Source organism: Elephas maximus, chromosome 15 (assembly GCF_024166365.1).
Source record: "Elephas maximus indicus isolate mEleMax1 chromosome 15, mEleMax1 primary haplotype, whole genome shotgun sequence".
Taxonomy (NCBI): domain Eukaryota; kingdom Metazoa; phylum Chordata; class Mammalia; order Proboscidea; family Elephantidae; genus Elephas; species Elephas maximus.
Window position 1 is genome coordinate 93698740 of NC_064833.1, and position 72089 is coordinate 93770828.

Below are 72089 nucleotides of genomic sequence, written 5' to 3' on the forward strand. Positions count from 1 at the left end.
TAGCGTTAAGCTATTGTGAAGGCTCATTTTGGCCTAGGGAAAACAAAGCGTCTAGGGAAATCCTAACAAACCCTGGTGCCTTTCCACAGTTCAAAGTGTGTAAATGGAGACTCTTTTCGAAATAAGAGAGCCCACAGGCACCAGAATCCTGCATGTTTCTCAGTGAAAGTGAGAACTCCCTGACTTCATCCAATCCTCTAAGCTAAGCAGGCATAAGAAGATAAACTTTTTTTACTTCCTCTTTCCTGCAATGAATACCTCATTTGGTCTTGCAAATGCAAGGCTTCTTCTGAAAAACTACATCGCAGTGCATTTATCCTTCCAGAGGAGCAACTACATAGTCTTAGCTTAAAGAGATTGTGAAAGCACCCAGGGAGAAAAGGCCTTTTTGTATTCTCTTTTCTGCCTGAATTCGGTCAATTCGCACTTGCAAAAGCAAGGTTTCCTAGCACAGACTACAAAGCAGTAAACTCTCTCTTGGCAGAGTAAATAATATGCAGTGTTGCCCTGACGAGATAGTGTTGGTACAGTGAGGCCCAGAGAAAACATAGAGCATAGAGAAATCCTAGCAAAGCCATGTGTTTCCCCACATGAATGTATGTCAGTTTCAGAAATTTCACAAGAACATAGCTCAGAGGCAACATCAGATTTTGTGTATTTCAGTGAAAAAAAGAACACTCTGTCTTCATCCATTCCTCTGACGAAAGCAGTTGGAATGAGAAAACCGTCATTTGGTCTCACTTTCCTGCAATAAGCTCGACGAATCTGCCCTTATCGAAGGGAAGTTTTCCTCCGGAAAACTGCCTTGCGATAGCCCTGTTCTGGAAGAGGAAAGAGTATACAGTGCTAGCGTTAAGATATTGTGAAGGCTCCTTTTGGCCCAGGGAAAACTAAGCGCCTGGGGAAATCCTAACAAACCCCGGTGTCTTTCCACAGTTCAAAGTGTGTAACTTCAGACTCTTTTCCAAATAAGAGAGCGCACAGGCAACAGCAGCCTGCATGTTTCTCAGTGAAAGGGAGAACTCGCTGACATCATCCACTCCTCTGAGCAAAGCAGGCATAAGGAAACATTTTGTCCTTTCTCTTTCCTGCAATGAATTACTCTTTTGCTCTTGCAAACGCAAGGCTTCTTCTGAAAAACTACATTGCCCTGCTTTTATCCTTCCAGAGGAGCAACTACATAGTTTTAGCTTTAAGAGATTGTGAAAGCACCCAGGAGAAAAGACCTTTCTGTATTCTCTTTTGTGCCTGAATTTGGTCAATTTGCATTTGCAAAAGCAAGGTTTCCTAGCACGAACTACAAAGCAGTAAACACTCTCCTGGCAGAGTAAATCCTATGTAGTGATGCCCTGACCTGAGGCCCAGGGAAAACACAGTGCCTAGAGAAATCCTAGCAAAGACATGTGCTTCCCCACATGAATGTATGTCAGTTTCACTTATTTGCCAAGAACACAGCTCAGAGGCAACATCAGATTTTGTGTATCTCAGTGAAAAAAAGAACACTCTGACTTCATCCATTCCTCGGACGAAAGCAGTTAGAATGAGAAAACCATCCTTTGGTTTCGCTTTCCTGCAATGAGCTTGGCCAATCTGCCCTTCGTGAAGGGAAGTTTTCCTCCAGAGAACTGCCTTGGGATAGCCGTGTTCTGGAAGTGGAACAAGTATGCAGTGTTAGCCTTAAGCTATTGTGAAGGCTCCTTTTGGCCCAGGGAAAACAAAGAGCCTGGGGAAATCCTAACAAACTCTGGTGCCTTTCCACAGTTCAAAGTGTGTAACTGCAGACTTTTCCAAATAAGAGAGTCCACAGGCAACAGCAGCCTGCATGTTTCTCAGTGAAAGTGAGAACTCCCTGACTTCATCCAATCCTCTAAGCTAAGCAGACATAAGGAAACTTTTTGTCCTTCCGCTTTCCTGCAATGAATACCTCGTATGCTCTTGCATACTCGAGGCTTCTTCTGAAAAACTACAATGCAGTGCATTTATCCTTCCAGAGGATCAACTACATAGTTTTAGCTTTAAGAGTTTATGAAAGCACCCAGGAGAAAAGGCCTTTTTGTATTCTCTTTTCTGCCAGAATTTAGTCAATTTGCACTTGCAAAAGCAAGGTTTCCTAGCACAAACTACAAAACAGTAAACTCTGTCCTGGCAGAGTAAATCCTATGCAGTTTTCCTGTGACGAGATACTGTTGGTAGAGCCAGGGACAGGGAAAACACAGTGGCTATAGAAATCCTATCAAAGCCATGTATTTCCCCACATGAATGTATGTCATTTTCAGTTATTTTCCAAGAACAGAGCTCAGAGGCAACATCAGGTTTTGTGTATCTCAGTGAAAAAAGAACACTCCGACTTCATCCATTCTTCGGACAAAAGCAGTTAGAATGAGAAAACCGTCTTTTGGTTTCGTTTTCCTGCAATCAGCTCAGCAAAACTGCCCTTCGTGAAGGGAAGATTTCCTCTGGAGAACTGTCTTGCGGTAGCCGTGTTCTGGAAGTGGAACGAGTATGCAGTGTTAGCGTTAAGCTATTGTGAAGGCTCCTTTTGGCCCGGGGAAAACAAAGCGCCTGGGGATATCCTAACAAACCCTGGTGCCTTTCCACAGTTCAAAGTGTGTAACTTCAGACTCTTTTCCAAATAAGAGAGCGCACAGGCAACAGCAGCCTGCATGTTTCTCAGTGAAAGGGAGAACTCCCTGACTTCATCCACTCCTCTGAGCAAAGTAGGCATAGGAGAGAAACTTTTTGTCCTTCCTCTTTCCTGCAATGAATTCCTCCTATGTGCTTGCAATCTTGAGGCTTCTTCTGAAAAACTACATTGCAGTGCATTTAACCTTGCAGAGGAGCAACCATATAGTTTTAGCTTTAACAGATTGTGAAAGCACCCAGGGAGATAAGGCCTTTTTGTATTCTCTTTTCGGCCTGAATTCGGTCAATTCGCACTTGCAAAAACAAGGTTTCCTAGCACAAACTACAAAGCAGTAAACTCTCTCCTGGCAGAGAAAATCCTGTGCAGTGTTGCCCTGACGTGAGGCCCAGGGAAAACACAGTGCCTAGAGAAATCCTAGCAAAGCCATGTGCTTCCCCACAGGAATGTATGTCAGTTTCACTTATTTGCCAAGAATAGAGCTCAGAGGCAACATCAGATTTTGTGTATCTCAGTGAAAAATAGAACACTCTGACTTCATCATTTCCTAGGATGAAAGCAGTTAGAATGAGAAAACTGTCATTTGGTTAGTTTTCCTGCAATGATCCCGGCAGAACTGCCCTTCGTGAAGGGAAGTTTTCCTCCAGAGAACTGTCTTGCGGTAGCCATGTTCTGGAAGTGGAACGAGTATGCAGTGTTAGCGTTAAGCTATTGTGAAGGCTCCTTTTGGCCCAGGGAAAACAAAGCGCCTGGGGAAATCCTAACAAACCCTGGTGCCTTTCCACAGTTCAAAGTGTGTAACTGCAGACTCTTTTCCACATAAGAGAGTCCACAGGCAACAGCAGCCTGCATGTTTCTCAGTGAAAGGGAGAACTCCCTGACTTCATCCAGTTCTCTGAGCTAAGCAAGCATAAGGAGAGAATCTTTTTGTCCTTCCTCTTTCCTGCAATGTATGCCTCATTTGCTCTTGCAAACGCAAGGCTTCATCTGCAAAACTTCATCATAGTGGATTTATCCTTCCAGAGGAGCAGGTACATAGTCTTAGCTTTAAGAGATTATGAAAGAACCTAACCCTAACCCTATATCAAACATAACAATGACCAGCATCTCAATATCTAACCGGAATCCTCACCCAAACCCTAACCATAATCTACAACTCTAACCACTTACACCTTACCATTAACCATAATCCTAACCATACCAAACCATAACCCTAAACTTAAGCCTTACCGTGACCCTAATATGAACCTTAACCAGTAACCCTAAGAATCACGCTTAACATAAACTTCACCCAAACCTTAACCCTAACCCTAAACATAACACGGCCTCCCCCTAACCCTAACCCTAAAGCTAAACATAATAATAAATCTCCCCAAACTCTGAACCTAACCCTAATCCTAACCATAAACCTAACCCTAACCCTAAAATTAACCTACCACTCACCGTACCTCTAACTCTAACCCTAATCCTAACTCTAAAAGTTTCCCTACACACTCAGCTTAAATGGAAACCCAGCACCAACCCTCACCCTAACATCTAAACCTAACTCCAACCCTTAACCTAACCCTATCTCGAACCTTAATGTAGTCCTAAACTTAACCAGGACTTAACCCTAACACTTACCCTAACCCTAACCCTAAACATAACCTTAACCCGAAACCTAATCCTAAAATTAACCCTATCCACTAACCCTAACCCTAAGCTCAACCCACAGCCTTAACTTAAACTTCACCCTAACCCTTACACTAAACTGAACCTTAACGTAACCCTAAACCTAACCCTAAATCTGACACTAACATTAAGTCAAACAACTAACCCTAACCATAACACTAACCCTAAGCCTAAATCTAAACCTAACCCTAACCTGACCCTAAACTTAACCCAAACATCTAAGCAAACGCTATCCTTGACCCTAACCCTCATCCTTAACCTAAAACTAAGCCTAACCCTAACCCTAAAACTAAACCTAACCCTAAACTATCTCCTCACTCTAACCCTAACCCTAAACCTAACTCTATCCCTAACTCTAAACCTGACCCTAACCATAATACCCTAAAACATCAGTTTAACCGAAAACCTAACACTAACACTCAACCGAACCCCTAACCCTTTCCCGAACCCTAACCCTATAACTAATCCTAACCAGAATCCTGGCCTAACCTAACCCTTACCCTAACCCTACCCTTAACCCTAACCTTAACTCTACCCGAACCCTAACCCTAAACCTAACAATAACTCTAAAACTGACCCTAACCCTACCTTTAACCCTAACCTTAACTCTACCCGAACCCTAACCCTAAACCTAACAATAACTCTGAAACTGACCCTAACCCTAACCCTAAATCCTAGCACTAACTCTACCTCTAAACGTAACCGTAACTGTAACCCTCAACCTATCTTAAAATTAGCCCTATCACTAGCCTAAAGGTGACCCTAACATTAACCCTAACCCTACCTCTAAGCCTAACTCTAACCTTAACATTGGCCCACCTTTAACCCTAAACCTAACCCTTACAATAACTCTGGCCTTAAACCTCAGCCTAAACCTAATCCTAATCTTAACCCTGACCCTAACCATAACCTAACCTTAACCCTACCATGAACTTAAACAAAACCCTAAAACCTACCATAACTGTAACCCTAACCCTAGGCCTAACCCTAACCCTAAACCTAACTATATCTCTAACCCTCACCCTAAACCTAATTCTAAACACTAGCACTAACACTAACTCTAAACCTAACCCTACCCTTTGCTGTAAACCTAGCCTTAACCCTTAACTTACCCCTACCCTAACACTAACCCTAACCCTTACCCCTACCCTAACCCTAACCTTAACTAGAACTCTAGCCCTAACCATAACAGTTGCCCTAAATCCTCACTTTAACTCTAAACCTAAATATAAACCTCACCGTAACCCCTAACCGTATCCCCCAACCCTAACCCTAATGCTATCCCTAAACCTAACCCTAACCAGAACCCCTAAGCCCTAACGATAACCCTACCCTGACCCAAACCATATCCTCTAACACCAAAGCCTATCCCAAAACATAACCCTAACTCTCACCCTAACTCTAATACTGACCCTAAACCTAATCAAAAACACAACACTAACCCTAAACCAAACCTAACCATGAACAGAACCACAATGCCTAACCGGAATCCTCACCCAAAACCTAACCCTAAATTACAACTCTAAACCCTAAAACCTTACCATAACCATAATCCTAATGCTACCCAACCCTAACCCTAAAACTAACCCTCACCCCAACCACAACACCTAACACAAACCATAACCCTAACCCTAACCTAAAATCTAATCCTAACCATAAAACTAAACAGAACCGATAAACTTAACCCTAACCCTAAACATAACCTTAAGAACCTGAAAACTAACGCAAACCTTAGCCATAACACTAACCCTAACCCTCACCCTATCTTAAACTTCACCCTATCCCTAACCTAAAGCTATCCCTTACTTTAACCCTAACCCTACCTCTAAACCTAACCCTAAACTTAACCTTGGCCCACCTGTAACCCTAAACCTAACCCTTACAATAATTCTGACCCTAACCCTCACCCTTAACCTAATCCTAATCCCAACCCTGACCCTAACCCTAACCTAAACTTAGCCCTAAATTTAACCTTACCATATACTTAAACCTAACCCTAACCCCTAACCATAACTCTAGCCCGAACCCTAGCCCTAAAACGAACCATAACCCTAACCATAACACTTACCTGAAAAACTCGCCTTAACTGTAAAAGTACCTTTAACCCTTACCCTAACCCTGAACTTAACCCTAATTATAACCCTACCCTACAGCTAACCTAAACACTAACCCCTAACCCTAACTCTAACCTGAAACCTTAGCCTAAAACTAACCTTAACCCTAAAACTAAACCTAACCACTAACCCTAAGTCTAACGCTAACACTAACCATAAACCGAACCCTCACCCTTAACCAAAATTTCACCCTAACCATAACCCTAAACCTACCCTAACTTCATTCCAACCCTAATCCCAATGAAAACTAACACTAACCCTAAACATAACCTTAGCCCTAAACATAACCCTAACCCTAACCCCTAACCGTAACCCCTAACAGTCATGCTTAACATAAACTTCACCCCAAGCTTAACCCTAAAACTAAAAAAAAAATAACACTAAATCTCCCCCAACCCTGACCCTAAACCTAACCTAACCTTAACCCTAACTTTAAGCCTACAATAAAATTAAACCTAACCCTAACACTAAGCCTAACCCTAACCCTAACCGTAACACTTACCCAAAACCCTCACCTTAACTGTAAACGTAACTCTAACTCTTACCTTAACCCTAACTTAACCCTAATTATAACTCTACCCTAAACCTAATGGAAACACTAACCCCTAACCCTAACCCTAAGCCGAACCCTCACCTTAACCAAAATTTCACCCTAACCATAACCCTAAACCTACCCTAACTTCATTCAAACCCTAACCCTAAGCAAAACTAACACTAAACCTAACCCTAACCCTAAACCTAAAGCTAACCCTAAACTTAACCCTGACCCTAACCTGAAACCTAACCCCTAATTCTAACCGACTCGCTTAAATAAACTTCAACCTAACCCTAAACCTAAAACTAAACATAACACTAAATCTCCCCCAACCCTGACTCCAACCATAAACCTAACCCTAACCCTAAACTTAACCCTAAACCTGAACCTAGCTCTAACACTAATCCTAACCCTAAAACTTACCCTACACACTCAGCTTAAATGGAAACCTAGCACTAACCCTCACACTAACACCTAAACCTAACCCAACCCTTAACCTAACCCTATCTCTAACCTTAACCTAGCCCTAAACCTAAACATGACTTAACCCTAACACTAACCCTAATCCTAACTCTAAACCTAGCCCTTAACCTAAACATGACTTAACTCTAACACTAATCCTAATTCGAACTCTAAACCTAACCTTAACCCTAAACTTTATCCTAACCTTAACCCTAACCGCTAATGCTAACCCGAAGCTCAACCCTCACCCTTAACTTAAACGTCACCCTAGGCCCAGCCCTACCCTAAACCGAACCATAACCTTAAACCTGACACTAACATTGACCCAAACAACTAACCCTAAACCTAACACTAAGTCTAATCCTAAAAAAAACCTTAACCTTAAACCAAACACCTAACCCTAACCCTCATCCTTAACCTAAATTTCACCCTAAACTGAAGCTTAACCATAACCGTAACCCTAAAACTAAACCTCACGCTTAACTATCCCCTAACTCTGGCTCTACCCTAAAACTAACCCTAATCGTAACCCTAACTCTAAAACTAACACTAACAGCCTAAAACATCAGCTTAATGTAAACCTAATACTAACCCTCACATGAACCCCTAACCCTTTCCCTAACTTTAACCCTATCCTTTATTCCAACCCTAACCATGACCTAAACTTAACCCTTACCCTAACCCTAACTTAACCTTAACCTTAACTCTACCCTAACCCTAACAATAAATCTAAACCTGACCCTAACCCTAACAGCAAACCCTAGCACTAACTCTAAATCTAAACCTAACCCTAACCCCAAACTAGCCCTACCCTTTACTGGAAACCTAGCCTTAACCCTAACCTGACCCCGACCCTAACCCTAACCCTAATATGAACCTTACACTAACTCTAACCTTAGCAGTAACCCTCACTATTAACTGAAACTTCCCCTAACCCTAACCCTAACTCTAACATTAAGCATAAAAATTACCCTAAACCCTCACCTTAACTGTAACCCTAAACCCAACCCTCACCCTAACCCCGAACCGTATCCCCAACCCTAAAACTAAAGCTATCCCTGACCCTAACCCTAACCCTAAACTTAACCCTACCCTACCATAAACCTAACCCTTACATCCTAAACCTAGCCTCTAACACTAACCATAATCCTAACCCTAATCGCAAACATTATCTGAACCTTCCCCCTTAACCTAAACATCACACTAACACTAAACCTAACCCTAACCCTTAACTAACCCATACCACTAACCTGAACACTAAACCTAACCGTAACACTAACCCTTACCATATCCTAAACTTCATCCAAACCCTAACCCTAACCATAACCCTAAACCTACTCTACTTCATTCAAACCCTAAACCTAAGCAAAACTAACACTAACACTAAACCTAACCCTAACCCTAAACCTAACCCTAATCCTGACCCTAAACTGAACCCTAACCACTAACCGTAACCGTCACGTTTAACATAAACTTCACCCTAACCCTAACTCTAAAACTTAAAATTACACTAAATCGCCCCCAACCCTGACCCTAACCCTATTCCTAACCATAAATCTAACCCTAACCCTAAACTTAACCCTAACTCTGACCCTAACTCCAACTCTAACACTAAAACTGACCCTACACAATCAGCTTAAATGGAAACCTAGCACTAACCCTCACCCTAACATCTAAACCTAACACCAACCCTGAACCTAACCCTGTCTTTAACCTGAATTACCCCTAAACCTAAACATGACTTAACCCGAACACTTACCCTAACAATAAATCTAAACCTAACCTTAACCCTAAACTTAATCCTAACCTTAACCCTAACCCTAAACCTTAACGCTAACCCTAAGCTCAACCCTCACCCTTAACTTAAACCTAACCCTAACCCTAAAACGAACACTAACCCTAACCCTATACCTGATCCTACCATTCACCCAAACACCTAACCCTAACACTAAGCCTAACCCTAACCTTAACCCCAACACCTAACCCGAACCCTAACCCTCATCCTTAACCTAAACTTCACCCTAAACCTAAGCCTGACCCTAACCCTAAAACTAAACCTAAACCTAAACTATACCCTAACTCTAGCTTAATTCTAAAACTAACTCTAACTCTAACCCTAACCCTAACCGTAACACCCTAAGACATCAGCTTAACTGTAAACCTAACACTAACCCTCACACGAACCCCTAACCCTTTCCCCAAACCTAAGCCTATCCCTCATCCTAGCCCTAACCCTGACCTACACCTAACCTTTACTCTAACCCTAAACTTAACCCTAACCTTAACTCTACCATAACCCTAACCCTAACAATAACTCTAAACCTGACCCTAACCCTAACCCTAAACCCTAGCACTAACTCTAACTCTAAACCTAACCTAGCCCTACCCTTTACCGTAAACCGAGCCTTACACCTAGCCTTACCCCTACCGAACCCTAACCCTATACCTAACCCTAACCCTAACACTAACCTTAGCCCTACTCTAATATTTACCCTATCCCTGACTATTAACTGAAACTTCACCCTAACCCTAAGCCTAACTCTAACTCTAACCCTAAACATAACAATCACCCTAAACCCTCACCTTAACTGTAAACCGAAGCCTAACCCTCACCCTAACCCTTAAAAGTATCCCCAACCCTAAACCTAACCCTACACACTCAGCTTAAATGGAAACCTACTACTAACCTTTGCCCTAACATCTAAACCTAACCCCAACCCTTAGCCTAACCCTATCTCTAACCTTAACATAGCCCTAAACCTAACCATGACTTAACCCTAACACCCTAATCCTAACCCTAAAACTAAACTTAAACCTAAAACGAATCATAACTTTAACCCTAACCCTAACCCTTAACACTAACCCTAAGTTCAACGCTCACCCTTGACTTAAACTGCACCCTAAACCTAACCCTGAACTGAACCCTAAGCTAACCCTAAACCTAACCCTAATCCTGACCCTAACATTAACCCAAACACCTAACCCTAACACTAACCTTAACCCTCATCTGTAACCTCAACTTCACCCTAAACCTAAACCTAACCTTAATCCTAAAATTAACTAACCATGAACTCTCCCCTGACTCTAGCCCTAAACCGAAACCTAAAACTAACCCTAAATCTAACCCTAACCCTAACCGTAAGACTCTAAAACATCAGCTTAACTGTGAACCTAACACTAACCCTCACAGGAACCCCTAACCCTTTCCACAACCTTAACTTTATCCCTAATCCTAACCCTAACCCTGACCTAAACCTAACCCTTACCCTAATCCTAAACTTAACCCTAACCGTAACTCTACCTTAACCCCAAACCTAAACCTAGCAATAACTCTAAACCTGACCCTAACCCTAACTCTAAACCCTAGCACTAACTCTAAACCTAACCCTAACCCTAACCTAACCCTAACCTTTACCTTAAACCTAGCCTTAACCCTAACCTTAACCCTACCCTAACCCTAAACTTAACCTAACCCTAACACTGACCTTAACCCTAACTCTAACCCTAACCCTCACTATTAACTGAAACTTCATCCTAACCCTAACCCTAACTCTAACCATAACAATTAACCTAAAAACCATAACAATTAACCTAAAACCTCACCTTAACTGTAAACCTAACCCTAACCGTCACCCTAGCCCTTAACCATATCCCCAACCCTAAACCTAACCCTAACTTTAACCCAAACCCTACCCATAAACCTAACCTTAACCTTAACCTCAGCAAACCTGTAACCCTAAACCTAACCCTTACAATAACTCTGACCCAAACCCTCACCCTAAACCTAATCCTAATTATAATCCTGACCCTTACCCTAACCTAACTTTAACCCTCACTTTAAGCCTACCATAAACTTAAACCTAACCCTAACCCCTAAACCTAACTCTAACCCTAACTCAGCCCTAACCCTAACCCTAACCGTAACACTTATGCAAAACCCTCACCTTAACTGTAAACGTAACTCTAACTCTTACCTTAACCCTAATCTTAACCCTAATTATAACCCTACCCTAAACCGAACCAAAACACTAACCCCTAACCCTAACTCTAAGCCTAATCCTTAGACTAAAACTAACCTTAACCCTAAGCCTAACCCTAACCACTAACCCTAACCCTAAACCGAACCCTCACCCTTAACCAAAATTTCACCCTAACCATAACCCTAAACCTACCCTACTCCATTCAAACCCTAAACCTAAGCAAAACTAACACTAACAGTAAAACTGACCCTAACCCTAAACCTAAACCTAACCCTAATCCTGACCCTAAACTGAACCCTAACCACTAACCGTAACGTCACGTTTAACATAAACTTCACCCTAACCCTAACTCTAAAACTAAAAATTACACTAAATCGCCCCCAACCCTGACCCTAACGCTATTCCTAACCATAAACCTAACCCTAACCCTAAACTTAACCCTAACCCTGACCCTAACTCCAACTCTAACACTAAAATTGACCCTACATACTCAGGTTAAATGGAAACCTAGCTCTAATCCTCACCCTAACATCTAAACCTAACACCAACCCTGAACCTAACCCTGTCTTTAACCTGAATTACCCCTAAACCTAAACATGACTTAACCCGAACACTTACCCTAACCCTAACTCTAAACCTAACCTTAACCCTAAACTTAATCCTAACCTTAAACGTAACCCTAACCCCTAACGCTAACCCTAAGCTCAACCCTCATCCTTAACTTAAGCTTCACCCTAACCCTAACCCTAAACCGGACACTAACCCTAACCCTAAACCTGATCCTACCATTCACGCAAACACCTAACTCTAACACTAAGCCTGACCCTAACCTTAACCCTCATCCTTAACCTAAACTTCACCCTAAACCTAAGCCTGACCATGACCCTAAAACTAAACCTAACCCTAAACTATCCCCTAACTCTAGCCTAACCCTAACTCTAACCCTAAACCTAACCGTAACACCCTAAAACATTAGCTTACCTGTAAACCTAACACTAACCCTCACACGAACCCCTAACCCTTTCCCTAATCCTAACCCTATCCCTCACCCTAGTGCTAACCCTGACCTAAAACTAACCCTTACTCTAACCCTAAACTTAACCCTAACCTTAACTCTACCATAAGCCTAACCCTAAAAATGACTCTAAACCTGACCCTAACCCTAACCCTAAACCCTAGCACTAACTCTAACTCTAAACCTAACCCTAACCTAGCCCTACCCTTTACCGTAAACCTAGACTTAAACCTAGCCTTAACCCTACCCGAACCCTAACCCTATACCTAACCCTAACACTAACTTTAACCCTACTCTGATATTTACCCTATCCCTGACTATTGACTGAAACTTCACCCTAACCCTAAGCCTAACTCTAATTCTAGCCCTAACCATAAAAATTACCCTAAAGCCTCACCTTAACTGTAAACCTAAGCCTAACCCTCACCCTAACCCTTAACCATATCCCCAACCCTAAACCTAACGCTATGCCAAAATTTATCCCTAACCCTAACCCTAATACAAACAGTAACCGTAATCTAACCCTAACTCTAATGTTAACCCTAAACTTAACTCTACCCTAACCATAAAACTAACCCTAACACCCTAAACCTAACGTCTTACACTGTCTATAATCCTAACCCTTATTATAACCCTCACCCTTAACCTCAACTTCACACTCACCCTAAACCTAATCTAACGCTAACCCTAAACATAACCCCTAACCCTAACCAAACCCTAAAACTAACCTTAACACTAACCTGAACACAAACCCAAACTCTAGCCCTAACCATAAAAATAACCCGCAACCTATCCTAAACTTCATCCAAACCCTAACTCTAACCTTAACCTAAACCTAACCCAAACTCTAACCTTAAACCTAATTCTAACAATAATGCTAGTGCATCTGTAAGCCTAGACCGAACACTTACAATAGTCCTGAACCTAACCCTAACCTTAATCCTAATCCTAACCCTAACTCTAACCTTGACCCTAAATAGAACACTAACTCTAAACCTCAACTTGGACCTAAAACTAAATCTTACCCTACACCTCACCCTAACCCTAAACCTAACCCTAACTCTAACTCTAACCCTAATCGTAACACTTACCCTAAACCCTCACTTAAACTGTAAAACTAACCATAACCCTCACCCTAACCCCTAAGCGTATCCCACAAAACCTAAACCTAATGCTATCCCTAACCCTAACCCTAACCTGAAACCCCTGAGCCCCAATGGTAACCCTAACCCTAACCCAAACCCTAACCCCAACACCAAAGCCTAACCCAAACCTTAACCCTAACTCTAACACTAACCCGAAACCTAATCATAAACCTAACCCTAACCCTAAACCAAACCTAACCATGACCAGAACCACAATGCCTAACCCGAACCCTCCCCTAAACCCTAACCCTAAACTACAGCTCTATCCCCAAACACCTTACCATAACCATAATCCTAACACTACCCAACCCTAACCCTAAACCTAACCCTCACCCCAACCACAACGCCTAACACAACCATAACCCTAACCCTAACCGTAAAACTAAACTTAACCCTAACCTAAAATCTAACACTAACCCTAAAACTAAACGCAACCCCTAAACTTAACCCTAACCCTAAACATAACCTTAACGCTAACCTGAAAACAAACCCAAAGCTTAGCCATAACCCTAACCCTAACCGACACCCTATCTTAAACTTCACCCTATCCCTAACCTAAAGCGAACCCTAACTTTAACCCTAACCCTACCCCTAAACCTAGCCTTAACCTTAACTTTGGCCCACCTGTAACCCTAAACCTAACCCTTACAATAACTCTGACCCTAACCCTCGCCCTAAACCTAATTCAAATCCTAACCCTGACCCTAACCCTAACCTAACCTTAACCCTAATTTTAAGCCTGCAATAAAATTAAACCTAACCCTAACACTAAGCCTAACCCTAACCCTAACCGTAACACTTACCCAAAACCCTCACCTTAACTGTAAATGTAACTCTAACTCTTACCCTAACCCGAAACTTAACCCTAATTATAACTCTACCCTAAACCTAACTGAAACACTAACCCCTAACCCTAACCCTAAGCCGAACCCTCACCCTTAACCAAAATTTCACCCTAACCATAAGCCTAAACCTACCCTAACTTCATTCAAACCCTAACCCTAAGCAAAACTAACACTAACATTAACCCTAACCCGAAACTTAACCCTGAAACTAACCTGAACCCTAACCCCTAACCCTAACCGTCTCGCTTAAATAAACTTCACCCTAACCTTAACCCTAAAACTGAACATAACACTAAATCTCCCCCAACCCTGACTCCAACCCTAAACTTAACCCTAACGCTAAACTTAACCCTAACCCTGAACCTAACTCTAACCCTAATCCAAATCCTAACCCTAAAACTTACCCTACACACTCAGCTTAAATGGAAATCTAGCACTAACCCTCACACTAACATCTAAACCTAACCCCAGCCCTTAAGCTAACCCTATCTCTAACCTTAACCTAGCCCTAAACCTAACCATGACTTAACCCTAACACTAACCCTAATCCTAACTCTAAACCTAACCTTAACCCTAACCCTAACCACTAACGCTAACCCTAAGCTCAACCCTCACCCTTAACTTAAACTTCACCCTAGCCCTAGACCTAACCCTAAACCGAACCCTAACCCTAAACCTAACCCTAAACCTGACCCTGATATTGACCCAAACAACTAACCCTAAACCTAACACTAAGTCTAACCCTAAACCTAACCCTAACCCTCATCCTTAACCTAAACATCACGCTAAACCTAAGCCTAACCATAACCGTAACCCTAAAACTAAACCTCACGCTTAACTATCCCCTAACTCTAGCCCTAACCCAAAACCTAACCCTAACCGTAACCTTAACTCTAAAACTAACACTAACAGTAACACCCTAAAACATCAGCTTAATGTAAACCTAACACTAACCCTCACACGAACCCCTAGCCCTTTCCCTAACCCTAACCCTATCCCTCATCATAACCCTAACCCTGACCTAAACCTAACCCTTACCCTAACCCTAAACTTAACCCTAACCTTAAATCTATCCTAACCCTAATCCTAAACCTAACAATAACTCTAAACCTGACCCTAACCCTAACAGTAAACGCTAGCACTAACTCTAACTCTAAACCTAACCCTAACCTAGCCCTAACCTTTACTGTAAACCTAGCCTTAACCCTAACCTTACCCCTACCCTAACACTAACCCTAACACTAACCTTACCCTAACTCTAACCTTAGCCGTAACTCTCACTATTAACTGAAACTTCACCCTAACCCTAACTCTAACCATAACCATAACAATAACACTAAACCCTCACCTTAACTGTAAATCTAAAACTCACCCTAACCCAAACCCTCACCCTAAACCCGAACCGTATCCCCATCCCTAAACCTAGAGCTATCCCTAATCCTAACCGTAACCCTAAACTTAACCCTACCCTAACCATAAACCTAACTCTAACACTCTAAACCTAGCCTCTAACACTAACTATAATCCTAACCCTAATCCTAAACCTTATCCTAACCCTCACCCTTAACCTAAACTTCACGCTAACCCTAAACCTAAAAGTAACACTAATCCTTAACTAACCCCTAACACTAACCTGAACCCTAAGGCTAACCGTAACACTAACCCTTACCATATCCTAAACTTCATCCAAACCCTAACCCTAACCTTAACCCTAAACCTAAAGCTAACCCAAACCCTAACCTTAAACCTAACTCTAACCGTAACGCTAGTCCACCTGTAGCCCTAAAACTAAGCTTTCCAATAGACCTGAACCTAACCCTTAACCTAATCCTAACCATAGACCTAATCCTAACCCTAACCCTAACTCTAACCTTGATCCTAAATAGAACACTAACTCTAAGCCTAAAATTGGATGTAAACCTAAAACTTACCCTACACCTAACCCTAAACCTAACCCTAAATTTATGTCTAAACCTAATCAGAACACTCACCCTAAACCCTCACCTTAACTGTAAAACTAACCGTAGCCCTCACCCTAACCCCTAACGGTTCCCCAAACAATAACCCTAAAGCTATCCCTAAACCTAACACTAACGCTAACCTGAAACCTTTGAGACCTAACGATAACCCTAACCCTAACCCAAACTCTAACCCCTAACACCAAAGCCTAACCCAAACCTTAACCCTAACTCTAACACTAACCCGAAACCTAATCATAAACCTAACCCTAACTCAAAACCAAACCTAACCATGACCAGAACCACAATGCCTAACCGGAACCCTCACACAAACCCTAACCCTAAACTACACCTCTAACACCTAACACCTTACCATAAACCTAATCCTAACCCTACCCAACCCTAACCCTAAACCTAACCCTCACCCAACCACAACGCCTAACACAACCATAACCCTAAACCTAACTATATCACTAAACTTAACCTTAAGCTAAAATCTAACCATAACCTTAAAACTAAACACAACCCCTAAACTTAACCCTAACGCTAAACATAACCTTAACAATCACCTGAAAACAAGCCCAAACCTTAGCCATAACCCTAACCTTCACCTTATCTTAAACTTCACCCTATCCCTAACCTAAAGTTAACCCTAACTTTAACCCTAACCCTACCCCAAAACCTAACCCTAACCTTAACCTTGGCCCACCTGTAACCCTAAACCTAACACTTACAATAACTCTGCCCCCACCCTCGCCCTAAACCTAATTCTACTCCAAACCCTGACCCTAACCCTAAACTAACCTTAACCCTAACTTTAAGCCTACCATAAACTTAAACCTAACCTTAACTCTAACCCTAATCCTTAGCCTAAAACTAAACTTAACCCTAAACCTAACCCTAACCACTGACCCTACTCTAAACGTAACCCTAAGCCGAACCCTAATCCTTAACCAAAATTTCACCCTAATAACCCTAAGCCTACACTAACTTCATTCAAACCCTAACCCTAAACAAAACTAACACTAACACTAACACTAACCCTAACCCTAACCCTAACCCTAAACCTAAACCTAACCCTAACCCTAACCCTGACCCTAACCTGAACCCTAACCCTGACCCTAACCTGAACCCTAACTCCTAACCCTAATCCTCTCACTTAACATAAACTTCACCTCAAACCTAACCCTAAAACTAAATATGACACTAAATCTCCCCTTAACCCTGACCCTAACCCTAATCCTAACCATAAACCTAACCCTAAACGTAACCCTAACCCTGACCCTAACTCTAACTCAAACCCTTATTCTAACCCTAAAACTTACCGAAACACTCAGCTTAAATGGAAATCTAGCACTAACCCTCACACTAACATCAAAACCTAACCCCAACACTTAACCTAACCCTATCTCTAACCTTAACCTAGCCCTAAAACTAACCATGACTTAACACTAACACTAAACCTAACCTAACTCTAAACCTACCTTAACCCTAAACTTAATCCTAACATTAACCCTAACCCTAACCCCTAATGCTAACCCTAAGATCAACCCTCACCCTTAACTTAAACTTCACCCTGGCCCAACCCTAACCCTAAACCGAACCCTAACCCAAAACCTAACCCTAAACCTGACCCTAACATTAACCCAAACACCGAACCCTAAACCTAACACTAAGCTTAAACCTAACCCTAACCTTAACCCAAAGACCAAACCCTAACCCTAACCCTCATCCTTAACCGAAACTTCACCCTAAAACTAAGCCTAACACTAACCCTAAAAATAAACTTAACCCTTAACTATCCCCTAATTCTAACTCTAATCCTAAACCTAACCCTAACCGTAACTCTAACCCTAACTCTAACTGTAACACCCTAAAACATCAGCTTAATGTAAACCTAACACTAACCCTCACACGAACCCCTAGCCCTTTCCCTAACCCTATCCCTCATCATAACCCTAACCCTGACCTAAACCTAAAACTTACCCTAACCCTAAACCTAACCCTAACCTTAACTCTACACTAACCCTAATCCTAAACCTAACAATAACTCTAAACCTGACCCTAACCCTAACAGTAAACCCTAGCACTAACTCTAATTCTAAACCTAGCCCTAATCCTAACCTAGCCTTACCCTTTACCGTGAACCTAGCCTTAACCCTAACCTTACCCATACCTTAACCCAAACCCTAAACCTAACCCTAACACTAACCTTACCCTAACTCTAACCTTAGCTGTAACCCTCACTATTAACTCAAACTTAACCCTAACCCTAACTCTAACCCTAACCATAACAATTACCCTAAACCCTCACCTAACCCTAACCCTAAACTTAACCCTAACCCTGACCCTAACTCTAACTCTAACCATAATCTTAACCCTAAAACTGACCCTACACACTCAGCTTAAATGGAAACCTAGCACTAACACTCACCCTAACATCTAAACCGAATCCCAACCCTTAACCTAACCCTATCTCTAACCTTAACCTAGTGCTAAACCTAACTATAACTTAACCCTAACATTTACCCTAACAATAACTCTAAAACTAACCTTAACCCTAAACTTAATCCTAACCTTAACCCTAACCCTAACCCCTAAAGATAAGCCTAAACTCAATCCTCACCCTTAACTTAAACTTCAACCTACACCCAACCCTAAACCGAACACTAACACTAACCCTAAACCTAACCCTAAACCTGACCCTAAACCTAACCCTACACTTGATCCTAACATTAACCCAAACACCTAACCCTACCTAACACTGAGCCTAACCCAAAACCTAAACCTAACCTTAACCCAAACACCAAAACCTAACCCTCTCCCTTAACCTAAACTTCACCCTAAACCTAAGCCTAATCCTAACCCTAAAACTAAACCTAACCCTAAATTATCCTCTAACTCTAGCCTAACCCTAAACCTAACACTAACTCTAACCCTACCCCAACCATAACACCCTAAAACATCAGCTTAACTGTAAACCTAACACTAACCCTCACACGGACCCTTAACTCTTTCCCTAACCCTAACCCTATCCCTCATCCTAGCCCTAATCCTGACCTAAACTGAACCCTTACTCTAACCATAAACTCAACCCTAACCTTAACTTTACCATAACCCTAACCCTAACAATAACTCTAAACCTGACCCTAACCGTAACTCTAAACCCTAGTGCTAACTCTAACTCTAAACCTAACCCTAACCCTAACCTAGCCCCACTCTTTACTGTAAACCTAGCCTTTACCCTAACCTTACCCCTACCCTAACCCTAAACCTAACCCTTATGATATCAATAACCCCTAGCAGGGTCCTGCCTAGTCTCTCCCACCTCATCACACCTTACACAGAGCCCTGCCTTGTCTCTCCCACATCCTCACTCCCTAAGCAGGGCTCTGCTCGTCCTCTCCCACTTCCTCACTCTCTACGCAGGACTCTGCCTTGTTCTCCCTCCTCTTCACTCCCTACACAGGGCCCTGGCTAGTGTCTCCCATCTTCTCACTCCATACACAGGTTTCTGCCTGTTCTTTCCCACCTCCTCACTCCCTACACCAGACCCTGCCTTGTCTCTCCTACCTCCTCACTCCCTGCACAGGGCCCTGCCTGGTCTCTCCCACATCCTTACTCCATACAAAGGGACTTGCCTGATCTCTGGCCTCCTCACTCCCTACACAGAGCCCTGCCTGGTCTCTCCCAACTCCTCACTCCCTATTCAGGTCTCTGAATGGTTCTCCCACCTCTTCACTCCCTACACAGGGCCCTGCCTGCTGTCTTCCATCTTCTCACGCCCTACACAAGTTTCTGCCTATTCTCTCTCACCACCTCACTTGCTAAACACAGTCCTGCCTGTTCTTTCTCACCTCCAGACTCAGTATACAGGTCTCTGCCTGGTCTCTTCCAACTCCTCACTCCCTAGACAGGGCCCTGCCTGGTCTCTGCCATCTCCTCACTCCCTACACAGGTCTCTGACTGCTCCCTCCCACCTCCACACTCCCTATACAGGGCCCTGCCTGGCCTCTCCCACATCCTCAATGCACACAGGGCCCTGCCTCCTCTCTCTCACATCCTGACTACATACACAGGGCCCTAACTGGTCCCTCCCACTTTCTCCATTCCTACACAGATCTCTGCATGGTTTCTCCCACCTCCTCATTCCCTACAACGGTCTCTGCCTCTTCTCTCCCACCTCTTCAATCCCTAGACAGGGCCCTCCCTGTTCTCTCCCACCCCCTCACTCCCTACTCAGGGCCCTGCCTCTTATTTCTAACCTCCGCAGGCCCTACACAGGGCCCTGCCTGGTCTCTCCCACATCCTCACTCCCTACACAGGACTCTCCCTGGTCTCTTCCAACATCTTACTCCCTACAAAGGGCCCTTCCTGGAATCTCCCCCCTCGTCACACCCTACACAGGGTCCTGCCCATTCAATCCCACCTCCTAACTCCCTATGCAGGGCTCTGCCTCTCCTCTCCCACCTTCTCACTCCCTAAACAAGGCCCTGCCTGGTAGCTCCAACTCCTTACTTTCTACAGGGCCCTGCCTGGTTTCTCCCACATCCTCACTCCCTACACAGGGTCCTGCCTTATCTCTCCCACCTCCTCAGTCCCTGCACTGTGTTTCTGGCTGTTATCTTCCTTCTCACTCCCTACACAGGGCTGTGCTTGTTCTCTCCCATCTCCTCACTCCCTATACAGGGCTCTGCCTGGTGTCTCCCATCTCCTCACTCACTACACAAGAACCTGGCTTGTTTCTCCCACCTCCTCACTCCGTACACAGGGCCCTCCCTGGTCTCTCCCACCTCCTCACTCCCTGCACAGGGCCCTGATGATCTCTCCTACCTCCTCACTCCCTACACAGAGCACTGCCTGGTGTCTCCACCTCCTTACTGCCTACACACAGCCCTGCCTGGTCTCTCCCACATCCTCACTCTGTACACAAGGTCCTACCTGGTCTCTCCCACCTCCTCACTCCCTACACAGGGCACTGCCTGGTCTCTCCACCTTCTCAATCCCTACACAGGTCTCTGCCTCTTCTTTCTAAGATAATCTCTCCCTACACAGGGCCCCGCCAGGTCTCTCTGGCCTCCTCAATCCCTTCACAGGTCTTTGCCTGGTCTCTCCCACCTCCTCAATCCCTACACAAGTCTCTGCCTGTTCTCTCCTGTGTCCTCACTCCCTACATAGGGCCCTGCCTGGTCTCTCCCACCTTCTCACTCCCTACACAGAACCCTGCCTGGTCTCTCCCACCTCCTCAGGACCTACACAGGTCCCTGCCTGGTCTCTCCCACCTCCTCACTCCCTATATAGGTCTCTGCCTTTTATGTCCCATATCCTCAATCCCTATACAGGGCCCTTAACCATATCCCCAACCCTAAACCTAATGTTACCCCCAACCACAACACCTAACACAAACGGTAACCCTAACCCTAACCGTAACACTAAACTTAACCCTAACCTAAAATCTAACCCTAACCATAAAACTAAACAGAACCCGTAAACTTAACCCTAACCCTAACCCTAACCTTAACACTAACCTGAAAACGAACCCAAACCTTAGCCAAAACCCTAACCCTCCCCCAATCTTAAACTTCACCCTATCCCTAAACTAAAGCTAAAACTAATTTTAACCCTAAACCTGACCCTAAACCTAACTCTAACCTTAACACAAACAACAAACCCTAACCCTAACACTCATCCTTAACCTAAGCTTCACCCTAAACTTAAGCCTAACCATAAACCTAAAACTAAACCTAACCCTGAACTATCCCCTAACTCTAGCCCTAACCCTAAACTTAACCCTAACCATAATTCTAACCCTAACCCTAACCGTAACACCCTAAAACATCAACTTAACTGTAAACCTAACACTAACTCTCACATGAACCCCTAACCCTTTCCCTAACCCTAGGCCTATATCTCATTCTAACCCTAACCCTGACGTAAACCTAACCCTTACCCTAACCCTAAACATAACCCTAACCATAACTCTACCCTAACCCTAACCCTAAACCTAACAATAACTCTAAACCTAACCCTACCCCAACCCTTTACCGTAAACCTAGCCTTAACCCTGACCTTACCCCAACCTAACCCTAACACTAACCTTAATCCTAACCCTCACTATTAACTGAAACTTTACCCTAATCCTAAGGCTAACTCTAACTCTAACACTAACCATAACAATTACCCTAAGCTCTCACCTTAACTGTAAACCTAAACCTAACCCTCACCGTAGCCCTTAACTGTATCACCAAACCTAAACCTAAGGCTACCCCCAAACTTATCCCTAACCCTAATACAAACACTAACCCTAATCTAACCCTAACTTTAACCCTAATCTTAACAATACCCTAACCATAAACCAACCTCTAACACCCTAAACCTAACGTCTAACACTATCTATAATCCTATCCCTTATCCTAACAATCACCCTTAACCTAAACTTTACACTAACCCTAAAAGTAAGCCTAATCTGAACCCTAAACATAACCCCTAAACCTAACCCGAACCCTAAACCTAACCTTAACACTAACCTGAACACAAACCCAAGCTCTAGCACTAACCATAAAAATAACGCTCACCCTATTCTAAACTTCATCCAACCCTAACTCTAACCTTAACCGTAAACCTAAACTAAACCCAAACCCTACCCAAAAACCTAAATCTAACCATAACGCTAGTCCATTGGTAACCCTAAACCTAACCCTTACAATAGCGCTGAACCTAAACCTAAACCTAATCCTAAGCCTAGACCTAATCTTAACCATAGCTCTAAACTTGACCCTAAATAGAACACTAACTCTAACCATAAACCTGGACGTAAACCTAAATCTTACCCTACACCTAACCCTAAACCTAAGCCTAACCCTAACTCTAACCCCTATCATAACACTTACCCTAAACACTCACCTTAACAGTAAAACTAACCGCAACCCTCACTCTAACCACTAAAAGTATCCATCAACCCTAACCCTAATGCTATCCCTAACCCTAACCCTAACACTAACCTGAAACCCCTGAGCCCTAATGATAACCCTAACCCTAACCCAAACCCTAACCCTAACCTCTAACACCAAAGCATAACCCAAACCTTAACCCTAACTCTCACCCTAACTCTAACAATAACCCGAAACCTAATCACAAACCTAACCATAATCCTAAACCAAACCTAACCATGACAAAACGACAATGCCTAACCGGAATCCTCACATAAACCTTAACAATAAACTACACCTCTAACACTTAACACCTTACCATAACCATAATCCTAACCCTACCCAACCCTAAACCTAACCCTCACCCAACCATAACATCTAACACAACCATAACCCTAACCCTAACCGTGACACTAAACTTAACCCTAACATAAAATCTAACCCTAACACTAAAACTAAACAGAACTTGTAAACTTAACCCTAACCCTAAACATAACCTTAACACTAACCCGAAAACTAACCCAAAACTTAGCCATAACCCTAACCCGCACCCTATCTTAAACTTCACCCTATCCCTAACCTAAAGCTAACCCTAACTTTAACCCTAACCCTACCCATAAACCTAACCCTAATCTTAACCTTGGCCCAACTGCAACCCTAAACTTAACCCTTACAATAACTCTGACCCTAAACCTCGCCTTAAACCTAATTCTAATCCTAGCCATGATCCTAAACCTAACCTAAATTTAACCCGAAATTTAAGCCTACCATAAACTTAGAACTAACCATAACCCCTAGCCCTAACTCTACCCTAACACAAAACCTAACCCTAACATTAATCCTTAGCCTAAACCAAACCCTAACCCTAACCGAAATCTAACGCTAACCTTAAACCTACTCTAACCTTAACCCTAACCCTGACTATTAACTGAAAATTCACCCTAACCCTAAGCCTAACTCTAACTCTAACCATAACAATTACCCTAAACCCTCACCTTAACTGTAAACCTAACCCTAACCCTCACCCTAAACCTTAACCGTATCCTCAACCATAAACCTAGTGCTATCCCCAAACTTATCCCTAAACCTAACCCTAATAAGAACAGTAACCCAAATCTAACCCTAACCCTAATATTAACCCTAAACTTAAGCTTATCCTAACCATAAACCTACAACTAACACTCTAAACCTAACGCTTAACACTATCTATAATGCTAACCCTTATCCTAACCCTCACCCTTAACCTAAACTTCAGACTAAGCCTAAACCTGACCTAACGCTAGCCCTAAACATAACCCCTAACTGTACCCCGAACCCTAAACCTGAACTTACCACTAACCAGAACACAACCCAAACTCTAGCCCTAACCATAAAAATAAACCTCACCCTAGCCTAAAATTTATCCAAACCCTAAACCTAACCTTAACCATAAACCTAAACCAAACGCTAACCTTAAACATAACTCAAACAATAACGCTAGTCTATCTGTAACCCTAAATCGAACACTTACAATAGCCCTGAACCTAACCCTAGACTTAATCCTAATCCTAACCCTAGACCTAATCCTAACCCTAACCCTAACTCTAACCTTGCACCTAAAACAGAACACTAACTCTAACCCTCAACTTGGACCAAAACATAAGTCTTACCCTAAACCTAACCCTAACTCTAACTCTAATCATAACACTTACCCTAAATCCTCACCTTAACCGTAAAACTAATCGTAACACTCACCCTAACCACTAACCATATCCCACAACCCTAATGCTAATGCTATCCCTAACCATAACCCTAACACCTGAAACTCTTGAGCCCTAATGATAACCCTAACCCTAACCCAAACTCTAACCCCTAACACCAAAGCCTAACCCAAACCTTAAACCTGTCACCCTAACACTAACACTAACCTTAAGCCTAATGATAAACCTAACCCTAACCCTAAATCGAACCTAACCATGACAAGAACCACAATTCCTAAATGGAACCGTCGCCCAAACCCAAACTCTAAACTACACCTCTAACCCCAAACACCTATCCATAACCATAATCCTAACCCTACCCAACCCTAACCCTAAACCTAACCCTCACCACAACCACAACATCCAACAGAAATTGTAATCCTAACCGTAATGCTAAACTTAACCCTAAACTAAAACCTAACCCTAAAACTAAAAAGAACCAGTAAACTTAACCATAACCCTAAACATAACCTTAACACTAACCTGAAAACTAACCCAAAACTTAGCCATAACCCTAACCCTCACCCTATCTTAAACTTCATGCTATCCCTAATGTAAAGGTAACCCTAACTTTAACCCTAACCCTACCCCTAAACCTAACACTAACCTTAACCTTGGCACAACTGTGACCCTAAACCTAACCCTTACAATAACTCTGACCCTAACCCTCGCCCTAAACCTAACCCTAATCCTAACCCTGACCCTAACCCTAACCTAACCTTAACCCTAACTTTAAGCCTCTCATAAGCTTAAACCTAACCCCCAACCCTAAATCTAACCCTAACCTTAGCCCTAACCTAAACCTAACCCTAACAGTAACACTTATGCCAAACCCTCACCTTAACTGTAAACTTAACTCGAACTCTTACCCTAAAGGTAAACTTAACCCTAATTATAACCCTACCCTAAACCTAACCGAAACACTAACCCATAACCCTAACTCTAACCCTAATCCTTAGCCTAAAACTAACCTTGACCCTAAGCCTAACCATACCCACTAACCCTAACTCTAAAACTAACCCTAAACCGAACCCTCACCCTTAACCAAAATTTCACTCGAACCATAAGCCACAACCTGCCCTAAATTCATTCAAACCCTAAACCTAAGCAAAACTAACACTAAGACTAAACCTAACGCTAACCTTAAACCTAAACATAAGCCTAACCCTGACCCTAATATGAACCCTAGCCTCTAACCCTAACCGTCACGCTTAACATAAACTTCACCCTAACCCTAACCCTAAAACTAAACATAACACTAAATCTCCCCCAACCCTGGCCCTAACCCTAATAATAACCATAAACCTAACCCTAAACCTAACCTTAACCCTAACCCTGACCCTAACTCTAACTCTCACCCTAATCCTAACACTAAAACTTACCCTACACACCCAGCTTAAATGGGAACCTAGCACGAACCCTCACCCTAACATCTAAAACTAACACCAACCCTCAACCTAATCCTATCTTTAACCTAAACCTAGCCCTCAACCTAACCATGACATAACCCTAATGCTTAACCTAACCCTAACTCTAACCCAAACCCTAACTGTAAAACCCTAAAACATCAGTTAGACTGTAATCCTAACACTAACCCTCCCACGAATGCCTAACCTTTTCCCTAACACTAACCCTATCCCTCATCCTAGCCCTAACCATGACCTAAACCTAACCCTTACTCTAAACCTAAACTTAACCCTAACCTTAACTCTACCCGAACCCTAAAAATAACTCTAAACCTGACCCTAACCATAACCCTAAACTCTAGCACTAACTCTAACTCTAACTCTAAACCTAAACCTATCCTAGCCCTACCCTTTACCGTAAACCTAGCCTTAACCCTAGGCTTACCTCTACCCGAACCCTAACCCTATACCTAACCCTAACACTAACCTTAACCCTACTCTAACCTAAACCCTAACCCTGACTATTAACTGAAACTTCACCCTAACCCTAAGCCTAACTCTAACTCTAACCATAACAATTACCCTAAACCCTCACCTTAACTCTAAACCTAACCCTAACCCTCACCCTAAACCTTAACCGTATCCCCAGCCATAAACCTAACGCTATCCCCAAACTTATCCCTAAACCTAACCCTAATAAGAACAGTAACCCAAATCTAACCCTAACCCTAATATTAACCCTAAACTTAAGCTTACCCTAACCATAAACCTACAACTAACACTCTAAACCTAATGCCTAACACTATCTATAATGCTAACGCTTATCCTAACCCTCACCCTTAACCTAAACTTCAGACTAAGCCTAAACCTAACCTAATGCTAACCCTAAACATAACGCCTAACTGTAACCCGAACCCTAAACCTAAACTTACCACTAACCAGAACACAACCCAAACTCTAGCCCTAACCATAAAAATAAACCTCACCCTAGCCTAAAATTCATCCAAACCCTAAACCTAACCTTAACCATAAACCTAAACCAAATGCTAACCTTAAACATAACTCAAACAATAACGCTAGTCCATCTGTAACCCTAAATCGAACACTTACAATAGCCCTGAACCTAACCCTAGACTTAATCCTAATCCTAACCCTAGACCTAATCCTAACCCTAACCCTAACTCTAACCTTGCACCTAAAACAGAACACTAACTCTAACCCTCAACTTGGACCAAAACATAAGTCTTACCCTACACCTAACCCTAACCCTAACTCTAATCATAACACTTACCCTAAATCCTCACCTTAACCGTAAAACTAATCGTAACACTCACCCTAACCACTAACCATATCCCACAACCCTAATGCTAATGCTATCCCTAACCATAACCCTAACACCTGAAACTCTTGAGCCCTAATGATAACCCTAACCCTAACCCAAACCCTAACCCCTAACACCAAAGCCTAACCCAAACCTTAAACCTGTCACCCTAACACTAACACTAACCTTAAGCCTAATGATAAACCTAACCCTAACCCTAAATCGAACCTAACCATGACAAGAACCACAATTCCTAAATGGAACCGTCGCCCAAACCCAAACTCTAAACTACACCTCTAACCCCAAACACCTATCCATAACCATAATCCTAACCCTACCCAACCCTAACCCTAAACCTAACCCTCACCACAACCACAACATCCAACAGAAATTGTAATCCTAACCGTAATGCTAAACTTAACCCTAAACTAAAACCTAACCCTAAAACTAAAAAGAACCAGTAAACTTAACCATAACCCTAAACATAACCTTAACACTAACCTGAAAACTAACCCAAAACTTAGCCATAACCCTAACCCTCACCCTATCTTAAACTTCATGCTATCCCTAATGTAAAGGTAACCCTAACTTTAACCCTAACCCTACCCCTAAACCTAACACTAACCTTAACCTTGGCACAACTGTGACCCTAAACCTAACCCTTACAATAACTCTGACCCTAACCCTCGCCCTAAACCTAACCCTAATCCTAACCCTGACCCTAACCCTAACCTAACCTTAACCCTAACTTTAAGCCTCTCATAAGCTTAAACCTAACCCCCAACCCTAAATCTAACCCTAACCTTAGCCCTAACCTAAACCTAACCCTAACAGTAACACTTATGCCAAACCCTCACCTTAACTGTAAACTTAACTCGAACTCTTACCCTAAAGGTAAACTTAACCCTAATTATAACCCTACCCTAAACCTAACCGAAACACTAACCCATAACCCTAACTCTAACCCTAATCCTTAGCCTAAAACTAACCTTGACCCTAAGCCTAACCATACCCACTAACCCTAACTCTAAAACTAACCCTAAACCGAACCCTCACCCTTAACCAAAATTTCACTCGAACCATAAGCCACAACCTGCCCTAAATTCATTCAAACCCTAAACCTAAGCAAAACTAACACTAAGACTAAACCTAACGCTAACCTTAAACCTAAACATAAGCCTAACCCTGACCCTAATATGAACCCTAGCCTCTAACCCTAACCGTCACGCTTAACATAAACTTCACCCTAACCCTAACCCTAAAACTAAACATAACACTAAATCTCCCCCAACCCTGGCCCTAACCCTAATAATAACCATAAACCTAACCCTAAACCTAACCTTAACCCTAACCCTGACCCTAACTCTAACTCTCACCCTAATCCTAACACTAAAACTTACCCTACACACCCAGCTTAAATGGGAACCTAGCACGAACCCTCACCCTAACATCTAAAACTAACACCAACCCTCAACCTAATCCTATCTTTAACCTAAACCTAGCCCTCAACCTAACCATGACATAACCCTAATGCTTAACCTAACCCTAACTCTAACCCAAACCCTAACTGTAAAACCCTAAAACATCAGTTAGACTGTAATCCTAACACTAACCCTCCCACGAATGCCTAACCTTTTCCCTAACACTAACCCTATCCCTCATCCTAGCCCTAACCATGACCTAAACCTAACCCTTACTCTAAACCTAAACTTAACCCTAACCTTAACTCTACCCGAACCCTAAAAATAACTCTAAACCTGACCCTAACCATAACCCTAAACTCTAGCACTAACTCTAACTCTAACTCTAAACCTAAACCTATCCTAGCCCTACCCTTTACCGTAAACCTAGCCTTAACCCTAGGCTTACCTCTACCCGAACCCTAACCCTATACCTAACCCTAACACTAACCTTAACCCTACTCTAACCTAAACCCTAACCCTGACTATTAACTGAAACTTCACCCTAACCCTAAGCCTAACTCTAACTCTAACCATAACAATTACCCTAAACCCTCACCTTAACTCTAAACCTAACCCTAACCCTCACCCTAAACCTTAACCGTATCCCCAGCCATAAACCTAACGCTATCCCCAAACTTATCCCTAAACCTAACCCTAATAAGAACAGTAACCCAAATCTAACCCTAACCCTAATATTAACCCTAAACTTAAGCTTACCCTAACCATAAACCTACAACTAACACTCTAAACCTAATGCCTAACACTATCTATAATGCTAACGCTTATCCTAACCCTCACCCTTAACCTAAACTTCAGACTAAGCCTAAACCTAACCTAATGCTAACCCTAAACATAACGCCTAACTGTAACCCGAACCCTAAACCTAAACTTACCACTAACCAGAACACAACCCAAACTCTAGCCCTAACCATAAAAATAAACCTCACCCTAGCCTAAAATTCATCCAAACCCTAAACCTAACCTTAACCATAAACCTAAACCAAATGCTAACCTTAAACATAACTCAAACAATAACGCTAGTCCATCTGTAACCCTAAATCGAACACTTACAATAGCCCTGAACCTAACCCTAGACTTAATCCTAATCCTAACCCTAGACCTAATCCTAACCCTAACCCTAACTCTAACCTTGCACCTAAAACAGAACACTAACTCTAACCCTCAACTTGGACCAAAACATAAGTCTTACCCTACACCTAACCCTAACCCTAACTCTAATCATAACACTTACCCTAAATCCTCACCTTAACCGTAAAACTAATCGTAACACTCACCCTAACCACTAACCATATCCCACAACCCTAATGCTAATGCTATCCCTAACCATAACCCTAACACCTGAAACTCTTGAGCCCTAATGATAACCCTAACCCTAACCCAAACCCTAACCCCTAACACCAAAGCCTAACCCAAACCTTAAACCTGTCACCCTAACACTAACACTAACCTTAAGCCTAATGATAAACCTAACCCTAACCCTAAATCGAACCTAACCATGACAAGAACCACAATTCCTAAATGGAACCGTCGCCCAAACCCAAACTCTAAACTACACCTCTAACCCCAAACACCTATCCATAACCATAATCCTAACCCTACCCAACCCTAACCCTAAACCTAACCCTCACCACAACCACAACATCCAACAGAAATTGTAATCCTAACCGTAATGCTAAACTTAACCCTAAACTAAAACCTAACCCTAAAACTAAAAAGAACCAGTAAACTTAACCATAACCCTAAACATAACCTTAACACTAACCTGAAAACTAACCCAAAACTTAGCCATAACCCTAACCCTCACCCTATCTTAAACTTCATGCTATCCCTAATGTAAAGGTAACCCTAACTTTAACCCTAACCCTACCCCTAAACCTAACACTAACCTTAACCTTGGCACAACTGTGACCCTAAACCTAACCCTTACAATAACTCTGACCCTAACCCTCGCCCTAAACCTAACCCTAACCCTGACCCTAACCCTAACCTAACCTTAACCCTAACTTTAAGCCTCTCATAAACTTAAACCTAACCCTAACCCCCAACCCTGAGAACTCCCTGACTTCATCCAGTCCTCTGAGCAAAGCAGGCAGAAGTAGACAAACTTTCCTTCCTTCCTCTTTCCTGCAATGAATTCCTCATTTGCTCTTGCAAACGTATGGCTTCTACTGAAAAACTGCTAATCCTAACCCTAACCCTAACCTTAACACTCAACCTAAACCTAACCCTAACCTGACCCTAACCTTAACCCAAACACCTAAGCAAACACTACCCCTAACCCTAACCCTCATCCTTAACCTAAACTTCACCCTAAACCTAAACCTAATCCAAACCCTAAAATTAACCTAACCCTAAACTATCCCCTCACTCTAACCCTAAACCTAAACCTAACCCTATCCCTAACTCTAACCCTGACCCTAACCATAACACCCTAAAACATCAGCTTAACTGGAAACCCAACACTAACACTCACACGAACCCCTAACCCTTTCCCTAACCTTAACCCTATAACTAATTCTGACTCTAACCCTCACCTAAACCTAACCCTTACCCTAACCCTAACCATAAGCCTAACTTTTACACTACCCTAACCCTATTCTAAGCCTAACAATAACTCTAAAACTAACACTAACCCTAACCCTAAACCCTAGCACTAACTCTAAATTTAAACTTAAGTGTAACCGTAACCCTCAAACTATCTTAAAATTCGCCCTATCACTAAGCTAAAGGTAACCCTAACTTTAACCCTAACCCTACCTCTAAACCTAACTCTAACCTTAACATTAACCCATCTGTAACCCTAAACCTAACCCTTACAATAATTCTGGCCCTAACCTTCAACCTAAAGCTAATACTAATCCTAACCCTGACCCTAACTATTACCTAAACTTAACCCTACCATGAACTTAAACAAAACACTAAACCTAAACCTAACTCTAACCCTAACCCTAGCCCTAATGATAACTCTAACTATGACTCTAACCCACACCCTAAAACTAATCCTAAACCCTAGCACTAACACTAACTCTAAACCTGACCCTAAACCTAGCTTAGCCCTACCCTGTACTGTAAACCTAGCCTTAATCCTAACCATACCACTACCCTAACCCTAACTCTATCTCTAGCCCTAACCCTAACTCCTACCCTAACCCTAACACTAACCCTAACCCTAACTCGAACTCTAACCCTAACAATAACAGTTGACCTAAACCCTCACTTTAACTGTAAACCTAAACCTAACCCTCACCTGAACCCCTAACTGTATCCCCCAACACTAACCCTAATGCTATCCCTAACCTTAACGCTAACCAGAACCCCTAAGCCCTAATGATAACCCTAACCCTAAAACAAAACCTAACCCCTAACACCAAAGCCTATCCCAAAACATAACGCCAACTCTAACCCTAACTCTAACACTAACCTGAAACCTAATCATAAACATAACACTAACCCTAAACCAAACCTAACCATGAACAGAACCACGATGCCTAACTGGAATCTTCACCCAAACCCTAACCCTAAACTAAACCTCTAACGCCTAACACCTTACCATAACCATAATCCTAACCCTATCCAACCCTGACCCTAAACCTAACCCTCACCCCAACCACAACGCCTAACACAACCATAACCCTAACCGTAACCGTAACACTAAACTTAACACTAACCTTAAATCTAACCCTAACCCTAAAACTGAACACAACCCCTGAACTTAACCCTAACCCTAAACATAACCTTAACACTAACCTGAAAACAAGCCCAAACCTTAGCCATAACCCTAATCCTCACCCAATCTTAAACTTCACCCTATCCCTAACCTAAAACTCACCCTGACTTTAACCCTAACCCTACACATAAACCTAACCCTCACCTTAACCTTGTCCCACCTGTAACCCTAAACCTAACCCTTACAATAACTCTGACCCTAATCCTCACCCTAAACTTAATTCTAATCCTAACCCTGACCCTAACTAACCATGACCTTATCTTTAAGCCTACCATAAACTTAAACCTAACCCTAACCCCTAACCTTAACTCGAACCCTAACCCTAGCCCTACCCCTAACCTTAACCGTAACACTTACCGAAAACCCTCAACTTAACTGTAAATGTAACTCTAAGTCTTAACCTAACCCTAAACTTAACTCTAATTATAACCCTACCCTAAACCTAACTGAAACACTAACCCTTAACCCTAACTCTAACCCTAATCCTTAGCGTAAACTTAAACTGAACCCTAAACCTAATCCTAACCACTAACCGTAACTCTAAACCTAAACCTTATCCAAACCGAACCTTCACCCTTAACCAAAATTTCACCCTAACCGTAACTCTAAACCTACCCTAACTTCATTAAAAGCCTAATCCTAACCAAAACTAAAACTAACGCTAACACTAACCCTAACCCTAATGCTAAACCTAAACTTAACCCTAACCCTGACCCTAACTTGTACCCTAACCCCTAACCCTAAACCTCACGCTTAACATAAACTTCACCCTAACTCTAACCCTAAAACTAAACGTAACACTAAATCTCCCCTAACCCTGACCCTAACCCTAGTCCTAACCATAAACCTAACCCTAACCCTAAACTTGACACTCACCCTGACCCTAACTCTAACTTTAACCCTAATCTTAACCCTAAAACTTACCCTACACACTCAGCTTAAATGGAAACCTAGCACGAACCCTCACCCTAACATCGAAATCTAACCCCAACCCTTAACCCAACCCTATCTCTAACTATAACCTAGTCCTAAACCTAACCATAACTTAACCCTAACACTTATCCTAACCCTAACTCTAATCCTAACCTTAACCCTAAACTTAATCCTAACTTTAACCCTAACTCCTAACGCGAAACCTAAGCTCAACCCTCACCCTTAACTTAAATTTCACCTTCACCTTAACCTTAACCCTAACCTTAAGCCGGACCCTAACATTAACCCAAACACTTAGCCCTAAACCAAACACTAAGCCTAACCCTAAACCTAACCCTAACCCCAAAACAAACACAACCCTAACCCACTAAAAAAAAACCTAACCCCCTAACAGAAACAACTCTAACCCCCTAACAGAAACAACCTAAACCCCCTAACAAAAACAACCCTAACCCCCTAACAAACACAACACTAACCCCCAACAACAAACAACCCTAAACTCCTAACAACAAACAACGTTAACCCCCAGCAAACAACCAAAACTCCCTAACAATAACAACCCCAACCCCTTAACAAACAACCCTAACCCCCTAACAAACACAACCCTAACCCCCTAACAACAAACAATCCTAACCCCCTAACAAGAAACAACACTAACCCCTAAAAACAAACACCCCTAACCCCCAAACAACAAACAACCCTGACCCCTAACAACAAACAACCCTAACCCCCTAACAAAAACCACACTAACGCCTAACAAAAACCACACGAACTCCCTAACAAACAACACTAACCCCCTAACAAACACAACCCTAACCCCCTAACAACAATCAACACTAACCCCCTAACAACAAACAACCCTAACCCCCTAACACAACACTAACCCCCAAACAATAACAACCCTAATCCCCTAACAAACAACCCTAAACCCCTAACAACAAACAACCCTAACCCCCTAACAACAAACAAACCTAACCCCCTAAAAACAAACAACCCTAACCCCTAAAAAAACAACACAAACCCCCTAACAACAAACAACCCTAACCCCCTAACAACAAACAACCCTAACCCACTAACATCAAACAAGCCTCACCCCCTAACAAACAACCCTAACCCCTAACAAAAACAACCCTAACCCCCTAACAACAAACAACCCTAACCCCCTAACAAACAACCCTAGCCCCATAACAACAAACAACCCTAACCCCCTAACAAACAATCCAATCCCCCTAACAAAAACAACCCTAACACCCTAACAAACAACCCTAACCCCCTAACAACAAACAAACCTAACCCCTAAAAATAAACAACCCTAACACCCTAACAACAAACAACACGAACCCCCTAACAAACAGCCCTAACCCCCTAAGCACAAACAACTGAAACCCCCTAACAACAAATACTAACCCCCTAGCAACAAACAACCCTAACCCCCTAATAAACAATCCTAACTGCCTAGCAAAAACAACCTAACCCCCTAACAAACAACCCTAATCCCCTAAAAACAAACAACCCTAACCCCCTAAAAACAAACAACCCTAACCCCCTAACAACAAACAACACTAACCCCCTAACAACAAACAACGCTAACCCCCTAACAAACACAACCCTAACCCCTAACAACAAACAACTCTAACCCCTTGAAAACAAACAACCCTCACCCCCTAACACCAAACAACCCTAATCCCCTAACAACAAACAACCCTAACCCCCTAACAACAAACAACCCTAACACCCTAACAAACAACCCTAACCCCCTAACAACAAACAACCCTAACCACTTAACAACAAACAACCCTAACCCCCTAACAACAAACAACTCTAACCCCCTAATAACAAAAAACCCAAACCCCCTAACAACAAACAAAGCTAACCACCTATCAACAGACAACACTAACCCCCTAACAACAAACAAACCTAACCCCCTAACAACAAACACTAAGCCCTAACAACAAACAACCCTCCCCCCAACAACAAACACACCTAACCCTCTAACAACAAACAACCCTCACCCCTAACAACAATCAACCCTAACCCCCTAACAAAAATAACCCTAACCTCCTAACAAACAACACAAACCCCCTAACAACAAACAACCCTAACCCCCTGACAACAAACAACCCTAACCCCCAACAACAAACAATCCTAACCTCCTAACATCAAACAACCCTAAACCCCTAACAACAAACCACCCTAACCCCCTAACAATAAACAACCCTAACCCCCCAACAACAAACAACCCAAACCCCTAACAAACAACCCTAACCCCCTAACAAAAACAACGCTAATCCCCTAACAAACAACCCTAACCCCCTAACAACAAACAAACCTAACGCCCTAACAACAAACAACGCTAACCACCTAATAACAAACAACCCAAACCCCTAACAACAAATAACCCTAAACCCCTAACAACAAACACTAACCCCCTAACAACAAACAACTCTAACCCCCTAACAACAAACAACACTAACCCCCTAACAAGAAACAACCCTAACCCGCTAACAAAAACAACCCTAACCCCCTAACAAACAACCCTAACCCCCTAACAACAAACAACCCTAACCCCTAACAGTAAACAACCATAACCCCTTAACAACAAACAACCCCAACCCGTAACAACAAACATCCCTAACCCCATAAAAACAAACAACCTTAAAACCCTAACAACAAACGACCCTAAACCTCTAGCAACAAACAACCCTAACCCCCTAAAAAACAACACTAACCCCCCAAGAAACACAACCCTAACCCCCTAACAAACACAACCCTAACCCTCGAACAAACACAACCCTAACCCCCTTACAAACACAAACCTAACCCCCTAACAAACAACCCTAACCCCCTAACAAACACAACTCTAACCTCTAACAAACACAACCCTCACCCCATAACAAACAGAACCCTAACCCCCTAACAAACACAAACCTAACCCCCTAACAAACCCTAACAATAACTTTAAACCTGACCATAACCATAACCCTAAACCCTAGCACTAACTCTAACTCTAAACCTAACCCTAACCTAGCCCTGCCCTTTACCGTAAACCTAGCCTTAACCGTAACCTTACCCCTACCTGAACCCTAACTCTATACTTAACCCTAACACGAACCTTGACCCTACTCTAACTTTAACTCTAGCATGACTATTAACTGAAACGTCACCCTAACGCTAAGCCTAACTCTAACTCTAACCCTAACCATAACAATTACCCTAAACCCTCACCTTAACTGTAAACCTAACCCTAACCCTCACCCTAATCCTTAACCATACCCCCAACCCTAAACCTAACGCTATCCACAACCTTATCCCTAACCCTAACCCTAATACGACCAGTAACCCAAATCTAACCCTAACCCTAATATTAAACCTAAACTTAAACCTACCCTAACCATAAACCTAACCCTAACACCCTAAGCCTAATGTCTAACACCATCTATAATCCTAACCCTTATCATAACCCTCACCCTTAACCTAAACATTACACTAACCTTAAACCTAACCTAACGCTGACCCTAAACATAACGCCTAACCCTAACCCGGAACCCTGAACCTAACCTGAACACAAAACCAAACCCTAGCCCTAACCATAAAAATAACCCTCACCCTATCCTGAACTTCATCCAAACACTAACCATAACCTTAACCCTAAACTTAGACCTAACCCAAACCCTAACTTTAAGCGTAACTCTAAGAATAACGCTAGTCCATCTGTAACCCTAAACTGAACACTTACAATAGTCCTGAACCTAACCCTAAATCCTAATCCTCAACCTAGACCTAATCCTAACCCTAAACCTAACTCTAACCTTGACCCTAAATAGAACACTAAGTCTAACCCTCAACTTGGACCTAAACCTAAACCTTACCCTACACCTAACCCTAACCCTAAACCTAACCCTAACTCTAACTCTAACCCTAATCATAACACTTACCCTAAACCCTCACCTTAAGTGTAGAACTAACCGTAACCCTCGCCCTAACCCCTAACCGTATCCCACAGCCCTAACCCTAATGCTATCCCTAACCCTAAACCTAACACTAACCTGAAACCCCTGAGCCCTAACGATAGCCATAACCCTAACCCAAACCCTAACCCCAAAGCGAAAGCCTAGCAAAAACCTTAACCCTAACTCTCACCCTAACTCTAACACTAACCCGAAACCTAATCATGAACCTAACCCTAACCCTAAACCAAACCTAACCATGACCAGAACCACAAGGCCTAACCGGAACCCTCACCCAAAACCTAACCCTGAACTACACCTCTAACCACTAACAACTTACCATAACCATAATCCAAACCCTACCCAACCCTAACCCTAAACCTAACCCTCACCCCAACCACAACGCCTAACACAACCATAACCCTAACCGTAATACTAAACTTAACCCTAACCTTAAATCTAACCCTAACCCTAAAACTAAACACAACCCCTGAACTTAACCCTAACCCTAAACATAACATTAACACTAACCTGAAAACAAGCCCAAACCTTAGCCATAACCCTAACCCTCACCCTATCTTAAACTTCACCCTATCCCTAACCTAAAACTCGCCCTAACTTTAACCCTAACCCTACCCCTAAACCTAACCCTCACCTTAACCTTAGCCCATCTGTAACCCTAAACCTAACCCTTACAATAACTCTGACCCTAATCCTCGCCCTAAACCTAATTCTAATCCTAACCCTGACCCTAACCCTAACCCTAACCCTAACCCTAACCCTAACCCTAACCTAACCTTAACCCTATCTTTAAGCGTACCATAATCTTAAACCTAACCCTAACCCTAAACCCTAACTCTAACCCTAACCCTAGCCCTAACCCTAATCTTAACTGTAACACTTACCCAAAACCCTCACCTTAACTGTAAATGTAACTCTAACTCTTACCCTAACCCTAAACTTAACCCTAATTATAACCCTAACCTAAACCTAACTGAAATGCTAACCCTTAACCCTAACTCTAACCCTAATCCTTAGCCTAAACCTAACCTTAATCCTAAACGTAACCCTAACCACTGACCCTAACTCTAACCCTAAACCTAAGCCGAACCCTCACCCTTAACCAAAATTTTACCCTAAGCATAATGCTAAGCCTATCCTAACTTCATTCAAACCCTAACCCTAAGCAAAACTAACACTAAACCTAACCCTAACCCGAACCCTGACTCTAAGCTGAACCCAAACCCCTAACCCTAACCCTCTGGCATAACATAAATTCACCGTAACCCTAAACACTAAATCTCCCCTAACCCTGACCCTAACCATAAATGTAATCCTAACACTAAACTTAAACCTAACCCTGACCCTAACTCTAACTCTAACCCTAAAACTTACCCTACACACTCAGTTTGAATGGAAACCTAGCACTATCCCTCACCCTAACATCTAAACATAACCCCAATCCTGAACCCAACCCTATCTCTAAAACCTAGCCCTAAACCTAACTATGACTTAACCCTAACACTTAGCCTAACTCTAAACCTAACCTTAACCCTAAACTTAATCCTAACCTTAACCCTAACACTAACCCTAAGCTCAACACTCACCCTTAACTTAAACTTCACCCTAACCCTAACCCAAACACTAACCCTAACCCTAAACCTAACCTTAAACCTGACCCTAACATTAACCCAAACGCTTAACGCTAAACCTAACACTAAGCCTAACCCTAGACGTAACCCTAACCTTAACCTAAACACCATAGCCTAATCCTAAACCTCATCCTTAACCTAAACTTCACCCTAAACCTAACCCTAACCCTAACCCTAAAATTACACCTAACCCTAAACTATCCCCTAACTCTCGCCCTAACCCTAAACCTAACCCTAACTCTAACCCTAACCCTGGCAGTAACCCCCTAAAACATCAGCTTAACTGTAAATGTAACACTAACCCTCACACGAACCCCTAACCCTTTCCCTAACCCTAACCCTATCACTCATCCTAACCCTAACCCTGACCTAAACTTAATCCTTACCCTAACCCTAACCTTAACTCTACCCTAACCCTAACCCTAAACCTAACAATAACTCTAAACCTGACCCTATATCTAACTCTAACTCTAAACCTAACCCTAACCCTAACCTGGCCCCACCCTTGTACAGTAAAGCTAGCTTTAACCCTAACCTTACCCCTATCCTAAACCTAAACCTAACCCTTACAATATCAATAACCCCTAGCAGGGTCCTGCCTAGTCTCTCCCACCTCATCACTCCTTACAAAGAGCCCTGCTTTGTCTCTCCCACATCCTCACTCCCTAAGCAGGGCTCTGTCTGTCCTCTCCCACCTCCTCACTCTCTATGCAGGACTCTTCCTTGTTCTCCCACCTCTTCACTCCCTACACAGGGCCCTGGCTAGTGTCTCCCATCTTCTCACTCCATACACAGGTTTCTGCCTGTTCTTTTCCACTTCTTCACTTCCTACACAGGGCCCTGCCTGATCTCTCCCACCTCCTCACTCCCTACACCAGTCCCTGCCTGATCTCTCCTACCTCCTCACTCCCTGCACAGGGCCCTGCCTGGTCTCTCCCACATCCTTACTCCATACAAAGGGACTTGCCTGATCTCTGGCCTCCTCACTCCCTGCACAGAGCCCTGTCTGGTCTCTCCCAACTCCTCACTCCCTATTCAGGTCTCTGAATGGTTCTCCCACCTCTTCACTCCCTACACAGGGCCCTGGCTAGTGTCTCCCATCTTCTTACTCCATACACAGGTTTCTGCCTGTTCTTTCCCACTTCCTCACTTCCTACACAGGGCCCTGCCTGATCTCTCCCACCTCCTCACTCCCTACACCAGTCCCTGCCTGATCTCTCCTACCTCCTCACTCCCTAGACAGGGCCCTGCCTGGTCTCTCCCACATCCTTACTCCATACAAAGGGACTTGCCTGATCGCTGGCCTCCTCACTCCCTGCACAGAGCCCTGTCTGGTCTCTCCCAACTCCTCACTCCCTATTCAGGTCTCTGAATGGTTCTCCCACCTCTTCACTCCCTACACAGGGCCCTGCCTGCTGCCTTCCATCTTCTCACTCCCTGCACAAGTTTCTGCCTATTCTCTCTCACCCCCTCACTTGCTAAACAGAGTCCTGCCTGTTCTTTCCCACCTCCTGACTCAGTACACAGGTCTCTGCCTGGTCTCTTCCAACTCCTCACTCCCTAGACAGGGCCCTGCCTGGTCTCTCCCACCTCCTCACTCCCTGCACAGGGCCCTGCCTGGTCTCTCCCACCTCTTCACTCCCTACACAGGGCCCTGCCTGGTGTCTCCCACCTCCTCACTCCCTGCACAGGGCCCTGCCTGGTTCTCCCACCTCTTCGCTCCCTTCACAGGGCCCTGCCTGGTCTCTCCTAACTCCTCACTCCCTACACAGTTCTCTGCCTCTTCTCTCCCAGTCCTCAATCCCTACACAGGTCTCTGGGTGGTCTTTCCCACCGCCTTACTACATACACAGGTATTAGCCTGTTTTCTCCCTCCTCCTCACTCCCTACACAGGGTCCTGATGTTCTCTCGCACCTGCTCACTCCCTAAACAAGCCACTGCCTGGTCTCTCCACCTCCTCACTCCCTACACAGGTCTCTGCCTGGCCTCTCCCACTTCCTCACTCCCTACACAGGTCCCTGCTTCATCTCTCCCACCTCATCACTCCTTACACAGGGCCCTGCCTGGTCTCTCCTACATCTTCACTCTTTACACAGCATCCTACCTGGTCTCTCTCACCTCCTCACTCCCTATGCAGGTCTCTGCCTGGTCTCTCCTAAGGCCTAACTCCCTACACAGGTCCCTGCCTGGCCTCTCCAACCTCCTCACTCCCTAGACATGTCCATGCCTGGTTGCTCCCAGCTCCTCACTCCCTACTTGGGGCCCAGCCTTTTCTCTCCCACTTCCTCCATCCCTGTAAAGGTCTCTGCCTGGTCTGTCCCACCTCCTTACTCCCTACACAGTTCTCTGCCTGTTCTCTTCCACATCCTCACTCCTTACACAGGGCCCTTCCTGGTCCCTCCCACCTCCTCACTTCCTACACCTGTCCCTGCCTGGTCTCTTCCATCTCCTCTCTCCCTACTCAGGGCCCTGCCTGGTATTTCCCACCTCCTCCCTCCCTACACAGGGCCTTGCCTGGTCTCACCCACCTCCTCAATCCCTACAAAAGTCTCTGTCTGGTCTCTCAGCTCTTCACTCCCTACACAGGTTTCTGTCTCTTTTGTCCCACCATCTTACTCCCTATACAGTGCCCTGCCTGGTCTCTCACTCTCTATACAGGGCCCTGCATGGTCTCTCCCACTTCCTGACTTCCTTCACGGCGCCCAGCCTAGTCCCTCCCACCTCCTCCCTCCCTACACAGGTTAGGGTTTGGGTTAGGGTTTAGGGTTTAGTTTAGTGTTAGGGTTATGGTTAGGGATCGGGATTAGGGGTTAAGGTTAGGTTTTAGGGTTTCGTGTTCGAGTTTAGGGTCAGGGTCAGTTTGTAGTGTCAGGGTCAGGGTTTATGGTCAGGGTCAGGGTTAGGGGTTAGGGTCAGGGTTAGGTTTCGGGTTTGTTTTTATGGTTAGGGTTTAGGGTTAGGGTTGGGGTAAGGTTAGGGCTATGTGTTAGGGCTAGGGGTTAGGGTTGAGTGTTTAGTGATAGAGTTTACAGTCAGGGTCAGAGTCAGTGTTTAGTGTCAGGGTCAGAGTTTAGGGTCAGGGTTAGGGTCATGGTCAGGGTTAGGGTCATGGTCAGGGTTTAGGGTCATTGTCACGGTTTAGGGTCAGGGTCTGGGTCAGGGTTAGGGGTTAGGGTCAGGGTTAAGTTTAGGGTTTGTGTTTAGGGTTAGGACTTAGCGTTTAGGGTTAGGGCTAGGGTTAGTTTTAGAGGTTAGAGGTTAGGGTTAGGGTTAGGGCTAGGGCTAGGGCTTGGTGTTAGGGCTAGGTCTAGGGCTAGGGTTTTAGGGCTAGAGTTTAGGGTTAGGGTTAGGGTTTTGGGTTAGGCTTAGGGTTAGGGTTTAGGGTTAGGGTTTATGGTTAGTGTTAGGGTTAGTGTTAGGGTTTAGGGTTAGGGTTTGGGTTTAGGGTTAATTGTTAGTGTTAGGGTTAGTGTTCAGGGTTAGGGTTAATGTTTAGGGTCAGGTTTAGGGTTCGAGTTAGTGTTAGGGTTAGGGCTAGGGCTAGGGCTAGGACTTGGGCTAGGGCTAGGGCCTAGGGCTAGGGCTAGTGATATGGTTTGGGTTTAGGGTTCGGGTTAGGGTTCACGTTAGTCTTCGGGTTAGGATTTGGGTTAGGGTTTTGGGTAAGGGTTATGGTTAGGTTCAGGGCAATTGTAAGGGTTAGGTTTAAGGTTACAGGTGGACTAGTGTTATGATTAGAGTTAGGTTTAAGTTTAGGGTTTGGGTTAGGTTTAGATTTAGGGTTAGGGTTAGGGTTTGGATGAAGTTTAGGATATGGTGAGGGTTCTTTTTAGGGTTAGGGCTAGCGTTTGGATTCGTGTTCAGGTTAGTGTTAAGGTTAGGTTTAGGGTTTGGATTAGGGTTAGGGGTTATGTTTGGGGTTAGGGTTATGTTTAGATTTAGGGTTAGTGTGATGTTTAGGTTAAGGGTGAGGGTTACGGTTAGGGTTAGGGTAAGGGTGAGGGTTAGGGTCAGAGTTATTGTAAGGGTTAGGTTTAGGGTACTACAGGTGGGCCAAAGTTAAGTTTAGGGTTAGATTTAGGGGTAGTGTTAGGGTTAAAGTTAGGGTGAGCTTTAGCTTAGGGATAGAGTGAAGTTTATGATAGGCTGAGGGTTAAGGTTATGGCTAAGGTTTGGGTTCAGTTTCAGGTTAGTGTTAAGGTTATATTTAGGGTTAGGGTTAAGTTTACTGGTTCTTTTTAGTTTTAGGGTTAGGGTTAGATTTTAGGTTAGGGTTAAGTTTAGTGTTACGGTTCGGATTAGGGTCACGGTTTGTGTTAGGCGTTGTCGTTTGGGTGAGGGTTAGGTTTAGGGTTCGGGTTTGGTAGGGTTAGGATTATGGTTATGGTAAGGTGTTAAGGGTTAGAGTTTTAGTTTAGGGTTAGGGTTTGGGTGAGGGTTCCGGTTAGTCATTGTGGTTCTGGTCATGGTTAGGTTTGGTTTAGGGTTAGGGTGAGGTTTATGATTAGGTTTCGGGTTAGTGTTAGAGTTAGAGTTAGGGTGAGAGTTAGGGTTAAGGTTTGGGTTAAGCTTTGGTGTTAGGGGTTAGGGTTATCTTTATGGCTTAGGTGTTCAGGTTAGTGTTAGGGTTAGGGATAGCATTAGGGTTAGGTTTGGGGGATAGGGTTAGGGGTTAGGGTGAGGGTTACGGTTAGTTTTACAGTTAAGGTGAGGGTTTAGGGGAAGTGTTATTTTTAGGGTTAGAGTTAGGGTTAGGGTTAGGGTTAGGTGTAGGGTAAGATTTCGGTTTAGGTTCAGGTTTAGAATTAGAGTTAGTGTTCTATTTAGGATCAAGCTTAGAGTTAGGGTTGGGGTTAGGATTACACCTAAGGTTAGGATTAGGGTTAGGTCTAGGGTTAGGTTCAGGGCTAATGTAAGGCTTAGTTTTAGGGTTACAGGTGGAGTAGTGTTATGGTTAGAGTTTGGTTTAAGGTTAGGGTTTGAGTTAGGTTTAGGTTTAGGGCTAAGTTTAGGGTTAGTGTTGGATGAACCTTAGGACGGGGTGAGGGTTATTCTTATGATTAGGGCTAAAGTTTGATTTTGTGTTCAGTTTAGTGTTAAGGCTAGGTTTAGGGTTTGGGTTAGTGTTAGGAGTTACGTTTAGGGTTAGTGTTAGGTTTAGGTTCAGGGTTAGAGTGATGTTTAGGTTCAGGGTGAGGGTTAAGGTAAAGGTTAGGATTACTGTGAGGATTATACTTAGTGTTAGAGTTTATGTTTATTGTGTTAGGGTTAGGTTTATGGTTAGGGTAGGGTTAAGTTTAGGGTTAATGTAAGGGTTAGTGTTAGATTAGTGTTACTGTTCATGTTTGAGTTAGGGTTAGGGATAAGTTTAGGGCTAGCGGCAGGTTTAGGGTTGGGGATACGGTTAGGGGTTCGGGTGAGGTTTAGTGTTAGGTTTACAGTTAAGGTGAGGGTTTAGGGTAAGTGTTATGGTTAGGGTTAGAGTTAGAGTTAGGGTTAGGGTTAGGGTGAATTTTCAGTTAATAGTGAGGGTTAGGGTAAGGGTTAGGGTTAAAGTTAGAGTTAGGATTAAGATCAGTGTTAGGGTTAGGTTTAGGGTTAGGGTTAGGGTAGGGGTAAGGGTAGGGGTAAGGCTAGGTTTACGGTCAAGGGTACGTCTAGGTTAAGGTTAGGGTTAGGTGTAGAGTTAGAGTTAGTACTAGGCTTTCGGGCTAGGGTTCGGGTCAGGTTTAGAGTTACTGTTAGTGTTAGGGTTAGGGTAGAGTTAAGGTTAGGGTTAAGTTTAGGGTTAGGGTAAGGGTTACGTTTAGGTCAGAGTTAGGGTTAGGTGTAGAGTTAGAGTTAGTGCTAGGCTTTAGGGTTAGGGTTCTGGTCAGGTTTAGAGTTATTGTTAGGGTTAGGGTAGAGTTAAGGTTAGGTTTAAGTTTACAGTTACGGTAATGGTTACGTTTAGGTCAGGGTTAGGGTTAGGATTAGGGATAGGGTTAGATTTAGGGAAAGGGTTAGGGTTCATGTGAGGGTTAGTGTTAGATTTACAGTTAAGCTGATGTTTCACAGTGTTACGGTTAGGGTCAGGGTTAGAGTTAGAGTTAGGGTTAGGGCTAGACTGAGGGGATAGTTTAGGGTTAGGTTTAGTTTTAGGGTTATGCTTAGGTATAGGGTGAAAGTTAATTTAAGATTAGCGTTAGGGTAAATATTAGAGTTATGTGTTTGGGTTAAGGTTAGGATCAGGTTAGGGTTAGGTTTAAGGTTAGTGTTAGTGTTAGGGTTAGGTTTCGGTGTTTGGGTTAATGTTAGGGTTAGATTTAGGGTTAGGGTTTAGTTTAAGATTAGGTCAGGGTGAAGTTTAAGTTAAGGGTGAGGGTTGAGCTTAGGGTTAGTGTTAGGGGTTAGGGTTAGGGTTAAGGTTAGGATTAGGATTAGGGTTAGGATTAGTTTTGGGGTTAGGGTAAGTGTTACGGTTAAGTCATGGTTAGGTTTAGGGCTAGGTAAAGGTTAGAGATAAGATTAGGTTAAGGGTAGGGTTTAGGTTTAGATGTTAGTGTGAGGGTTAGTGCTAGGTTTCCATTTAAGCTGAGTGTGTAGGGTAAGTTTTAGGGTTAGGATTAGGGTTAGAGATAGATTTAGGTTCAGGGTTAGGATTATGTTTAGGGTTAGGGTTAGGTATATGGTTAGGATTAGGGTTAGGGTCAGGGTTGGGGAGATTTAGTATTATGTTTAGTTTTAGGGCTAGGGTAGGGTGAAGTTTATGTTAAGCGTGAGGGTCAGGGTTAGGGGTAAGGGTTCAGGTTAGGGTCAGGGTTAGGGTTTGCGTTAGGTTTAGGGTTAGCTTTCGTTTTGGTTAGGGTTAGGATTTGAATGAAGTTAGGGTAGGTTTATTGTTATGGTAGGGTGAAATTTTGGTTAGAGTTATTGTTAGGGGTTAGGGTTAGGTTTGAGTTTATCGTAGGGTTAAAGTTAGGGTTAAGGTTAGGTTAGGGTTATGGTCTGGGTTAGGATTAGGATTAGGTTTAGGGTGAGGGTTAGGGTCAGAGTTATTGTAAGGGTTAGTTTTAGGGTTACAGGAGGGCCAAGGTTAAGGTTAGGGTTAGGTTTAGGGGTAGGGATAGGTTTAGAGTTAGGGTGAGCTTTAGGTTAGGGATAGGGTGAAGTTTAAGTTAGGGTGAGGGTTAGGGTTAGGGTTATGGCTAAGGTTTGGGTTAGTTTTCAGGTTAGTGTTAAGGTTTTGTTTTTTGTTAGGGTTAAGTTTACGGGTTCTGTTTAGTTTTAGGGTTAGGGTTAGATTTAAGGTTAGGGTTAAGTTTAGTGTTACAATTAGGGTTAGGGTTACGTTTTGTGTTAGACCTTGTGGTTGGGGTGAGGTTTAGGTTTAGGGTTAGGGCTGGGTAGGTTTAGGATTATGGTTACGGTAATGTGTTAGGTGTTAGAGGTGTAGTTTAGGGTTAGGGATGGCGTGAGGGTTCCGGTTAGGCATTGTGGTTCTGGTCATGGTTAGGTTTGGTTTAGGGTTAGGGTTAGGTTTATAATTAGGTTTCGGGTTAGTGTTAGACTTAGCGTTAGGGTGAGAGCTACTTTTAAGGTTGGGGTTAGGTTTTGGTGTTACGGGTTAGGTTTGGGGTTAGGGTTAGGGTTATCATTAGGGCTTAGGGGTTCAGGTTAGTGTAAGGTTAGGGATAGCATTAGGGTAAGGGTTGTGGGATACCATTAGGGGTTAGAGTGAGTGTTACGGTTAGTTTTACATTTAAGGTGAGGGTTTAGGATAAGTGTCCCAATTATCGTTAGACTTAGAGTTAGGGGTAGGTTTACGTTTAGGGTTAGGTGTAGGGTAAGATTTAGGTTTAGTTTCAGGTTTAGGGTTAGAGTTAATGTTCTATTTAGGGTCAAGGTTAGAGTTTGGGTTAGGGTTAGGATTAGGTTTAGGGTTAGGTTGTGGGGTATTTTAAGGGTTAGGTTTAGGGTTACAGGTGGACTGGCATTATGGTTAGAGTTAGATTTAATGTTAGGGGTTGGGTTAGGTTTAAGTTTAGGACTAAGGTTAGTGTTAGGGTTTGGATGAAGTTTAGGGTAGGGTGAGGGTTATTTTTAGGGTTAGGGCTAGACTTTGGGTTTGTGTTCATGTTAGTGCTAAGGTTAAGTTTAGGGTTCAGGTTAGGGTTAGTGGTTATGTTCAGATTAGGTTTAGGTTTAGTGTGAAGTTTAGGTTAAGGGTGTGGGTTAGGATAAGGGTTTGCATTAGGGTTTGGATTATAGTTAGTGTTAGAGTTTGGATTATAGTTAGTGTTAGAGTTTAGGTTTAGGGTGTTAGAGTTAGGTTTATGGTTAGGAAAGGGTTAAGTTTAGGGTTAATGTTAGGGTTAGCGTTAGATTAGGGTTACTGTTCGTCTTCGGGTTAGGGTTAGAGATAATGTGAGGGATAGATAGCATTAGGATAGGGGTTGGGGATACGGTTAAGGGTTAGGGTGAGGGTTAGGTTTAGGTTTACATTTAAGGTGAGGTTTTAGGGTAATTGTTATGGTTAGGGTTAGAGTTAGAGTTAGGCTTATGGTTAGGGTGAAGTTTCAGTTAATAGTCAGCGTTAGGGTTAAGGTTAGAGTTATGCTTAAGGTTAGTGTCAGGGTTAGGTTTAGGGTTAGGTTTAGGGTAGGGTTAAGGTTAGGGTTTAGGCTAGGTTTACAGTAAAGGGTAGGGCTAGGTTAGAGTTAGGGTTAGGTTTAGAGTTAGAGTTAGTGCTAGGGTTTATGGTTAGGGTTAGGGTCAGGTTTAGAGTTATTGTTAGGGTTAGGGTTAAGTTAGAGTTAAGGTTAGTGTTAAGTTTAGGGTTAGGGTAAGGGTTAGAATTAGGTTAGGGTTAAGGTTAAGATTAGGGATAGGGTTAGGGTTAGGGAAAGGGTTAGCGATTCATGTGATGGTTAGTGTTAGGTTTACAGTTTAGCTGATGTTTTAGAGTGTTATGGTTAGGGGTATGGTTAGAGTTAGGGTTAGGGTTAGGTTTAGGGCTAGAGTGAGGGGAAACTTTAGGGTTAGGTTTAGTTTCAGGTTTAGGCTTAGACTTACGTTTAGGGTGAAGCATAGGTTAAGGATGAGGGTTAGGACTAGTGTTAGCATTACGTTTTTGCATTAAGGTTAGGGTCTGGATAGGGTTAGATTTAGGGTTAGGGTTAGTATTAGGGTCAGGCTTACGTGTTTGGGTTAATGCTAGGGTCAGGTTTAGGCTTAGGTTTAGGATTAGGGTTAGGGTTCAGTTTAGGGTTAGTGTTAGGGTGCATTTAAAGTTAAGGGCGAGGGTTGAGCTTAGGTTAGCGTTAGGGGTTAGGGTTAGGGCTAAGGTTAGGATTAAGTTTAGGGTTAAGTTTATGTTTATGCTTAGGTTTAGAGTACATGTTAGGGTTAAGTCATTGTTAGGTTTAGGGCTAGGTTACGCTTAGAGATAGGGTTAGGTTAAGGGTTGGGGTTAGGTTTAGATGTTAGGGTGAGGGTTAGTTCTAGGTTTCCATTTAAGCTGAGTGTGTAGGGTAAGTTTTAGGGTTAGGATTAGGGTTAGGGTTAGAGTTAGGGTCAGGTTTGTGTTAGGTTTATGGTTAGGATTTGGGTTAGGGTCAGGGTTAGGCAGAGATTTAGTGTTATATTTAGTTTTAGGGTTAGAGTTAGGGTGAAGTTTATGTTAAGCGTGAGGGTTAGGGTTAGGGGTTAGGGTTCAGGTTATGGTCCGGGTTAGGGTTAGGTTTATGTTTAGGGTTAGGTTTAAGTTTAGTTTTATTTTTGGCTAGGGTTAGGGTTTGAATGAATTTAGGGGAGGTTTAGGGTTATGGTTAGGGTGAAATTTTGGTTAAGAGTGAGGGTTCGGTTTAGGGTTAGGGTTAGGGTTAGTTTTACGTTTGAGGGTAGGCTTAGTCTAAGGATTAGGATTAGAGTTAGGGTTAGGGGTTAGTGTTTCAGTTTGGTTTACGGTAGGGTTATATTTAGGGTTAAGTTTAGGGTTAGGGTAAGAGTTAGAGTTGCGATTACAGTTAAGGTGAGTGTTTTGGGTAAGTGTTAGTGTTAGGGTTAGGCTTAGTGCTAGGGTTAGGGTTAGAGTTAGGGTTAGGAGTTAGGGTTTGCTTTAAGTTTATGGTAGGGTTAAGGTTAGGTTAGGGTTAGGATTAGCATTAGGTTTCGGGCGAAGGATAGGGTCAAAGTTATTGTAAGGGTTTGGATGAGGGTTACAGGTTGGCCAAGGTTAAGGTTAGGGTTAGGTTTAGGGTTAAAGTTAGGGTTAGCTTTAGGATAGGGATAGGGTGAAGTTTCAGATAGGGTGAGGGTTAGGTTTAGGGTTAGGGTTAGGGTTATGGCTAAGGTTTGCGTTAGTTTTCAGGTTATTGTTAAGGTTATGTTTAGGGTTAGGGTTAAGTTTACGGGTTCTGTTTAGTTTTAGGGTTAGGTTTAGATTTTAGGTTAGGGTTATTTACAGTGTTACTGTTAGGGTTAGGGTTATGGTTTGTGTCAGGCGTTGTGGTTGGGGTGAGGGTTAGGCTTAGGGTTAGGTTTGGTTAGGGTTAGGATTATGGTTATGGTAATGTGTTAGGAGTTAGAGGTGTAGTTTAGGGTTAGGGTTTGGGTGAGGGTTTTGGTTAGGCATTGTGGTTCTGGTCATTGTTAGGTTTGGTTTAGGGTTAGGGTTAGATTTATGATTAGGTTTCGGGTTAGTGTTAGAGTTAGGGTTAAGGTTTGGGTTATGCTTTGGTGCTATGCTTTAGGGTTTTATTTCAGGTTAGGGTTATCCTTAGGGCTTAAAGGTTCAGGTGAGTTTTAGGGTTAGGCTTAGGGATAGCTTTAGGGTTAGGGTTGGGGTATACAGTTAGGGGTTAGCTTGAGGGTTACGGTTAGTTTTACAGTTAAGGTGAGGGTTCAGGGTAAGTGTTATGGTTATGGTTAGAGTTAGGGTTAGGGTTCGGGTGAAGTTTCAGTTAATAGTGAGGGTTATGCTAAAAGTTAGGGTTAATGTTAGGGTTAGGGTTAAGGTTAGCGTTATCGTTAGTGTTAGGTTTAGGGTAGGGTAAGGTTAGGGTTAAGACTAGGTTTACGGTAAAGGGTTGGGCTGGGTTAGGGTTATGGTTAGGGTTAGGTTTAGAATTATACTTAGTGCTGAGTTTAGGGTTAGGGTTAGGGTAGGATTCGAGTTATTGTTTGGTTTAGGTATAGGTAGAGTTAAGGTTAGGTTTAAGTTTAGGGTAAGGGTTAGGTTTATGTCAGCTTTAGGTTTAGGGTTAGGGATCGGGTTAGGGTTTGGGAAAGGGTTAGGGGTCGTGTGAGGGTTAGTGTTAGGTTTACAGTTAAGCTGATGTTTTAGGGTGTTATGGTTAGGGTCATTGTTAGTTTTAGCGTTCGGGCTAGAGTTAGGCGATAGTTTAGGGTTAAGTTTAGTTTTAGGGTTAGGCTTAGGCTTAGGTTTAGGGTGAAGTTTAGGATAAGGATGAGGGTTATGTTTAGGGTTAGTGTTAGGTGTTTGGGTTAAGGTTAGGGTCAGTTTAGGGTTCGGTTTAGAGTTCGGGTTAGCGTTAGGATTCGGGTTAGGTGTTTGGGTTAACGTTAGGGTCAGGTTTATGTTTGCGTTTAGGGTTAGTGTTGGGTTCGTTTTAGGGTTAGTGTTTGGGTGAAATTTAAGTTAAGAGTGAGGGTTGAGCTTAGGGTTAGGGGTTAGGGTTAGGGTTAAGTTTAGTTTTAGGTTTAGGTTTAAGATTAGGTTTAGGGTAAGTGTTAGGGTTAAGTCATACTTAGGCTAGGGCATGGTTAAGGTTAGCGATAGGGTCAGGTTAAGGGTTGGGGTTAGGTTTAGATGTTAGGGTGAGCGTTAGTGCTAGGTTTCCATTTAAGTTGAGTTTGTAGGGTAAGTTTTAGGGTTGGATTAGAGTTAGAGTTAGGGTCAGGGTTAGGGTTAAGGTTCGGGTTAGGGTTAGGTTTATGGTTAGGATTTGGGTTACGGTCAGGGTTAGGGGGAGATTTAGTGTTATGTTTAGTTTCAGGGTCAGGGTTAGGGTGAAGTTTAGGTTAAGGATGAGGGTTAGGGTTAGGTTTAGTGTTAGGGTTAGGTGTTTGGGTTAAGGTTAGGGTCAGGTTAGGGTTAGCCTTAGGCTTAGGGTTAGGCTTACTGTTAGGGTTCTGGATAGGTGTTTGGGTTAATGTTAGAGTCAGGTTTAGGGTTAGGTTTAGAGTTAGGATTAGGATTCGGTTTAAGGTTAGAGTTGGGATAGGGTGAAGTTTAATTTAAGGGTGAGGGTTGAGTTTAGGGTTTGGTTTAGGGGTTAGGGTTCAGGTTAGAATTAGGTTTAAGTTTAGGTTTAGGGTCAGGTTTAGGGTAAGTGTTAGGATTAAGTCATGTTTAGGTGTAGGGCTAGGATAAGGTTAGAGATAGGGTTAGGTTAAGGGTTGGGTTTAGGTTTAGATGTTAGGGTGTGGGTTAGTGGTAGGTTTCCATTTAAGCTGAGTGTGTAGGGTAATTTTTATGGTTAGGATTAGGGTTAGAGTTAGGGTCAGGGTCAGAGTTAGGGTTAAGTTTAGGGTTAGTTTTATGGTTAGTGTTGGGTTAGGTTCATGGTTGGGGGAGATTTAGTGTTATGTTTAGTTTTAGGATAGGGTTAGGGTGAAGTTGATGTTAAGTGTGCGGGTTAGGGCTAGGGGTTATTGTTCAGGTTAGTGTCAGGTGTAGGGTTAGGGATAGGTTTAGTGTTTGTTTTAGTTTTGTTTAAGGTTAGGGTTTGAATAAAGTTAGGGTAGGTTTAGGGTTATGGTTAGGGTGAAATTTTCGTTAAGGGTGAGGGTTCGGTTTAGGGATAGGGTTAGAGTTAGGGTTAGTGGTTAGGGTTAGGCTTAGTGTTAAGGTTAGGTTTAGGCTAAAGATCAGGATTTGATTTAGAGTCAGGTGTTAGTGTTTCGGTTAGGTTTAGGGTAGGGTTATATTTAGGGTTAGGTTAAGAGTTAGATTTATGTTTACAGTTAAGGTGAGGGTTTTGGGTAAGTGTTACGTTTAGGGTTAGGGTTACGTTTAGGGCTAGGGTTAGGGTTAGGGTAAGAGTTCGGGTTACGGGTTAGGGTTAGGTTTAAGTTTATGGTAGGGGAAAGTTAAGGTTAAGGTTTGGTTAGGGTTAGGGTCAGGGTTAGGATTAGGATTAGGTTTAGGGTGAGGGTTAGGGTCAGTGTTATTGTAAGGGTTAGGTTTAGGGTTACAGGTGGGCCAAGGTTAAGGTTAGGGTTAGGTTAAGGGGTAGGGTTAGGGTTAAAGTTAAGGTGTGCTTTAGATTAGGGATAGGGTGAAGTTTAAGATAGGGTGAGGGTTAGGGTTATGGCTAAGATTTGCTTGAGTTTTCAGGTTAGTGTTAAGGTTATATTTAGGGTTAGGAATAAGTTTATGGGTTCTGTGTACTTTTAGGGTTAGGGGTAGATTTTAGGTTAAGGTTTAGTTCAGTGTTACGGTTAGGGTTAGGTTTACGGTTTGTGTTAGGCATTGTGGTTGGGGTGAGGATTAGGTTTAGGGTTCGGGTTGGGTAGGGTTAGGATTATGGTTATGGTAAGGTGTTAGGGATTAGAGGAGTCGTTTTGGGTTAGGGTTTTAGTGAGGGTTCCGGTTAGGCATTGTGGTTCTGGTCATGGTTAGGTTTGGTTTAGGGTTAGGGTTAGGTTTATGATTAGGTTTCGGGTTAGTGTTAGACTTAGCGTTAGGGTGAGAGCTACTTTTAAGGTTGGGGTTAGGTTTTGGTGTTACGGGTTAGGTTTGGGGTTAGGGTTAGGGTTATCATTAGGGCTTAGGGGTTCAGGTTAGTGTAAGGTTAGGGATAGCATTAGGGTAAGGGTTGTGGGATACCATTAGGGGTTAGAGTGAGTGTTACGGTTAGTTTTACATTTAAGGTGAGGGTTTAGGATAAGTGTCCCAATTATCGTTAGACTTAGAGTTAGGGGTAGGTTTACGTTTAGGGTTAGGTGTAGGGTAAGATTTAGGTTTAGTTTCAGGTTTAGGGTTAGAGTTAATGTTCTATTTAGGGTCAAGGTTAGAGTTTGGGTTAGGGTTAGGATTAGGTTTAGGGTTAGGTTGTGGGGTATTTTAAGGGTTAGGTTTAGGGTTACAGGTGGACTGGCATTATGGTTAGAGTTAGATTTAATGTTAGGGGTTGGGTTAGGTTTAAGTTTAGGACTAAGGTTAGTGTTAGGGTTTGGATGAAGTTTAGGGTAGGGTGAGGGTTATTTTTAGGGTTAGGGCTAGACTTTGGGTTTGTGTTCATGTTAGTGCTAAGGTTAAGTTTAGGGTTCAGGTTAGGGTTAGTGGTTATGTTCAGATTAGGTTTAGGTTTAGTGTGAAGTTTAGGTTAAGGGTGTGGGTTAGGATAAGGGTTTGCATTAGGGTTTGGATTATAGTTAGTGTTAGAGTTTGGATTATAGTTAGTGTTAGAGTTTAGGTTTAGGGTGTTAGAGTTAGGTTTATGGTTAGGAAAGGGTTAAGTTTAGGGTTAATGTTAGGGTTAGCGTTAGATTAGGGTTACTGTTCGTCTTCGGGTTAGGGTTAGAGATAATGTGAGGGATAGATAGCATTAGGATAGGGGTTGGGGATACGGTTAAGGGTTAGGGTGAGGGTTAGGTTTAGGTTTACATTTAAGGTGAGGTTTTAGGGTAATTGTTATGGTTAGGGTTAGAGTTAGAGTTAGGCTTATGGTTAGGGTGAAGTTTCAGTTAATAGTCAGCGTTAGGGTTAAGGTTAGAGTTATGCTTAAGGTTAGTGTCAGGGTTAGGTTTAGGGTTAGGTTTAGGGTAGGGTTTAGGCTAGGTTTACAGTAAAGGGTAGGGCTAGGTTAGAGTTAGGGTTAGGTTTAGAGTTAGAGTTAGTGCTAGGGTTTATGGTTAGGGTTAGGGTCAGGTTTAGAGTTATTGTTAGGGTTAGGGTTAAGTTAGAGTTAAGGTTAGTGTTAAGTTTAGGGTTAGGGTAAGGGTTAGAATTAGGTTAGGGTTAAGGTTAAGATTAGGGATAGGGTTAGGGTTAGGGAAAGGGTTAGCGATTCATGTGATGGTTAGTGTTAGGTTTACAGTTTAGCTGATGTTTTAGAGTGTTATGGTTAGGGGTATGGTTAGAGTTAGGGTTAGGGTTAGGTTTAGGGCTAGAGTGAGGGGAAACTTTAGGGTTAGGTTTAGTTTCAGGTTTAGGCTTAGACTTACGTTTAGGGTGAAGCATAGGTTAAGGATGAGGGTTAGGACTAGTGTTAGCATTACGTTTTTGCATTAAGGTTAGGGTCTGGATAGGGTTAGATTTAGGGTTAGGGTTAGTATTAGGGTCAGGCTTACGTGTTTGGGTTAATGCTAGGGTCAGGTTTAGGCTTAGGTTTAGGATTAGGGTTAGGGTTCAGTTTAGGGTTAGTGTTAGGGTGCATTTAAAGTTAAGGGCGAGGGTTGAGCTTAGGTTAGCGTTAGGGGTTAGGGTTAGGGCTAAGGTTAGGATTAAGTTTAGGGTTAAGTTTATGTTTATGCTTAGGTTTAGAGTACATGTTAGGGTTAAGTCATTGTTAGGTTTAGGGCTAGGTTACGCTTAGAGATAGGGTTAGGTTAAGGGTTGGGGTTAGGTTTAGATGTTAGGGTGAGGGTTAGTTCTAGGTTTCCATTTAAGCTGAGTGTGTAGGGTAAGTTTTAGGGTTAGGATTAGGGTTAGGGTTAGAGTTAGGGTCAGGTTTGTGTTAGGTTTATGGTTAGGATTTGGGTTAGGGTCAGGGTTAGGCAGAGATTTAGTGTTATATTTAGTTTTAGGGTTAGAGTTAGGGTGAAGTTTATGTTAAGCGTGAGGGTTAGGGTTAGGGGTTAGGGTTCAGGTTATGGTCCGGGTTAGGGTTAGGTTTATGTTTAGGGTTAGGTTTAAGTTTAGTTTTATTTTTGGCTAGGGTTAGGGTTTGAATGAATTTAGGGGAGGTTTAGGGTTATGGTTAGGGTGAAATTTTGGTTAAGAGTGAGGGTTCGGTTTAGGGTTAGGGTTAGGGTTAGTTTTACGTTTGAGGGTAGGCTTAGTCTAAGGATTAGGATTAGAGTTAGGGTTAGGGGTTAGTGTTTCAGTTTGGTTTACGGTAGGGTTATATTTAGGGTTAAGTTTAGGGTTAGGGTAAGAGTTAGAGTTGCGATTACAGTTAAGGTGAGTGTTTTGGGTAAGTGTTAGTGTTAGGGTTAGGCTTAGTGCTAGGGTTAGGGTTAGAGTTAGGGTTAGGAGTTAGGGTTTGCTTTAAGTTTATGGTAGGGTTAAGGTTAGGTTAGGGTTAGGATTAGCATTAGGTTTCGGGCGAAGGATAGGGTCAAAGTTATTGTAAGGGTTTGGATGAGGGTTACAGGTTGGCCAAGGTTAAGGTTAGGGTTAGGTTTAGGGTTAAAGTTAGGGTTAGCTTTAGGATAGGGATAGGGTGAAGTTTCAGATAGGGTGAGGGTTAGGTTTAGGGTTAGGGTTAGGGTTATGGCTAAGGTTTGCGTTAGTTTTCAGGTTATTGTTAAGGTTATGTTTAGGGTTAGGGTTAAGTTTACGGGTTCTGTTTAGTTTTAGGGTTAGGTTTAGATTTTAGGTTAGGGTTATTTACAGTGTTACTGTTAGGGTTAGGGTTATGGTTTGTGTCAGGCGTTGTGGTTGGGGTGAGGGTTAGGCTTAGGGTTAGGTTTGGTTAGGGTTAGGATTATGGTTATGGTAATGTGTTAGGAGTTAGAGGTGTAGTTTAGGGTTAGGGTTTGGGTGAGGGTTTTGGTTAGGCATTGTGGTTCTGGTCATTGTTAGGTTTGGTTTAGGGTTAGGGTTAGATTTATGATTAGGTTTCGGGTTAGTGTTAGAGTTAGGGTTAAGGTTTGGGTTATGCTTTGGTGCTATGCTTTAGGGTTTTATTTCAGGTTAGGGTTATCCTTAGGGCTTAAAGGTTCAGGTGAGTTTTAGGGTTAGGCTTAGGGATAGCTTTAGGGTTAGGGTTGGGGTATACAGTTAGGGGTTAGCTTGAGGGTTACGGTTAGTTTTACAGTTAAGGTGAGGGTTCAGGGTAAGTGTTATGGTTATGGTTAGAGTTAGGGTTAGGGTTCGGGTGAAGTTTCAGTTAATAGTGAGGGTTATGCTAAAAGTTAGGGTTAATGTTAGGGTTAGGGTTAAGGTTAGCGTTATCGTTAGTGTTAGGTTTAGGGTAGGGTAAGGTTAGGGTTAAGACTAGGTTTACGGTAAAGGGTTGGGCTGGGTTAGGGTTATGGTTAGGGTTAGGTTTAGAATTATACTTAGTGCTGAGTTTAGGGTTAGGGTTAGGGTAGGATTCGAGTTATTGTTTGGTTTAGGTATAGGTAGAGTTAAGGTTAGGTTTAAGTTTAGGGTAAGGGTTAGGTTTATGTCAGCTTTAGGTTTAGGGTTAGGGATCGGGTTAGGGTTTGGGAAAGGGTTAGGGGTCGTGTGAGGGTTAGTGTTAGGTTTACAGTTAAGCTGATGTTTTAGGGTGTTATGGTTAGGGTCATTGTTAGTTTTAGCGTTCGGGCTAGAGTTAGGCGATAGTTTAGGGTTAAGTTTAGTTTTAGGGTTAGGCTTAGGCTTAGGTTTAGGGTGAAGTTTAGGATAAGGATGAGGGTTATGTTTAGGGTTAGTGTTAGGTGTTTGGGTTAAGGTTAGGGTCAGTTTAGGGTTCGGTTTAGAGTTCGGGTTAGCGTTAGGATTCGGGTTAGGTGTTTGGGTTAACGTTAGGGTCAGGTTTATGTTTGCGTTTAGGGTTAGTGTTGGGTTCGTTTTAGGGTTAGTGTTTGGGTGAAATTTAAGTTAAGAGTGAGGGTTGAGCTTAGGGTTAGGGGTTAGGGTTAGGGTTAAGTTTAGTTTTAGGTTTAGGTTTAAGATTAGGTTTAGGGTAAGTGTTAGGGTTAAGTCATACTTAGGCTAGGGCATGGTTAAGGTTAGCGATAGGGTCAGGTTAAGGGTTGGGGTTAGGTTTAGATGTTAGGGTGAGCGTTAGTGCTAGGTTTCCATTTAAGTTGAGTTTGTAGGGTAAGTTTTAGGGTTGGATTAGAGTTAGAGTTAGGGTCAGGGTTAGGGTTAAGGTTCGGGTTAGGGTTAGGTTTATGGTTAGGATTTGGGTTACGGTCAGGGTTAGGGGGAGATTTAGTGTTATGTTTAGTTTCAGGGTCAGGGTTAGGGTGAAGTTTAGGTTAAGGATGAGGGTTAGGGTTAGGTTTAGTGTTAGGGTTAGGTGTTTGGGTTAAGGTTAGGGTCAGGTTAGGGTTAGCCTTAGGCTTAGGGTTAGGCTTACTGTTAGGGTTCTGGATAGGTGTTTGGGTTAATGTTAGAGTCAGGTTTAGGGTTAGGTTTAGAGTTAGGACTAGGATTCGGTTTAAGGTTAGAGTTGGGATAGGGTGAAGTTTAATTTAAGGGTGAGGGTTGAGTTTAGGGTTTGGTTTAGGGGTTAGGGTTCAGGTTAGAATTAGGTTTAAGTTTAGGTTTAGGGTCAGGTTTAGGGTAAGTGTTAGGATTAAGTCATGTTTAGGTGTAGGGCTAGGATAAGGTTAGAGATAGGGTTAGGTTAAGGGTTGGGTTTAGGTTTAGATGTTAGGGTGTGGGTTAGTGGTAGGTTTCCATTTAAGCTGAGTGTGTAGGGTAATTTTTATGGTTAGGATTAGGGTTAGAGTTAGGGTCAGGGTCAGAGTTAGGGTTAAGTTTAGGGTTAGTTTTATGGTTAGTGTTGGGTTAGGTTCATGGTTGGGGGAGATTTAGTGTTATGTTTAGTTTTAGGATAGGGTTAGGGTGAAGTTGATGTTAAGTGTGCGGGTTAGGGCTAGGGGTTATTGTTCAGGTTAGTGTCAGGTGTAGGGTTAGGGATAGGTTTAGTGTTTGTTTTAGTTTTGTTTAAGGTTAGGGTTTGAATAAAGTTAGGGTAGGTTTAGGGTTATGGTTAGGGTGAAATTTTCGTTAAGGGTGAGGGTTCGGTTTAGGGATAGGGTTAGAGTTAGGGTTAGTGGTTAGGGTTAGGCTTAGTGTTAAGGTTAGGTTTAGGCTAAAGATCAGGATTTGATTTAGAGTCAGGTGTTAGTGTTTCGGTTAGGTTTAGGGTAGGGTTATATTTAGGGTTAGGTTAAGAGTTAGATTTATGTTTACAGTTAAGGTGAGGGTTTTGGGTAAGTGTTACGTTTAGGGTTAGGGTTACGTTTAGGGCTAGGGTTAGGGTTAGGGTAAGAGTTCGGGTTACGGGTTAGGGTTAGGTTTAAGTTTATGGTAGGGGAAAGTTAAGGTTAAGGTTTGGTTAGGGTTAGGGTCAGGGTTAGGATTAGGATTAGGTTTAGGGTGAGGGTTAGGGTCAGTGTTATTGTAAGGGTTAGGTTTAGGGTTACAGGTGGGCCAAGGTTAAGGTTAGGGTTAGGTTAAGGGGTAGGGTTAGGGTTAAAGTTAAGGTGTGCTTTAGATTAGGGATAGGGTGAAGTTTAAGATAGGGTGAGGGTTAGGGTTATGGCTAAGATTTGCTTGAGTTTTCAGGTTAGTGTTAAGGTTATATTTAGGGTTAGGAATAAGTTTATGGGTTCTGTGTACTTTTAGGGTTAGGGGTAGATTTTAGGTTAAGGTTTAGTTCAGTGTTACGGTTAGGGTTAGGTTTACGGTTTGTGTTAGGCATTGTGGTTGGGGTGAGGATTAGGTTTAGGGTTCGGGTTGGGTAGGGTTAGGATTATGGTTATGGTAAGGTGTTAGGGATTAGAGGAGTCGTTTTGGGTTAGGGTTTTAGTGAGGGTTCCGGTTAGGCATTGTGGTTCTGGTCATGGTTAGGTTTGGTTTAGGGTTAGGGTTAGGTTTATGATTAGGTTTCGGGTTAGTGTTAGACTTAGCGTTAGGGTGAGAGCTACTTTTAAGGTTGGGGTTAGGTTTTGGTGTTACGGGTTAGGTTTGGGGTTAGGGTTAGGGTTATCATTAGGGCTTAGGGGTTCAGGTTAGTGTAAGGTTAGGGATAGCATTAGGGTAAGGGTTGTGGGATACCATTAGGGGTTAGAGTGAGTGTTACGGTTAGTTTTACATTTAAGGTGAGGGTTTAGGATAAGTGTCCCAATTATCGTTAGACTTAGAGTTAGGGGTAGGTTTACGTTTAGGGTTAGGTGTAGGGTAAGATTTAGGTTTAGTTTCAGGTTTAGGGTTAGAGTTAATGTTCTATTTAGGGTCAAGGTTAGAGTTTGGGTTAGGGTTAGGATTAGGTTTAGGGTTAGGTTGTGGGGTATTTTAAGGGTTAGGTTTAGGGTTACAGGTGGACTGGCATTATGGTTAGAGTTAGATTTAATGTTAGGGGTTGGGTTAGGTTTAAGTTTAGGACTAAGGTTAGTGTTAGGGTTTGGATGAAGTTTAGGGTAGGGTGAGGGTTATTTTTAGGGTTAGGGCTAGACTTTGGGTTTGTGTTCATGTTAGTGCTAAGGTTAAGTTTAGGGTTCAGGTTAGGGTTAGTGGTTATGTTCAGATTAGGTTTAGGTTTAGTGTGAAGTTTAGGTTAAGGGTGTGGGTTAGGATAAGGGTTTGCATTAGGGTTTGGATTATAGTTAGTGTTAGAGTTTGGATTATAGTTAGTGTTAGAGTTTAGGTTTAGGGTGTTAGAGTTAGGTTTATGGTTAGGAAAGGGTTAAGTTTAGGGTTAATGTTAGGGTTAGCGTTAGATTAGGGTTACTGTTCGTCTTCGGGTTAGGGTTAGAGATAATGTGAGGGATAGATAGCATTAGGATAGGGGTTGGGGATACGGTTAAGGGTTAGGGTGAGGGTTAGGTTTAGGTTTACATTTAAGGTGAGGTTTTAGGGTAATTGTTATGGTTAGGGTTAGAGTTAGAGTTAGGCTTATGGTTAGGGTGAAGTTTCAGTTAATAGTCAGCGTTAGGGTTAAGGTTAGAGTTATGCTTAAGGTTAGTGTCAGGGTTAGGTTTAGGGTTAGGTTTAGGGTAGGGTTAAGGTTAGGGTTTAGGCTAGGTTTACAGTAAAGGGTAGGGCTAGGTTAGAGTTAGGGTTAGGTTTAGAGTTAGAGTTAGTGCTAGGGTTTATGGTTAGGGTTAGGGTCAGGTTTAGAGTTATTGTTAGGGTTAGGGTTAAGTTAGAGTTAAGGTTAGTGTTAAGTTTAGGGTTAGGGTAAGGGTTAGAATTAGGTTAGGGTTAAGGTTAAGATTAGGGATAGGGTTAGGGTTAGGGAAAGGGTTAGCGATTCATGTGATGGTTAGTGTTAGGTTTACAGTTTAGCTGATGTTTTAGAGTGTTATGGTTAGGGGTATGGTTAGAGTTAGGGTTAGGGTTAGGTTTAGGGCTAGAGTGAGGGGAAACTTTAGGGTTAGGTTTAGTTTCAGGTTTAGGCTTAGACTTACGTTTAGGGTGAAGCATAGGTTAAGGATGAGGGTTAGGACTAGTGTTAGCATTACGTTTTTGCATTAAGGTTAGGGTCTGGATAGGGTTAGATTTAGGGTTAGGGTTAGTATTAGGGTCAGGCTTACGTGTTTGGGTTAATGCTAGGGTCAGGTTTAGGCTTAGGTTTAGGATTAGGGTTAGGGTTCAGTTTAGGGTTAGTGTTAGGGTGCATTTAAAGTTAAGGGCGAGGGTTGAGCTTAGGTTAGCGTTAGGGGTTAGGGTTAGGGCTAAGGTTAGGATTAAGTTTAGGGTTAAGTTTATGTTTATGCTTAGGTTTAGAGTACATGTTAGGGTTAAGTCATTGTTAGGTTTAGGGCTAGGTTAAGCTTAGAGATAGGGTTAGGTTAAGGGTTGGGGTTAGGTTTAGATGTTAGGGTGAGGGTTAGTTCTAGGTTTCCATTTAAGCTGAGTGTGTAGGGTAAGTTTTAGGGTTAGGATTAGGGTTAGGGTTAGAGTTAGGGTCAGGTTTGTGTTAGGTTTATGGTTAGGATTTGGGTTAGGGTCAGGGTTAGGCAGAGATTTAGTGTTATATTTAGTTTTAGGGTTAGAGTTAGGGTGAAGTTTATGTTAAGCGTGAGGGTTAGGGTTAGGGGTTAGGGTTCAGGTTATGGTCCGGGTTAGGGTTAGGTTTATGTTTAGGGTTAGGTTTAAGTTTAGTTTTATTTTTGGCTAGGGTTAGGGTTTGAATGAATTTAGGGGAGGTTTAGGGTTATGGTTAGGGTGAAATTTTGGTTAAGAGTGAGGGTTCGGTTTAGGGTTAGGGTTAGGGTTAGTTTTACGTTTGAGGGTAGGCTTAGTCTAAGGATTAGGATTAGAGTTAGGGTTAGGGGTTAGTGTTTCAGTTTGGTTTACGGTAGGGTTATATTTAGGGTTAAGTTTAGGGTTAGGGTAAGAGTTAGAGTTGCGATTACAGTTAAGGTGAGTGTTTTGGGTAAGTGTTAGTGTTAGGGTTAGGCTTAGTGCTAGGGTTAGGGTTAGAGTTAGGGTTAGGAGTTAGGGTTTGCTTTAAGTTTATGGTAGGGTTAAGGTTAGGTTAGGGTTAGGATTAGCATTAGGTTTCGGGCGAAGGATAGGGTCAAAGTTATTGTAAGGGTTTGGATGAGGGTTACAGGTTGGCCAAGGTTAAGGTTAGGGTTAGGTTTAGGGTTAAAGTTAGGGTTAGCTTTAGGATAGGGATAGGGTGAAGTTTCAGATAGGGTGAGGGTTAGGTTTAGGGTTAGGGTTAGGGTTATGGCTAAGGTTTGCGTTAGTTTTCAGGTTATTGTTAAGGTTATGTTTAGGGTTAGGGTTAAGTTTACGGGTTCTGTTTAGTTTTAGGGTTAGGTTTAGATTTTAGGTTAGGGTTATTTACAGTGTTACTGTTAGGGTTAGGGTTATGGTTTGTGTCAGGCGTTGTGGTTGGGGTGAGGGTTAGGCTTAGGGTTAGGTTTGGTTAGGGTTAGGATTATGGTTATGGTAATGTGTTAGGAGTTAGAGGTGTAGTTTAGGGTTAGGGTTTGGGTGAGGGTTTTGGTTAGGCATTGTGGTTCTGGTCATTGTTAGGTTTGGTTTAGGGTTAGGGTTAGATTTATGATTAGGTTTCGGGTTAGTGTTAGAGTTAGGGTTAAGGTTTGGGTTATGCTTTGGTGCTATGCTTTAGGGTTTTATTTCAGGTTAGGGTTATCCTTAGGGCTTAAAGGTTCAGGTGAGTTTTAGGGTTAGGCTTAGGGATAGCTTTAGGGTTAGGGTTGGGGTATACAGTTAGGGGTTAGCTTGAGGGTTACGGTTAGTTTTACAGTTAAGGTGAGGGTTCAGGGTAAGTGTTATGGTTATGGTTAGAGTTAGGGTTAGGGTTCGGGTGAAGTTTCAGTTAATAGTGAGGGTTATGCTAAAAGTTAGGGTTAATGTTAGGGTTAGGGTTAAGGTTAGCGTTATCGTTAGTGTTAGGTTTAGGGTAGGGTAAGGTTAGGGTTAAGACTAGGTTTACGGTAAAGGGTTGGGCTGGGTTAGGGTTATGGTTAGGGTTAGGTTTAGAATTATACTTAGTGCTGAGTTTAGGGTTAGGGTTAGGGTAGGATTCGAGTTATTGTTTGGTTTAGGTATAGGTAGAGTTAAGGTTAGGTTTAAGTTTAGGGTTAGGGTAAGGGTTAGGTTTATGTCAGCTTTAGGTTTAGGGTTAGGGATCGGGTTAGGGTTTGGGAAAGGGTTAGGGGTCGTGTGAGGGTTAGTGTTAGGTTTACAGTTAAGCTGATGTTTTAGGGTGTTATGGTTAGGGTCATTGTTAGTTTTAGCGTTCGGGCTAGAGTTAGGCGATAGTTTAGGGTTAAGTTTAGTTTTAGGGTTAGGCTTAGGCTTAGGTTTAGGGTGAAGTTTAGGATAAGGATGAGGGTTATGTTTAGGGTTAGTGTTAGGTGTTTGGGTTAAGGTTAGGGTCAGTTTAGGGTTCGGTTTAGAGTTCGGGTTAGCGTTAGGATTCGGGTTAGGTGTTTGGGTTAACGTTAGGGTCAGGTTTATGTTTGCGTTTAGGGTTAGTGTTGGGTTCGTTTTAGGGTTAGTGTTTGGGTGAAATTTAAGTTAAGAGTGAGGGTTGAGCTTAGGGTTAGGGGTTAGGGTTAGGGTTAAGTTTAGTTTTAGGTTTAGGTTTAAGATTAGGTTTAGGGTAAGTGTTAGGGTTAAGTCATACTTAGGCTAGGGCATGGTTAAGGTTAGCGATAGGGTCAGGTTAAGGGTTGGGGTTAGGTTTAGATGTTAGGGTGAGCGTTAGTGCTAGGTTTCCATTTAAGTTGAGTTTGTAGGGTAAGTTTTAGGGTTGGATTAGAGTTAGAGTTAGGGTCAGGGTTAGGGTTAAGGTTCGGGTTAGGGTTAGGTTTATGGTTAGGATTTGGGTTACGGTCAGGGTTAGGGGGAGATTTAGTGTTATGTTTAGTTTCAGGGTCAGGGTTAGGGTGAAGTTTAGGTTAAGGATGAGGGTTAGGGTTAGGTTTAGTGTTAGGGTTAGGTGTTTGGGTTAAGGTTAGGGTCAGGTTAGGGTTAGCCTTAGGCTTAGGGTTAGGCTTACTGTTAGGGTTCTGGATAGGTGTTTGGGTTAATGTTAGAGTCAGGTTTAGGGTTAGGTTTAGAGTTAGGATTAGGATTCGGTTTAAGGCTAGAGTTGGGATAGGGTGAAGTTTAATTTAAGGGTGAGGGTTGAGTTTAGGGTTTGGTTTAGGGGTTAGGGTTCAGGTTAGAATTAGGTTTAAGTTTAGGTTTAGGGTCAGGTTTAGGGTAAGTGTTAGGATTAAGTCATGTTTAGGTGTAGGGCTAGGATAAGGTTAGAGATAGGGTTAGGTTAAGGGTTGGGTTTAGGTTTAGATGTTAGGGTGTGGGTTAGTGGTAGGTTTCCATTTAAGCTGAGTGTGTAGGGTAAGTTTTAGGGTTAGGATTAGGGTTAGAGTTAGGGTCAGGGTCAGAGTTAGGGTTAAGTTTAGGGTTAGTTTTATGGTTAGTGTTGGGTTAGGTTCATGGTTGGGGGAGATTTAGTGTTATGTTTAGTTTTAGGATAGGGTTAGGGTGAAGTTGATGTTAAGTGTGCGGGTTAGGGCTAGGGGTTATTGTTCAGGTTAGTGTCAGGTGTAGGGTTAGGGATAGGTTTAGTGTTTGTTTTAGTTTTGTTTAAGGTTAGGGTTTGAATAAAGTTAGGGTAGGTTTAGGGTTATGGTTAGGGTGAAATTTTCGTTAAGGGTGAGGGTTCGGTTTAGGGATAGGGTTAGAGTTAGGGTTAGTGGTTAGGGTTAGGCTTAGTGTTAAGGTTAGGTTTAGGCTAAAGATCAGGATTTGATTTAGAGTCAGGTGTTAGTGTTTCGGTTAGGTTTAGGGTAGGGTTATATTTAGGGTTAGGTTAAGAGTTAGATTTATGTTTACAGTTAAGGTGAGGGTTTTGGGTAAGTGTTACGTTTAGGGTTAGGGTTACGTTTAGGGCTAGGGTTAGGGTTAGGGTAAGAGTTCGGGTTACGGGTTAGGGTTAGGTTTAAGTTTATGGTAGGGGAAAGTTAAGGTTAAGGTTTGGTTAGGGTTAGGGTCAGGGTTAGGATTAGGATTAGGTTTAGGGTGAGGGTTAGGGTCAGTGTTATTGTAAGGGTTAGGTTTAGGGTTACAGGTGGGCCAAGGTTAAGGTTAGGGTTAGGTTAAGGGGTAGGGTTAGGGTTAAAGTTAAGGTGTGCTTTAGATTAGGGATAGGGTGAAGTTTAAGATAGGGTGAGGGTTAGGGTTATGGCTAAGATTTGCTTGAGTTTTCAGGTTAGTGTTAAGGTTATATTTAGGGTTAGGAATAAGTTTATGGGTTCTGTGTACTTTTAGGGTTAGGGGTAGATTTTAGGTTAAGGTTTAGTTCAGTGTTACGGTTAGGGTTAGGTTTACGGTTTGTGTTAGGCATTGTGGTTGGGGTGAGGATTAGGTTTAGGGTTCGGGTTGGGTAGGGTTAGGATTATGGTTATGGTAAGGTGTTAGGGATTAGAGGAGTCGTTTTGGGTTAGGGTTTTAGTGAGGGTTCCGGTTAGGCATTGTGGTTCTGGTCATGGTTAGGTTTGGTTTAGGGTTAGGGTTAGGTTTATGATTAGGTTTCGGGTTAGTGTTAGACTTAGCGTTAGGGTGAGAGCTACTTTTAAGGTTGGGGTTAGGTTTTGGTGTTACGGGTTAGGTTTGGGGTTAGGGTTAGGGTTATCATTAGGGCTTAGGGGTTCAGGTTAGTGTAAGGTTAGGGATAGCATTAGGGTAAGGGTTGTGGGATACCATTAGGGGTTAGAGTGAGTGTTACGGTTAGTTTTACATTTAAGGTGAGGGTTTAGGATAAGTGTCCCAATTATCGTTAGACTTAGAGTTAGGGGTAGGTTTACGTTTAGGGTTAGGTGTAGGGTAAGATTTAGGTTTAGTTTCAGGTTTAGGGTTAGAGTTAATGTTCTATTTAGGGTCAAGGTTAGAGTTTGGGTTAGGGTTAGGATTAGGTTTAGGGTTAGGTTGTGGGGTATTTTAAGGGTTAGGTTTAGGGTTACAGGTGGACTGGCATTATGGTTAGAGTTAGATTTAATGTTAGGGGTTGGGTTAGGTTTAAGTTTAGGACTAAGGTTAGTGTTAGGGTTTGGATGAAGTTTAGGGTAGGGTGAGGGTTATTTTTAGGGTTAGGGCTAGACTTTGGGTTTGTGTTCATGTTAGTGCTAAGGTTAAGTTTAGGGTTCAGGTTAGGGTTAGTGGTTATGTTCAGATTAGGTTTAGGTTTAGTGTGAAGTTTAGGTTAAGGGTGTGGGTTAGGATAAGGGTTTGCATTAGGGTTTGGATTATAGTTAGTGTTAGAGTTTGGATTATAGTTAGTGTTAGAGTTTAGGTTTAGGGTGTTAGAGTTAGGTTTATGGTTAGGAAAGGGTTAAGTTTAGGGTTAATGTTAGGGTTAGCGTTAGATTAGGGTTACTGTTCGTCTTCGGGTTAGGGTTAGAGATAATGTGAGGGATAGATAGCATTAGGATAGGGGTTGGGGATACGGTTAAGGGTTAGGGTGAGGGTTAGGTTTAGGTTTACATTTAAGGTGAGGTTTTAGGGTAATTGTTATGGTTAGGGTTAGAGTTAGAGTTAGGCTTATGGTTAGGGTGAAGTTTCAGTTAATAGTCAGCGTTAGGGTTAAGGTTAGAGTTATGCTTAAGGTTAGTGTCAGGGTTAGGTTTAGGGTTAGGTTTAGGGTAGGGTTAAGGTTAGGGTTTAGGCTAGGTTTACAGTAAAGGGTAGGGCTAGGTTAGAGTTAGGGTTAGGTTTAGAGTTAGAGTTAGTGCTAGGGTTTATGGTTAGGGTTAGGGTCAGGTTTAGAGTTATTGTTAGGGTTAGGGTTAAGTTAGAGTTAAGGTTAGTGTTAAGTTTAGGGTTAGGGTAAGGGTTAGAATTAGGTTAGGGTTAAGGTTAAGATTAGGGATAGGGTTAGGGTTAGGGAAAGGGTTAGCGATTCATGTGATGGTTAGTGTTAGGTTTACAGTTTAGCTGATGTTTTAGAGTGTTATGGTTAGGGGTATGGTTAGAGTTAGGGTTAGGGTTAGGTTTAGGGCTAGAGTGAGGGGAAACTTTAGGGTTAGGTTTAGTTTCAGGTTTAGGCTTAGACTTACGTTTAGGGTGAAGCATAGGTTAAGGATGAGGGTTAGGACTAGTGTTAGCATTACGTTTTTGCATTAAGGTTAGGGTCTGGATAGGGTTAGATTTAGGGTTAGGGTTAGTATTAGGGTCAGGCTTACGTGTTTGGGTTAATGCTAGGGTCAGGTTTAGGCTTAGGTTTAGGATTAGGGTTAGGGTTCAGTTTAGGGTTAGTGTTAGGGTGCATTTAAAGTTAAGGGCGAGGGTTGAGCTTAGGTTAGCGTTAGGGGTTAGGGTTAGGGCTAAGGTTAGGATTAAGTTTAGGGTTAAGTTTATGTTTATGCTTAGGTTTAGAGTACATGTTAGGGTTAAGTCATTGTTAGGTTTAGGGCTAGGTTAAGCTTAGAGATAGGGTTAGGTTAAGGGTTGGGGTTAGGTTTAGATGTTAGGGTGAGGGTTAGTTCTAGGTTTCCATTTAAGCTGAGTGTGTAGGGTAAGTTTTAGGGTTAGGATTAGGGTTAGGGTTAGAGTTAGGGTCAGGTTTGTGTTAGGTTTATGGTTAGGATTTGGGTTAGGGTCAGGGTTAGGCAGAGATTTAGTGTTATATTTAGTTTTAGGGTTAGAGTTAGGGTGAAGTTTATGTTAAGCGTGAGGGTTAGGGTTAGGGGTTAGGGTTCAGGTTATGGTCCGGGTTAGGGTTAGGTTTATGTTTAGGGTTAGGTTTAAGTTTAGTTTTATTTTTGGCTAGGGTTAGGGTTTGAATGAATTTAGGGGAGGTTTAGGGTTATGGTTAGGGTGAAATTTTGGTTAAGAGTGAGGGTTCGGTTTAGGGTTAGGGTTAGGGTTAGTTTTACGTTTGAGGGTAGGCTTAGTCTAAGGATTAGGATTAGAGTTAGGGTTAGGGGTTAGTGTTTCAGTTTGGTTTACGGTAGGGTTATATTTAGGGTTAAGTTTAGGGTTAGGGTAAGAGTTAGAGTTGCGATTACAGTTAAGGTGAGTGTTTTGGGTAAGTGTTAGTGTTAGGGTTAGGCTTAGTGCTAGGGTTAGGGTTAGAGTTAGGGTTAGGAGTTAGGGTTTGCTTTAAGTTTATGGTAGGGTTAAGGTTAGGTTAGGGTTAGGATTAGCATTAGGTTTCGGGCGAAGGATAGGGTCAAAGTTATTGTAAGGGTTTGGATGAGGGTTACAGGTTGGCCAAGGTTAAGGTTAGGGTTAGGTTTAGGGTTAAAGTTAGGGTTAGCTTTAGGATAGGGATAGGGTGAAGTTTCAGATAGGGTGAGGGTTAGGTTTAAGGTTAGGGTTAGGGTTATGGCTAAGGTTTGCGTTAGTTTTCAGGTTATTGTTAAGGTTATGTTTAGGGTTAGGGTTAAGTTTACGGGTTCTGTTTAGTTTTAGGGTTAGGTTTAGATTTTAGGTTAGGGTTATTTACAGTGTTACTGTTAGGGTTAGGGTTATGGTTTGTGTCAGGCGTTGTGGTTGGGGTGAGGGTTAGGCTTAGGGTTAGGTTTGGTTAGGGTTAGGATTATGGTTATGGTAATGTGTTAGGAGTTAGAGGTGTAGTTTAGGGTTAGGGTTTGGGTGAGGGTTTTGGTTAGGCATTGTGGTTCTGGTCATTGTTAGGTTTGGTTTAGGGTTAGGGTTAGATTTATGATTAGGTTTCGGGTTAGTGTTAGAGTTAGGGTTAAGGTTTGGGTTATGCTTTGGTGCTATGCTTTAGGGTTTTATTTCAGGTTAGGGTTATCCTTAGGGCTTAAAGGTTCAGGTGAGTTTTAGGGTTAGGCTTAGGGATAGCTTTAGGGTTAGGGTTGGGGTATACAGTTAGGGGTTAGCTTGAGGGTTACGGTTAGTTTTACAGTTAAGGTGAGGGTTCAGGGTAAGTGTTATGGTTATGGTTAGAGTTAGGGTTAGGGTTCGGGTGAAGTTTCAGTTAATAGTGAGGGTTATGCTAAAAGTTAGGGTTAATGTTAGGGTTAGGGTTAAGGTTAGCGTTATCGTTAGTGTTAGGTTTAGGGTAGGGTAAGGTTAGGGTTAAGACTAGGTTTACGGTAAAGGGTTGGGCTGGGTTAGGGTTATGGTTAGGGTTAGGTTTAGAATTATACTTAGTGCTGAGTTTAGGGTTAGGGTTAGGGTAGGATTCGAGTTATTGTTTGGTTTAGGTATAGGTAGAGTTAAGGTTAGGTTTAAGTTTAGGGTTAGGGTAAGGGTTAGGTTTATGTCAGCTTTAGGTTTAGGGTTAGGGATCGGCTTAGGGTTTGGGAAAGGGTTAGGGGTCGTGTGAGGGTTAGTGTTAGGTTTACAGTTAAGCTGATGTTTTAGGGTGTTATGGTTAGGGTCATTGTTAGTTTTAGCGTTCGGGCTAGAGTTAGGCGATAGTTTAGGGTTAAGTTTAGTTTTAGGGTTAGGCTTAGGCTTAGGTTTAGGGTGAAGTTTAGGATAAGGATGAGGGTTATGTTTAGGGTTAGTGTTAGGTGTTTGGGTTAAGGTTAGGGTCAGTTTAGGGTTCGGTTTAGAGTTCGGGTTAGCGTTAGGATTCGGGTTAGGTGTTTGGGTTAACGTTAGGGTCAGGTTTATGTTTGCGTTTAGGGTTAGTGTTGGGTTCGTTTTAGGGTTAGTGTTTGGGTGAAATTTAAGTTAAGAGTGAGGGTTGAGCTTAGGGTTAGGGGTTAGGGTTAGGGTTAAGTTTAGTTTTAGGTTTAGGTTTAAGATTAGGTTTAGGGTAAGTGTTAGGGTTAAGTCATACTTAGGCTAGGGCATGGTTAAGGTTAGCGATAGGGTCAGGTTAAGGGTTGGGGTTAGGTTTAGATGTTAGGGTGAGCGTTAGTGCTAGGTTTCCATTTAAGTTGAGTTTGTAGGGTAAGTTTTAGGGTTGGATTAGAGTTAGAGTTAGGGTCAGGGTTAGGGTTAAGGTTCGGGTTAGGGTTAGGTTTATGGTTAGGATTTGGGTTACGGTCAGGGTTAGGGGGAGATTTAGTGTTATGTTTAGTTTCAGGGTCAGGGTTAGGGTGAAGTTTAGGTTAAGGATGAGGGTTAGGGTTAGGTTTAGTGTTAGGGTTAGGTGTTTGGGTTAAGGTTAGGGTCAGGTTAGGGTTAGCCTTAGGCTTAGGGTTAGGCTTACTGTTAGGGTTCTGGATAGGTGTTTGGGTTAATGTTAGAGTCAGGTTTAGGGTTAGGTTTAGAGTTAGGATTAGGATTCGGTTTAAGGTTAGAGTTGGGATAGGGTGAAGTTTAATTTAAGGGTGAGGGTTGAGTTTAGGGTTTGGTTTAGGGGTTAGGGTTCAGGTTAGAATTAGGTTTAAGTTTAGGTTTAGGGTCAGGTTTAGGGTAAGTGTTAGGATTAAGTCATGTTTAGGTGTAGGGCTAGGATAAGGTTAGAGATAGGGTTAGGTTAAGGGTTGGGTTTAGGTTTAGATGTTAGGGTGTGGGTTAGTGGTAGGTTTCCATTTAAGCTGAGTGTGTAGGGTAAGTTTTATGGTTAGGATTAGGGTTAGAGTTAGGGTCAGGGTCAGAGTTAGGGTTAAGTTTAGGGTTAGTTTTATGGTTAGTGTTGGGTTAGGTTCATGGTTGGGGGAGATTTAGTGTTATGTTTAGTTTTAGGATAGGGTTAGGGTGAAGTTGATGTTAAGTGTGCGGGTTAGGGCTAGGGGTTATTGTTCAGGTTAGTGTCAGGTGTAGGGTTAGGGATAGGTTTAGTGTTTGTTTTAGTTTTGTTTAAGGTTAGGGTTTGAATAAAGTTAGGGTAGGTTTAGGGTTATGGTTAGGGTGAAATTTTCGTTAAGGGTGAGGGTTCGGTTTAGGGATAGGGTTAGAGTTAGGGTTAGTGGTTAGGGTTAGGCTTAGTGTTAAGGTTAGGTTTAGGCTAAAGATCAGGATTTGATTTAGAGTCAGGTGTTAGTGTTTCGGTTAGGTTTAGGGTAGGGTTATATTTAGGGTTAGGTTAAGAGTTAGATTTATGTTTACAGTTAAGGTGAGGGTTTTGGGTAAGTGTTACGTTTAGGGTTAGGGTTACGTTTAGGGCTAGGGTTAGGGTTAGGGTAAGAGTTCGGGTTACGGGTTAGGGTTAGGTTTAAGTTTATGGTAGGGGAAAGTTAAGGTTAAGGTTTGGTTAGGGTTAGGGTCAGGGTTAGGATTAGGATTAGGTTTAGGGTGAGGGTTAGGGTCAGTGTTATTGTAAGGGTTAGGTTTAGGGTTACAGGTGGGCCAAGGTTAAGGTTAGGGTTAGGTTAAGGGGTAGGGTTAGGGTTAAAGTTAAGGTGTGCTTTAGATTAGGGATAGGGTGAAGTTTAAGATAGGGTGAGGGTTAGGGTTATGGCTAAGATTTGCTTGAGTTTTCAGGTTAGTGTTAAGGTTATATTTAGGGTTAGGAATAAGTTTATGGGTTCTGTGTACTTTTAGGGTTAGGGGTAGATTTTAGGTTAAGGTTTAGTTCAGTGTTACGGTTAGGGTTAGGTTTACGGTTTGTGTTAGGCATTGTGGTTGGGGTGAGGATTAGGTTTAGGGTTCGGGTTGGGTAGGGTTAGGATTATGGTTATGGTAAGGTGTTAGGGATTAGAGGAGTCGTTTTGGGTTAGGGTTTTAGTGAGGGTTCCGGTTAGGCATTGTGGTTCTGGTCATGGTTAGGTTTGGTTTAGGGTTAGGGTTAGGTTTATGATTAGGTTTCGGGTTAGTGTTAGACTTAGCGTTAGGGTGAGAGCTACTTTTAAGGTTGGGGTTAGGTTTTGGTGTTACGGGTTAGGTTTGGGGTTAGGGTTAGGGTTATCATTAGGGCTTAGGGGTTCAGGTTAGTGTAAGGTTAGGGATAGCATTAGGGTAAGGGTTGTGGGATACCATTAGGGGTTAGAGTGAGTGTTACGGTTAGTTTTACATTTAAGGTGAGGGTTTAGGATAAGTGTCCCAATTATCGTTAGACTTAGAGTTAGGGGTAGGTTTACGTTTAGGGTTAGGTGTAGGGTAAGATTTAGGTTTAGTTTCAGGTTTAGGGTTAGAGTTAATGTTCTATTTAGGGTCAAGGTTAGAGTTTGGGTTAGGGTTAGGATTAGGTTTAGGGTTAGGTTGTGGGGTATTTTAAGGGTTAGGTTTAGGGTTACAGGTGGACTGGCATTATGGTTAGAGTTAGATTTAATGTTAGGGGTTGGGTTAGGTTTAAGTTTAGGACTAAGGTTAGTGTTAGGGTTTGGATGA